Here is a 71,679-nt window from a genome sequence, read left to right on the forward strand (position 1 = left end):
ATGATACCCAGGTGAGTTCCAGAGTCACCAAATCTGGGTGACGCGCAGATAGGATCAGAGTCACCAGTTCCAGGTGAGGCCCATGTGGAGCCAGAGTCACCTGGTACATAAGAGGCCAAAGTCAGGACCAGAGTTACCAGGATCAGGTCAGTCCCAGTGTGGAACAGAGTAAACATGTCCCGATAATGCCCAGGAAGAACCAGAGTTACCAGGTCCAGATGAGGTGCAGGTGGGAGCATATTCACTAGGTCCCGGTTAGGCCAAGTTGAGGACCAATTCACCAGGTCTAGTTGAGGCTTGGAGGGGTACCAGATTCACCTGGTCTAGGTGACATCCAGATGGGGACCAGAGTCACCATGTCAGGCTGAGACCCAGAGGGGATCCAGAGTCATCATGTCCAGGTGAGGCTCACGTGTGGAACAGAGTATCCAGGTCATAATGGTCCACAGGTGAGGACCAGAGTCACCAGATCTGGGTGAGGCCCAGTTAGGATCAGAGTCACTAGTTCCAGGTGAGGGCCAAGAAGGAGTACACAGCAATCAGGTCCAGGTGGGAACAAAGTCACCTGGACTGGATGAGGCCCAATGGGGACCAGAATCACAATGTCCAGGTGATTCCCAGGTGATGACCAGAGTTATCAGTTCCGGGTGAGGACAAGGAAAAGACCAGATTCACCAGGTCCACGTGAGGCCCACGTGGGAACCTGTGTCACCAGGCATGGGTGAGTCTCAGGTGACAACCCCACTCACTAGGTCCAAGTGAGGCCAACCTGCAGGTCATGCCGAGGAACCATATCCTGATGATGCCCACGTGGGGTCTAGAGTTATCAGGTCCAGGTGAGGCACACCTGCAGGCCATGCAGTGGAACCATGTCCCGGTAATGCCGAGGTAGGGATCAGAATCACCATGTCCAAATGAGGCCCAGATGGAGCATATTCACTAGGTCTAGGTGAGGCCCTGTTGAGGACCAGAGTCACCATATCTGGTTGAGCCCGATAAGGGTACCAGAATCACCTGGTTCAGGTGACATCGAGATGGGGACCAGAGTCACCAGGTCAGGGTGAGGCCCAGAGAGGTTCCAGAGTCATCATGTCCAAGTGAGGCTCATGTGTGGAACAGAGTCACCAGGTACCAATGATGCCCAGTTGAGGACCAGATTCACCAGGTCTGGGTGACGCGCAGATAGGATCTGAGACACCAGTTCCAGGTGAGGCCAAGAAGGCGTCCACAGCAATCAGGTCCATGTGGGGAACAAAGTCACCAGGACTGCGTGAGGCCCAGATGGGGACCAGATTCACAAGGCCCAGGTGATTCCCAAGTGGTGACCAGAGTTACCAGTTCCGGGAAGGACCAGGTATGGACCAGATTCATCAGGTCAAATTGAGCCTCACGTGGGGACCTGCGTGACCATGTATGGGTGAGGCACAATTGGCAACCCCACTCACCAGGTCCAGGTGAGGCCAACCTGCAGGCGATGGAGAGGAACCGTGTCCCGATGATGCCCAGGTAGGGACCAGAGTTACCAGGCCCAGGTGAGGCCAACCTGCAGGCCATGCAGTGGAACCATGTCCCGATGATGCCCAGGTAGGGACCAGAGTCACCAGGTCCAAATGAGGCCCACATGGAGCATATTCACTAGGTCCAGGTGAGGCCCAGTTGAGGACCAGAGTCACCAGATCTGGTTGAGGCCTAGAGGAATACGAGAATCCCCTGTTCCAGGTGACATCCAGATGGAGACCAGAGTCACCAGGGAAGGGTGAGGCTCAGAGAGGTTCCAGAGTCATCATATCCAGGTGAGGCTCAAGTGTAGAACAGAGTCACCATGTACTAATGTTGCCCAGGTGAGGACCAGAGTCACCAGGTCTGGGTGACGCGCAGATATGATCAGAGTCACCAGGTCCAGGTGAGGCCAAAAAGAGTCCACAGCAATCAGGTCCAGGTGGGGATCAAAGTCACCAGGACTGGGGGAGACCCAGATGGGGACCAGATTCACCAGATCCAGGTGAGGCCCAGTTGGTGACCAGAGTCCCCGGGTCTGGGAGAGGACCAGATATTAACCAGATTCACCAGGTCCAAGAAGCCCACGTGTGGACCTGAGTCAACACGTATGGGTGAGGCCCATGTGGCAACCCGACTCACAAGGTACAGGTGAGGCCAACCTGCAGGTCAGAGTCACCAGATCCAGGTGAGGCCCTCATGGGGACCGGAGTCACAGGTAAATGTGAGTGTACAAGAACACCACAGTCAACAGGGCCAGGTGTGTTTCAAGTGGGAACGAGAGTCACCAGGTCCAGGTGAGACCCAGGTGGGGACCACACTCACCAGGTCCAGATTGAGGTCTAGGTGGGGGGACAAGATTCATCAGGAACAGTTGAGGCCAAAGTGTGGAGCAAAGTTATCATGTCCAGGAGAGGCCCAGGTGGGCAACAGTGTAACTATGTCCCATTGATGCCAGGTGGGAAAAGAGTCACAAGGTCCAGACGAGGCCTAAGTGAGGAGTAGATTCACCAGGTCCTGTTGAGGCCCAGCTGAGGACCAGTGTCCCCATCTCCAGGAGAGTCCAAAGGGGGACCAGAGTCACCCGGTTCTGGTGATATCCAGGGGTGACCAGAGTCACCACGTCAGGGTGAGGCCCAGAGGGGGACGAGAATCACTAGGTCCAGGTGAGGCCCCGATGTGGAACTGAGAAACCAGGTCCGATGATGCCATATGAGGACCTGAGTCATCAGGTCCAGGTGAGGTCCCTGTGGGAACCAGTCACCTCGTCCAGGTGAGGCCCAGGTGTGACCACAGTCACCAGGTCCAGGTGAGGCCCAGGTATATAAGAGTGTATCCAGGTCCCAGTGATGCCCAGGTAAGGACCAGCATCATCAGGTCCAGGAGAGGCCCAAATATGTATCAGAGTCATTGTGTTACAGGTGAGGCCAGATGGAGACAACACGGACCAGATTCAGGAGAGCCCCATATGGGAACCAGAGCAACCAAATCCAGGTGAGGTCCAGGTGGGACCACAGTCACAAGGTCCAGGTGAGGCGCAGGTGGCAACAGCATTCACCAAGTCCAGGTGAGACCCAGGTGGCGACCAGTCACCAGATCCATGTGAGGACCAGCTAAGGACCAGATAACCCAGGCCCAAGTGAAGCCCAAGGGCTGACCAGATTTACCAGGTAAGGGTGAGGCCCAGAGGGGGAACCAGAGTAACCAGTTTAGTTTGAGGCCCAGAATGGGACCAGAGGTCCCTGGTCAAAGTGAGGCCCAGGTGAGGAATAGAGTATCCAGGTCCGAATGATGCCTGGGTGAGGACCAAGTTCACTAGGGCCATGCAGGCCCAGATGGGGAACAGAATCACTAGGTCCTGGTGAGGCATAGAAAAAGACCACAGTCACCAGTATCAGGTGAGCCCCTTGTGGGAACCAGAGCCACTCTATCCAGCTGAGTCCCAGGTCCATGTGAAGCCCACGTGAGGACCAGATTCATCAGGTCGAATTGAGGCATCGCTGGGGACAAGAGTCACCAGGTCTGGGTGCGGCCTAGGTGGGGCAAGATTCAGCAGTTCTGAGTTAGGTCAAAGTGGGGACGAGAGACACCAGGTCCAGGTGAGCCCAAACTGAGTACCAGATTCACCACATCCAGGTGCGGTCCATGTTGGAAAGAGAGTCACCAGGTCCAGGAGAGGTCCATGTGGGGACCAGAGTCACTAGATCGAGGTGAAGTCCAGGTGGAGACCAGAGTCCCCAGATCGAGGTGAAGCCCAGGTGGGGACCAGAGTCACTAGGTGCAGATGAGGCCCAGGTGAGGACCAGAGTTACCAAGTACACGTGAGGCCCCGGTGGGGATCAGAGGCAACACGTTCATGTGAGGCCGGCTTGGGGACCATGGTCAACAGGTCTATTGAGGCCCATGTGTGGAACACAGTAAGCAGGTCCAGGTGAGTCCCCGGTGTTGACAAGAGTCAACACTTCCAGGTGAGGTCCAGGTGGGGACCAGGATCACCAGGTACAGGGGAGGCCCTTGAAAGAACCAGAGTCAACAGTTCGAGTTCAGGCGCAGGTGGCAACCAGGGTCAGCAGGTCCAAGTCAAGCCAAAGGGGACTTCACATTCACTAGGGCACGGTGAGACCCAGAGGGGGAGCATAGTCACCTGGTCCAGGTGAGGTTCAGTTGTGGAACACAGTCACCAGGTCCCAATTTTGCCCAGTTGAGGACCATGGTCAATAGGGCCAGGTGAGGCCCAGATGGGGACCGGAGTCCCGAAATCCAGGTGAAGCCCAGGTGGGGACCACAGTCACCAGATCCAGGGTAGTCTCAGGTGCAGACCAGAATCACCAGGTCCAGGTGTGGTGCAGGTGGCAACCAAACTCACCAGGTCCCAGTGAGGCACTGGTGGGGACCACAGTCACGAGGTACATGAGAAGCTAGAAACACTGCAGCCACCAGGTCCACATGATGTCCATGTGGGAATGAGAATCACCAGTTACAGGTGAGGACCAGGTGGGGATCCGACTCACCATATCCATGTGAGACCCAGGTGGGAACCAGTGTCACCATGTCCAGGTGTGGCCCAGGTGAAGACCAGAGTTAATAGTTCCGGCTGGGTCACTGTTAGTGAACACTGTAACCATATCCTGATGCTACTCAGGTGGGTACCAGAGACACCAGGTCCTGGTGAGGCCCAGGTGGGACAAGAGACATGAGGTCCAGGTGAGGTCCCGATGGGAACCACAGTCACCAGGTCAGGTGAGGCCATGCTTAGGATCAGAGTCACCAGTTACAGGTGAGTCCCAGGTGGAGCCAGAGTCACCTGGTACAGAAGAGGCCAAAGTCAGGACCAGAGTTACCAGGATCAGGTCAGTCCCAGTGGGGAATAAGTAACCATGTCCCGATGATGCCCAGGTAGAATCAGAGTCACCAGGTCCAGATGAGGCGTAGGTGGGGAGCATATTCACTAGGTCGCGGTGAGGCCCAGTTGAGGACCAGAGTCACCAGATCTAGTTGAGGCCTAGAGGGGTACCAGATTCACCTGGTCTAGGTGACATCCAGATGGGGACCAGAGTCAACAGCTCAGGGTGAGGCCCAGAGAAGATCCAGAGTCATCATGTCCAGGTGAGGTTCAGGTGTGGAACAGAGTCACCAGGTACCAATGATGCCCAGGTGAGGACCAGAGTCAACAGGTCTGGGTGAAGCGCAGATAGGATCAGAGTCACCAGTTCCAGGTGAGGCCAAGAAAGAGTCCACAGCAATCAGGTCCAGGTGTGGAATAAATTCACCAAGAATGGGTGATTCCCAGATGGGGACCAGATACATCAGGTCCAGGTGAGGCCCAGGTGGTGACCAGAGTCCCCGGGTCTGGGAGAGGACAAGGTAAGGACCAGATTCACCAGGTCCAAGAGGCCCACGTGGGGACCTGACTCACCAGGTATGGGTGAGGCCCAGGTGGCAACCCCACTCACCAGGTCCAGGTGAGGCCAACCTGCAGGCCAGAGTCACCAGATCCAGTTGAGGCCCTAGTGGGGACCGGAGTCACCGGGTAAATGTGAGTCTACAAGAACACTACAGTCACCAGGTCCAGGTGTGGTTCATGAGAGAACGAGAGTCACCAGGTCCCGGTGAGACCCAGGTGGGGACCACAGTCACCAGGTCCAGATTGAGGACTAGGTGGGGAGACCAGAGTCATCAGGACTTGTTGAGGCCAAAGTGTGGAGCAAAGTTATCATGTCCAGGTGAGACCCAGTTGGGGAACAGAGTAACCATGTCCCATTGATGCCAGGTGGGAAAAGAGTCACAAGGTCCAGACGAGGCCTAAGTGAGGAGGAGATTCACCAGGTCCTGTTGAGGCCCAGCTGAGGACAATTGTCGTCAGCTCCGGGTGAGTCCCCGAGGGGGAGCAGAGTCACGCGGTCCTGGTTATATCCAGGTGGGGACCAGAGTCACCACGTCAGGGTGAGGCCCAGAGGGGACGAGAATCACTAGGTCCAGGTGAGGCCCCGATGTGGAACTGAGAAACCAGGTCCCATGATGCCCATATGAGGACCTGAGCCACCAGGTCCAGGCGAAGTCCTTGTGGGAACCAGTCACCTCGTCCAGGTGAGGCCCAGGGGGGACCACAGTCACCAGGTTCAGATGAGGCCCAGGAATATAAGAGAGTATCCAGGTCCCAATGATGCCCAGGTAAGGACCAGAGTCAACAGGTCAAGGAGAGGCCCAAATATGGATCAGAGTAATTGTGTTCCCGGTAAGGCCAGATCGAGACCAGAGGAACCAGGTCCAGGTGAGCCCCATATGGGAAACAAGCCACCAGATCCCGGTGAGGTCCAGGTGGGACCACAGTCACAGGTCCAGGTGAGGCGCAGGAGGCAACAGGATTCAACAAGTCCAGGTGAGACCCAGGTGGCGACCAGTCACCAGATACAGGTGCGGACCAGCTAAGGACAAGATTCAGCAGGCCCATGTGAAGCCCAAGGGGTGACCAGAGTCACCAGGTGGGGGTGAGGCCCAGAGGGGGAACCAGAGTAACCAGTTTAGTTTGAGGCCCAGAATGGGACCAGAGATCCCTGGTCAATTTGAGGCCCAGGTGTGGAATAGAGTATCCAGGTCCCAATGATGCCTGGGTGAGGACCAGAGTCACTAGGGCCATGCAGGCCCAGATGGGGAACAGAATCACTAGGTCCTGGTGAGGCATAGAATAAGACGACAGTCACCAGTATCACGTGAGCCCCTTGTGGGAACCAGAGCCACTCTATCCAGCTGAGTCCCAGGTCCATGTGAGGCCCACGTGAGGACCAGATTCATCAGGTCGAATTGAGGCATAGCTGGGGACAAGAGTCACCAGGTCGGGGTGCGGCCTAGGTGTGGCAAGATTCAGCAGTTTTGAGTTAGGTCAATGTGGGGATGAGAGACACCAGGTCCAGGTGAGGCCAAAGTGATGACCAGAGTCACCAGACCCAGGTGAGGTCCATGTTGGAAAGAGAGTCACCAGGGTCAGGAGAGGTCCAGGTGGGGACCAGAGTCACCAGATCCAGGTGAAGTCCAGGTGTGGACTAGAGTCACCAGATCCAGGTGAAGCCCAGGTTGTGACCAGAGTCACTAGGTCCAGATGAGGCCAGGTGAGGACCAGAGTTACCAGACAACTGAGGCCCCGGTGGGGATCAGAGGCAAGAGGTCTACTTGAGGCCCAGGTGTGGAACACAGTAACAAGGTCCAGTTGAGTCCCCGGTGGTGACAAGAGTCACCACGTCCAGGTGAGGCCCAGGTGGGGACCAGGATCACCAGGTCAAGGGGAGGCCCTTGAAAGAACCAGAGTCAACGGATCGAGGTCAGGAGCAGGTTGCAACCAGGGTCAGCAGGTCCAAGTCAAGCCAAAGTGAGGTTCACAGTCACGAGGGCACGGTGAGACCCAGAGGGGGACCAGAGTCACCTGGTCCATGTGAGGTCCAGTTGTGGAACACAGACACCGGGTCCCAATTTTGCCCAGTTGAGGACAATGGTCAACACGGCCAGGTGAGGCCCAGATGGGGACCGGAGTGCCCAAATCCAGGTGAAGCCCAGGTGGGAACCACAGTCACCAGATCCAGGGTAGTCTCGGGTGCATACCAGAATCGCCAGGTCCAGGTGAGGTGCAGGTGGCAACCACACTCACCAGGTCCCGGTGAGGCCCTGGTGGGGACCAGAGTCACGAGGTACATGAGATGCTAGAAACACTGCAGCCACCAGGTCCACATGATATCCATGTGGGAACGAGAATCACTAGTTACAGGTGAGGACCAGGTGGGGATCCGACTCACCATGTCCAGGTGAGACCCAGGTGGGAACCAGTGTCACCATATCCAGGTGTAGCCCTGGTGAAGACCAGAGTTAATAGGTCAGGCTGGGTCACTGTTAGTGAACAGTGTAACCATATCCTGATGCTACCCAGGTGGGTACCGGAGACATCAGGTCCTGGTGAGGCCCAGGTGTAACCAGAGACCTGAGGTCCAGGTGAGGTCCCGATGGGAACCACACTCACCAGGTCAGGTGAGGCCATGCTTAGGATCAGAGTCACCAGTTACAGGTGAGGTCCAGTTGGAGCCAGAGTCACCTGGTACAGAAGAGGCCAAAGTCAGGATCAGAGTTACCAGAATCAGGTCGGTCCCATTGGGGAATACAGTAACCATTTCCCGAGGATGCCCAGGTAAAACCAGAGTCACCATGCCCAGATGCGGCGCAGGTGGGGAGCATGTTCACTAGGTCCCGGTGAGGCCCAGTTGGGGCCCAGAGTCACCAGGTCAAGTTGAGGCCTAGAGAGGTACCAGATTCACCTGGTCTAGGTGAAATCTAGATGGGGACCAGAGTCACCATGTCAGGCTGAGGCCCAGAGGGGATCCAGAGTCAACATGTCCAGGTGAGGCTCACGTGTGGAACAGATTATCCAGTTCACAATGGTCCACAGGTGAGGACCAGAGTCACCAGATCTCGGTGATGCCCAGTTAGGATCAGAGTCACCAGTTCCAGGTGAGGCCAAGAAGGAGTCCACAGCAATCAGGTCCAGGTGGGGAACCATGTCACCAGGAATGGATGACCCCAGATGGGGTCCAGATTCACCAGTTACAGGTGATTCCCAGGTGGTGACCAGAGTTACGAGTTCCAGGTGAGGACCAGGTAAGCACCAGATTCACCAGGTCCAAGTGAGGCCCACTTGGGGACCTGTGTCACCAGGCATGGGTGAGACCCAGGTGGCAACCCCACTCACCAGGTCCAGGTGAGGCGAACCTGCAGGCCATGCAGAGGAACCATGTCACGATGATGCCCAGGTAGGGACTAGAGTTACAGGTCCAGGTGAGGCCAACCTGCAGGCCATGCAGTGGAACCATGTCCCGATGATGCCGAGGTAGTGATCAGAATCACCAGGTCCAATAAGACCCAGATGGAGCATATTTACTAGGTCCAGGTGAGGTCCAGTGGAGGACCTGAGTCACAAGACCTGGTTGAGGCGTAGATGGGTAACAGAATCACCTGGTCCAGGTGACATCCAGATGGGGACCAGAGTCAACAGGTCAGGATGAGGCCCAGAGAGGTTCCAGAGTCATCATGTCCAGGTGAGGCTCAGGTGTGGAACAGAGACACCAGGTACCAAAGATACCCAGGTGAGGACCAGAGTCACCAGGTCTGGGTAATGCGCAGATAGGATCAGAGTCACCAGTTCCAGGTGAGGCCAAGAAAGAGTCCACAGCAATCAGATCCAGGTGGGGAACAAAGTCACCAGGACTGGGTGAGGCCTAGAGGGGACCAGATTGACCAGGTCCAGGTGAGGCCCAGGTGGTGACCAGAGACCACGGGTCTGGGAGACGACCAGGTAAGGACCAGATTCACCAGGTCCAAGAGGCCCACGAGGGGACCTGTGTGCCCAGGTACGGGCGAGGCACAGGTGGCAACCACACTCACCAGGTCCAGGAGAGGCCATCCTTCGAGCCATGCAGAGGAACCCTGTCCCGATGATGCCCATGTAGGAACCAGAGTTACCAGGTCCAGGTGAGGCCAACCTGCAGGCCATGCAGTGGAACCATGCCCTGGTGATGTCCAGGTAGGGACCAGGGTTACCAGGTCCAGGTGAGGCCAACCTGCAGGCGATGCAGTGGAACCATGTCCCGATGATGCCCAGGTAGGGACCAGAATCACCAGGTCCAATGAGGCCCAGATGGAGCATATTCACTAGGTCCAGGTGTGGTCCAGTGGAGGACCAGAGTCACCAGACCTGGTTGAGGCCTAGAGGGGTACCAGAATCACCTGGTCCAGGTGACATCCAGATGGGGACCAGAGTCACCAGGTCAGGATGAGGCCCAGAGAGGTTCCAGAGTCATCATGTCCAGGTGAGGCTCAGGTGTGGAACAGAGTATCCAGGTCTTAATGGTCCACAGGTGAGGACCAGAGTCACCAGACTGGGTGAGGTCCAGTTAGGATCAGAGTCACCAGTTCCAGGTGAGGCCAAAAAGGAGTCCACAGCAATCAGGTCCAGGTGGGGAACAAAGTCACCAGGACTGGGTGAGGCCCAGATGGGGACCAGATTCACCAGGTCCAGGTGATTCCCAGGTGATGACCAGAGTTACCAGTTCCGGGTGAGGAACAGATAAGGACCAGATTCACCAGGTCCAAGTGAAGCCCACGTGGGACCTCTGTCACCAGGTATGGGTGAGGGCCAGGTGGCAAACCCACTCACCAGGTCCAGGTGATGCCAACCTGCAGGCCATGCAGTGGAACCATGTCCCGATGATGCCCAGGTAGTGACCGGAGTCATCAGGTCCAATGAGGCCCAGATAAATCATATTCACTAGGTCCAGGTGAGGCCCAGTTGAGGACCAGAGTCACCAGAACTGGTTGAGACCTAGAGGGGTACCAGAATCCCCTGGTCCAGGTGACATCTCGACGGGGACCAGAGTCACCAGGTCAAGGTGAGGCACAGAGAGGTTCAAGAGTCACCATGTCCAGGTGAGACTCAGGGGTGGAACAGACTCACCAGGTACCAATGATGCGCAGGTGAGGACCAGAGTCAACAGATCTGGGTGACGCGCAGATAGGATCAGAGTCACCAGTTCCAGGTGAGGCCAAGAAAGAGTCCACAGCAATCAGGTCCAGGAGGGGAACAAAGTCACCAGGACTGGGTGAGGCCCAGATTCACCCGGTCCAGGTGAGGTCCAGGTGGTGACCAGAGTCCCCGGTTCTCGGAGAGGACCAGTTAAGGACCAGATTCACCAGGTCCAAGAGGCCGATGTGGGGACCTGAGTCACCAGGTATGGGTGAGGCCCAGGTGGCAACCCCACTCACCAGGTCCAGGTGAGGCAAGCCTGCCGGGCAGAGTTACCGGATCCAAGTGAGGCCCTAGTGGGGACCGGAGTCACCAGGTAAATGTGAGTCTACAAGAACACCACAGTCACCAGATCCAGTTGTGGTTCATGTGGGAACGAGAGTCACCAGGTCCAGGTGAGACCCAGTTGGGGACCACAGCACCAGGTCCACATTGAGGCCTAGGTGGGGGGGAAAGAGTCATCAGGACTAGTTGAGGCCAAAGTGTGGAGCAAAGTTCTCATGTCCAGGTGAGGCCCAGGTGGGGAACAGAGTTACCATGTCCCACTGGTGCCAGGTGGGAAAAGACTCACAAGGTCCAGACGAGGCCTAAGTGAGGAGTAGAATCAATAGGTCCTGTGGAGGCTCAGCAGAGGACCAGTGTCCCAAGCTCCGGGTGAGTCCCAGAGGGGGACCAGAGTCACCCGGTTCTTGTGATATCTAGGTGGGGACCAGAGTCAGCACGTCAGGGTGAGGCCCAGAGGGGGACGAGAATCACTAGGTTCAGTTTGAGGCCCCGATGTGGAACTGAGAAACCAGGTTCCATGATGCCCATATGAGGACCTGAGTCACCAGGTCCAGGTGAGGTCCCTGAGGGAACAAGTCACCTCGTCCAGGTGAGGCCCAGGTGGGACCACAGTCACCAGTTCCAGGTGAGTCCCAGGAATATAAGGGAGTATCCAGGTCCCAATGATGCCCAGGTAAGGACCAGAGTCAACAGGTCCAGGAGAGGCCCAAATATGGATCAGAGTCATTGTGTTCCAGGGGAGGCCAGATGGAGACCACAGGAACCAGGAACAGGAGAGCCCCATATGGGAACCAGAGCCACCAGATCCAGGTGAGGTCCAGGTGGGACCACAGTCACAAGGTCCAGGTGAGGCGCAGGTGGCAACAGGATTCACCAAGTCCAGGTGAGGCCCAGGTGGCGACCAGTCACCACATCCAGGTGTGGACCAGCTAAGGACCAGATTAACCAGGCCGAAGTGAAGCCCAAGGGGTGACCAGAGTCACCGGGTAAGGGTGATTCCCAGAGGGGGCACTAGAGTAACCATTTTAGTTTGAGGCCCAGAATGGGACAAGAGGTCCGTGGTCAAAGGGAGTCCCAGGTGTGGAATAGAGTATCCAGGTCCCAATGATGCCTGGGTGAGGACCAGAGTCACTAGGGCCATGCAGGCCCAGATGGGGAACAGAATCACGACGTCCTGGTGAGGCATAGAATAAGACCACAGTCACCAGTATCAGGTGAGCCCCATGTGGGATCCAGAGCCACTCTATCCAGCTGAGTCCCAGGCCATGTGAGGCCCACGTGAGGACCAGATTCATCAGGTCGAATTGAGGCATAGCTGGGGACAAGAGTCACCAGGTCTGGATGCGGCCTAGGTGGGTCAAGATTCAGCAGTTCTGAGTTAGGTCAAAGTGGGGACGAGAGACACCAGGTCCAAGTGAGGGCAAACTGAGGACCAGAGTCACCAGATCCAGATGAGGTCCAAGTGGGGACCAGAGTCACCAGATCCAGGTGAAGTCCAGGTGGGGACCACAGGCACCAGATCCAGGTGAAGCCCAGGTGGAGACCAGAGTCAGTAGGTCCAGATGAGGCCCAGGTAAGGACCAGAGTTACCAGGTACATGTGAGGCCCCGGTGGGGATCAGAGGCAACAGGTCCATGTGAGGCCGGCTTGGGGACCATGGTCAAGAGGTGTACTTGAGGCCGAATTGGGAACACATAAGGAGGTCCAGGTGAGTCCCCGGTGGTGACAAGAGTCACCACGTCCAGGTGAGGACCAGGTGGGGACCAGGATCACCAGGTCAAGGGGAGGCCCTTGAAAGAACCAGAGTCAACAGTTCGAGGTCAGGCGCAGGTGGCAAACAGGGTCAGCAGGTCCAAGTCAGAACAAAGTGGGGTTCACAGTCACTAGGGCACAGTGAGACCCAGAGGGGGAGCAGAGTCACCTGGTCCTGGTGAGGTCCAGTTGTGGTACACAGTCACCGGGTCCCAATTTTGCCAAGTTGAGGACCATGGACAACAGGGCCAGGTAAAGCCCAGATGGGGACCGAAGTCCCTAAAACCAGGTGAAGCCCAGGTGGGGACCATAGTCACCAGATCCAGGGTAGTCTCAGGTGCAGACCAGAATCACCAGGTCCAGGTGAGGTGCAGGTGGCAACCACACTCACTAGGTCCCGGTGAGGCCCTGGTGGGACCAGAGTCACGAGGTACATGAGAAGCTAGAAACACTGCAGTCACCAGGTCCACATGATGTCCATGTGGGAACGAGAATCACCATATACAGGTGAGGACCAGTGGGGATCCAACTCACCATGTCCAGGTGAGGCCCAGGTGGGAACCAGTCTCACCATGTCCAGGTGTGGCCCAGGTGAAGACCAGAGTTAATAGGTCCGGCTGGGTCACTGTTAGTGAACAGTGTAACCATATCCTGATGCTACCCAGGTGGGTACCAGAGACACCAGGTCCTGGTGAGGCCCAGGTTGGACCAGAGACATGAGGTCCAGGTGAGGTCCGATGGGAACCACAGTCACCAGGTCAGGTGAGGCCATGCTTAGGATCAGAGTCACCAGTTCCAGGTGAGGCCCAGGTGGAGCCAGATTCACCTGGTACAAAGAGGCCAAAGTCAGGACCAGAGTTACCAGGATCAGGTCAGTCCCAGTGGGGAATAGAGTAACCATGTCCCAATGATATACAGGTAGAACAGAGTCACCAGGTCCACATGAGTCGCAGGTGGGGAGCATGTTCACTAGGTCCAGGTGAGGCCCAGTTGAGGACCAGAGTCACCAGGTCGAGTTGAGGCCTAGAGGGGTACCAGATTCAACTGGTCTAGGTGACATACGGATGAGGACCAGAGTCACCATGTCAGGCTGAGGCCCAGAGGGGATCCAGAGTCATCATGTCCAGGTGAGGCTCAGGTTTGGAACCGAGTATCCAGATCTTAATGGTCCACAGGTGAAGACCAGATTCACCAGATCTGGGTGAGGCCCAGTTAGGATCAGACTCACCAGTTCCAGGTGAGGCCAAGAAGTAGTCCACAGCAATCAGGTCCAGGTGGGGAACAAAGTCACCAGGACTTGGTGAGGCCCAGTATGGGATCAGATTCACCATGTCCATGTGATTCCCAGGTGGTGACAAGAGTTACGAGTTCCGGCTGAGGACCAGGTAAGGACCAGATTCACCAGGTCCAACTGAAGCCCACGTGGGGACCTCTGTCACCATGCATGGGAGATGCCAGGGTGACAACCCCACTCACCAGGTCCAGGTGAGGCCACCCTGCAGGCCATGCAGTGAAACAATGTCCCGATGATGCCCAGGTAGGGACCAGATTTACCAGGTCCAGGTGAGGCCAACCTGCAGGTCATGAGGTGGAACCATGTTCCGATGATGCCCAGGTAGGGATCAGAGTCACCAGGTCCAAATGAGGCCCAGTTGGAGCATATTCACTAGGTCCAGGTGAGGCCAAGTTGAGGACCAGAGTCACCAGATCTGGTTGAGTATTAGAGGGGTACCAGAATCACCTGGTCCAGGTGACATCCAGATGGGGACCAGAGTCACCAGGTCAGGGTGAGGCCCAGAGAGGCTCCAGAGTCATCATGTCCAGGTGAGGCTCAGGTGTGGAACAGAGTCACCAGGTACCAATGGTGCCCAGGTGAGGACTAGAGTGACCAGATCTGGGTGTCGCGCAGACAGGATCAGAGTCACCAGTTCCAGGTGATGCCAAGAAAGAGTCCACAGCAATCAGGTAAAGGTGGGGAACAAAGTCACCAGGACTGGGTGAGGCCTAGATGGAGACCAGATTCACCAGGTCCAGGTGAGGCCCAGGTGGTGACCAGAGTCCCCGGGTCTGGAAGAGGACCAGGTAAGGACCAGATTCACCAGATCCAAGTGAGGCCCACGAGGGGACTTGAGTCACCAGCTATGTGTGAGGCCTAGGTGGCAACCCCACTCACCAAGTCTAGGTGAGGCCCAGGTGGCGACCAGTCACCAGATCCAGGTTCGGATCAGCTAAGGACCAGATTCTCCTGACCCAAGTGAAGCCCAAGGGGTGACCAGAGTCACCAGGTAAGGCTGAGGCCCAGAGGGGAACCAGAGTAACCAGTTTAGTTTGAGGTCCAGAATGGGACCAGAAGTCCCTGTTCAAAGTGAGGCACAGGTGTGGAATAGAGTATCCAGGGTGAGGATCTTTGGGTCTATCACCCAATGATGCCTGGATGAGGACGAGAGGCACTAGGGCCATGCAAGCCCAGGTGGGGAACAGAAATACTAGGTCCTGGTGTGGCATAGAATAAGACCACAATCAGCAGTATCAGGTGAGCCCCTTGTGGGAACCAGAGCCACTCTATCCAGCTGAGTCCCAGGTCCATGTGAGGCCCACGTGAGGACCATGTTCAGGTCGAATTGAGGCATAGCTGGGGACAAGAGTCCCCAGGTCTGGGTGCGGCCTAGGTGGGACAAGATTCAGCAGTTCTCAGTTAGGTCAAAGTGGGGACGAGAGACACCAGGCCCAGGTGAGGCCAAACTGAGGACCAGAGTCACCAGATCCAGGTGAGGTCCATGTTGGAAAGAGAGTCACCAGATCCAGGTGAGATCCATGTTGGAAAGAGAGTCACCTGGTCGAGGAGAGGTCCAGCTGGGGACCAGAGTCACCAGATCCAGGTGAGATCCATGTTGGAAAGAGAGTCACCAGGTTCAGGAGAGGTCCAGCTGGGGACCAGAGTCACCAGATCCAGGTGAGATCCATGTTGGAAAGAGAGTCACCAGGTTCAGGAGAGGTCCAGTTGAGGACCAGAGTCATCTGATCCAGGTGAACTCCAGGTGGGGACCAGAGTCACGAGATCCAGTGAAGCCCAGGTGGGGACCACAGTCACTAGGTCCAGATGAGCCCCAGGTGAGGACCAGAGATACCAGCTACACGTCAGGCCCCGGTCGGGATCAGAGGCAACAGGTCCATGTGAGCCCTCTTGGAACGATGGTCAACAGGTCTACACGAGGCCCAGGTGTGGAACACAGTAACCAGGTCCAGGTGAGTCCCCGGTGGTGAAAAGAGTCTCCACGTCCAGGTGAGGCCCAGTTGGGGACCAGGACCACCAGGTCCAGGGGAGGCCATTGGAAGAACCAAGTCAAGAGTTCGACATCAGGAGCAGGTGGCAACCAGGGTCAGCAGGTCCAAGTCAGGTCAAAGTGTGGTTCACAGTCACTAGGGCACGGTGAGACCCAGAGGGCGACCAGAGTCAATTGGTCCAGGTGAGGTCCAGGTGTGGAACACATTCACCGGGACCCAATTTCGCCCAGTTGAGGACCATGGTCAACTGGGCCAGGTGAAGCTCAGATGGGGAAAGGAGTCCCCAAATCGAGGTGAAGACCAGGTGGGGACCACAGTCACCAGATCCAGGGTATTCTCAGGTGCAGACGAGAATCACCATGTCCAAGTGAGGTACAGGTGGCAACCACATTCACCAGGTGTCGGTGAGGCCCTGGTGGGGACCAGTGTCACGAGGTACATGAGTAGCTAGAAACATTGCAGCCACCAGGTCCACATGATGTCCATGTGGGAACGAAAATCACCAGTTACAGGTGAGGACCATGTGGGGATCCGACTCACCATGTCCAGGTGAGACCCAGGTGGGAACCAGTGTCACCATGTCCAGGTGTGGCCCAGGTGAAGACGAGAGTTAATAGGTCCGGCTGGGTCACTGTTAGTGAACAGTGTAACCATATCCTAATGATACCCAGGTGGGTACCAGAGACAGCAGGTCCTGGTGAGGCCCAGGTGGGACCAGAGACATGAGGTCCAGGGGAGGTCCCGCTGGGAACCACAGTTAACAGGTCAGGTGAGGCCATGCTTAGGATCAGAGTCACCAGTTACAGATGAGGCCCAGTGGATCCAGAGTCACCTGGTACAGAAGTGGCCAAAGTCAGGACGAGACTTACCAGGATCAGGTCAGTCCTAGTGGGGAATAGAGTAACCATGTCCCGATGATGCCCAGGTCGAACCAGAGTCACTAGGTCCAGATGAGGCTCAGGTGGGGAGCATATTCACTGGGTCCCGGTGAGTCCCACTTGAGGACCAGTGTCACCAGGTCCAGTTGAGGCCTAGAGGGGTACCAGATTCACCTGGTCTACGTGACTTCCAGATGGGGACAAGAGTCACCATGTCAGGGTGAGGCCCAGAGGGGATCCGGAGTCATCATGTCCAGGTGAGTCTCTGGTGTGGAAGAGAGTATCCAGGTCATAATGGTCCACAGGTGAGGACCAGAGTCACCAGATCTGGGTGAGGCCCAGTTAGGATCAGAGTCACCAGTTCCAGGTGAGGCCAAGAAGGAGTCCACAGCAATCAGGTCCAGGTGGGGAACAAAGACACCAGGACTGGGAGAGGTCCAATGGGGACCAGATTCACCAGGTCCAGGTGATTCGCTGGTGGTGACCAGAGTTACTAGTTCCGGGTGAGGACCAGGTAAGGACCAGATTCACCAGGTCCAATTGAGGCCCTCGTGGGGACCTGTGTCACCAGGTATGGGTGAAGCCCAGGTGGCAACCCCACTCACCAGGTCCAGGTGAGGCCATCCTGCAGGCCATGCAGAGGAAACGTGTCCGATGATGCCCAGGTAGGGTCCAGAGTTACCAGGTCCAGGTGAGGCCAACCTGCAGGCCATGCTGTGGAACCATGTCCCGATGATGCCCAGGGAGTTACCAGAGTCGCCAGGTCCAAATGAGGCCCAAATGGAGCATATTCACTAGGTCCAGGTGAGGCCCAGTTGAGGAACAGAGTCACCAGATCTGGTTGAGGCCTAGAGCGGTACCAGAATCACCTGGTCCAGGTGACATCCAGATGGGGACCAGAGTCACCAGGTCAGGGTGAGGCACAGAGAGGTTACAGAGTCATCATATCCAGGTGAGGCTCAGGTGTGTAACAGAGTCACCAGATACCAATGATGCCAAGGGTAGGATCAGAGTCACCAGGTCTGGGTGACGCGCAAATAGGATCAGAGTCACCAGTTCCAGGTGAGGCCAAAAAAGAGTCCACAGCAATCAGGTCCAGGTGGGGAACAAAGTCACCAGGACTGGGTGAGGCCTAGATGGGGACCAGATACACAAGGTCCAGGTGATATCCAGGTGGTGACCAGATACCAGTTCCGGGTGAGGACCAGGTAAGGACAAGATTCACCAGGTCCAAGTGAGGCCAACGTGGGGACCTGTGTCACCAGGCATTGGTGAGGCCCAGGTGGCAACGCCACTGTCAAGGTCCAGGTGAGGCCAACCTGCAGGCCGTGCAGAGGAACCATGTCCCGATGATGACCATGTAGAACCAGACTTACCAGGTCCAAGTGAGGCCAACCTGCAGGCCATGCAGTGGAACCATGTCCCGATGATGCCCAGGTAGGGACCAGAGTCACCAGGTCCAAAGGAGACCCAGATGATGCATATTCACTAGGTCCAAGTGAGGCCCAGTTGAGGACCAGGGTCACCAGATCTGGTTGAGGCCTAGAAGGGTACCAGAATCACCTGGTCCAGGTGACATCCACATGGGGACTAGAGTCTCCAGGTCAGGGTGAGTCCCAGAGAGGCTCCAGAGTCATCATGTCCAGGTGAGGCTCAGGTGTGGAAGAGAGTCACCAGGTCCCAATGATGCCCAGGTGAGGAACAGAGTCACGAGGTCTGGGTGACGCGCAGATAGTATCAGAGTCATCAGATCTTGTGGAGGCCTAGAGGGGTACCAGATTCACCAGGTCCAGGTGAGGCACAGGTGGTGACCAGAGTCCCCGTTCTGGGAAAGGACCAGGTAAGGACCAGATTCACCAGGTACAAGAGGCCCACGTGGGGACCTGAGTCACCAGGTATGGGTGAGGCCCAGGTGGCAATAACACTCACCAGGTCCAGGTGAGGCCAACCTGCAGGCCATGCAGTGGAACCATATCCCAATGATGCCCAGGTAGGGAGAAGAATTACCAGGTCCAGGTGAGGCCAACCTGCATGCCATGCAGTGGAAACATATCCATATGATGCTCAGGTAGAGACCAGACTTACCAGGTCCAGGTGAGGCCGACCTGCAGGCCACGCAGTAGAACCATATCCCGATGATGCCCAGGTATGGACCAGAGTCACCAGGTCCAAATGAGGCCCAGATGGAGCATATTCAGTAGGTACAGGTGAGTCCCCTTTGAAGACCAGAGTCACCAGATCTGTTTGAGGCCTAGGGGGTACCAGAATCACCTTGTCCATGTGACATCCAGATGGGGACCAGAGTCACTAGGTCAGGGTGAGGCCCAGAGCGGTTCCAGAGTCAACATATCCAGGTGAGGCTCAGGTGTGGTACAGAGTCACCAGGTACCAATGATGCCCAGGTGAGGACAAGAGTCACCCGGTCTGGGTGACGCACAGATAGGATCAGACTCACCAGTCCAGTTGAGGCCAAGAAACGGCACAGCAATCAGGTCCAGGTAGGGAACAAAGTCACCAGGACTGAGTGAGGCCCAGATGGGGACCAGATTCACCAGGTCCAGGTGAGGCCCAGGTGGTGACAGGAGTCCCAGGGTCTAGGAGAGGACAGGGTAAGGACAAGATTCACCAGGTCCAAGAGGCCCACGTAGGGACTTGAGTCACCAGGTATGGGTGAGGGCCAGGTGGCAAACCCACTCACCAGGTCCTGGTGAGACCAACCTGCAGGCCAGAGTCGCCAGATCCACGTGAGTCCCTAGTGGGGACCGGATTCACCAGGTAAAAGTGAGTCTACAAGAACGCCAGAGTCACCAGGTCCAGGCGTGGTTCATGTAGGAACGAGAAAACCAGGTCCAGTTGAGACCCAGGTGGGGACCACAGTCACCAGGTCCAGGTGTGACCCAGGTGGGGACCACAGTCACCAGGTTCAGTTTGAGGCCTAGGTGGGGGGATCAGAGTCATCAGGACCAGTTGAGGCCAAAGTGTGGAGCAAAGTTATCATGTCCAGGTGAGGCCCAGTGGGAAAAGAGTAACCATGTCCAATTGATGCCAGGTGGGAAAAGAGTCAGAAGGTCCAGAAGAGGCCTAAGTGAGGAGTAGATTCACCAGCTCCTGTTGAGGCCCAGTTGAGTGCCAGTGTCCCCAGCTCCGGGTGAGTCCCAGAGGGGGACCAGAGTTACCCGGTTCTGGTGATATGCAGGTGGGGACCAGAGTCACCACGTCAGAGTGAGGCCCAGAGTGGGACGAGAATCACTAGGTCCAGGGAAGGCCCCGATGTGGAACTGAGAAACCAGGTCCCATAGTGCCCATATGAGGATCTGAGTCACCAGGTCCAGGTGAGGTCCCTGTGGGAACCAGTCACCTCATCCAGGTGAGGCCCAGGTAGGACCACAGTCACCAGGTCCAGGAGAGGCCCAGGTATATAAGAGTGTACCCAGGTCCCAATGATGCCCATGTAAGTACCAGAGTCAACAGGTCCAGGAGAGGCCCAAATATGAAACAGAGTCATTGTGTTCCAGGTGAGGCCAGATGGAGACCACAGGAACCAGGTACAGGAGAGCCCCATATGGGAACCAGAGCCACCAGATCCAGGTGAGGTCCAGGTGGGACCACAGTCACAAGGTCCCGGTGACGCGCAGGTGGCAACAGGATTCACCAAGTCCAGGAGAGGCCCAGGAGGCGAACAGTCACCAGATCCAGGTTCGGACCATCTAAGGACCAGATTCACCAGGCCCAAGTGAAGCCCAAGGGGTGACCAGAGTCACCAGGTAAGGGTGAGACCCAGAGTGGTAACCAGAGTAACCAGTTTAGTTTGAGGCCCAGAATGGGACCAGAGGTGCCTGGTCAAAGTGAGGCCCAGGTGTTGAATAGAGTATCCAGGTCCCAATGATGGCTGAGTGAGGACCAGAGTCACTAGGCCCATGCAGGCCCTGATGGGGAACAGAATCACTAGGTCCTGGTTCGGCATAGAATGAGACCACAGTCAGCAGTATCCAGTGAGCCCCTTGTGGGAACCAGAGCCACTCTATCCAGCTGAGTCCCAGGTCCATGGGAAGCCCACGTGAGTAACTTATTCATCAGGTCGAAATGAGACATAGCTGGGGACAAGAGTCACCAGGACTGGATGCGGCCTAGGTGGGGCAAGATTCAGCAGTTCTGAGTTAGGTCAAAGTGGGAACGAGAGACACCAGGTCCAGGTGTGGCCAAACTGAGGACCAGAGTCACCATATCCAGTTGAGGTCCATGTTGGAAAGAGAGTCACCAGGTCCAGGAGAGGTCCAGGTGTGACTAGAGTCACCAGATCCAGGTGAAGCCCAGGTGGGGATCAGAGTCACTAGGTCCAGATGAGGCCCAGGTGAGGACCAGAGTTATCAGGTACACGTGAGGCCCCTGTGGGGATCAGAGGCCACAGGTCCATGTGAGGCCGGCTTGGGGACCATGGTCAACAGATCTACTTGAGGCCCAGGTGTGGAACACAGTAAGCAGGTACAGGTGAGTCCCCAGTGGTGACAAGAGTGACCACGTCCAGGTGAGGCCCAGGTGGGGACCAGGATCATCAGGTCCAAGGGAGGCCCTTGAAAGAACCAGAGTCAACAGTTCGAGGTCAGGCGCAGGTGGCAACCAGGGTGAGGAGGTCCAAGAAAGGCCAAAGTGGGGTTCACAGTCACTAGGGCACGGTGAGACCCAGAGGGGGACCAGAGTCACCTGGTCCAGGTGAGACCCAGTTGAGGACCAGTTTCACCATATCTGGTTCGGCTTAGAAGGGTACCAGAATCACCTGATCGAGGTGATATCCAGATGGGGACCAGAGTCACCAGGTCAGGGTGAGGCCCAGAGTGGTTCCAGAGTCATCGGGTCCAGGTGAGGCTCAGGGTGTGGAACAGAATCTCCAGGTACCAATGATGCCCAGGTGAGGACCAGAGTCACCAGATCTGGGTGATACGCAGATAGGATCAGAGTCACCAGTTCCAGGTGACTGAGAAGAAGAAGAAGGCGTCTACTAAATCATGTCCAGGTGGTGAAAAAAGTCACCAGGACTTGGTGAGGCCCAGATTTGGACCAGATTCACCAGGTCCAGGTTATTCCCAGGTGGTGACCAGAGTCCTCGGGGCTGGGAGAGGACCAGCTAAGGACCAGATTCAACAGGTCCAAATGAGGCCCGCGTGGGGACCTGAGTCACCAGCTATGTGTGAGGCCCAGGTGGCAACCCCAATCCCCAGGTCCAGGTGAGGCCAACCAGCAGGCTAGAGTCACCAGATGCAGGTGAGGTCCAGGAGGGGACCAGAGTCACCAAATCCAGGTGAGGTCCATGTTCAAAGAGAGTCACCATGTCCAGGAAAGCTCCAGGTGAAGACCAGAGTCACTAGGTCCAGATGAGGTCAAGGTTGGGACCAGAGATACCAGGTACAAGGGAGGCCCCGGTGGGGAGCAGTGGCAACAGGTCCATGTGAGGCCGGCCTGGGGACCATGGTCAACAGGTCTACTTGAGGCCCAGGTGTGGAACACAGTAAGCAGGTCCAGGTGAGTCCCCGGTGGTGACAAGTGTCACCACGTCCAGGTGAGGCCCAGGTGGGGACCAGGATCACCAGGTCCAGGGGAGGCCATTGAAAGAACCAGAGTCAACAGTTCGAGGTCAGTCGCAGGTGGCAACCAGGGTCAGCAAGTCCAAGTCAGGCCAAAGTGGGGTTCACAGTCACTAGGGCACGGTGAGACCCAGAGGGGGACCAGAGTCACCTGTTCCAGGTGAGGTCCAGTTGTGGAACACAGTCACCGGGTCCCAATTTTGTCCAGTTGAGGACCATGGTCAACAGGACCAGGTGAGGCCCAGATGCGGATTGGAGTCCCCAAATCCAGGTGAAGACCAGGTGGGGACCACAGTCAACAGATCCAGGATAGTCTCATGTGCAGACCAGATTCACCAGGTCCAGGTGAGTTGCAGGTGGCAACCACACTCACCAGATCCCGGTGAGGCCCTGGTGCGGACCAGAGTCACGAGGTACATGAGAAGCTAGAAACAATGCAGCCACCAGTTCCACGTGATGTCCACGTGGGAACGAGAATCTCCAGTTACACTTAAGGACCTGGTGGGGATCCGACTCACCATGTCCAGATGAGACCCAGAAGGGAACCAGTGTCACCTATCCAGGTGTGGGCCAGATGAAGACCAGAGTTAATAGGTCCAGCTGGGTCACTCTTAGAGAACAGTGTAACCATATCCTGATGCTACCCCGGTGGGTACCAGATACACCAGGTCCTGGTGAGGCCCAGGTGGGACCAGAGACATGAGGTCCAGGTGAGGTCCCATGGGAACCACAGTCACCAGGTCAGGTGAGGCCATGCTTAGGATCAGAGTCACCAGTTACAGGTCAGGCCAAGAAAGAGTCCACAGCAATCAGGTCCAGGTGGGGAACAAAGTCAGCAGGACTGGGTGAGGTGCAGATGGGGACCAGATTCACTGGTCCAGGTGATTCCCAAGTGGTGACCAGAGTTACCAGTTCCGGTGAAGACCAGGTAAGGACAAGATTCACCAGGTCCAAGTGAGGCCCACGTCGGGACCTGTGTCACCAGGTATGGGTGAGGCCCAGGTGGCAAACCCACAAACCAGGGCCAGGTGAGGCATACGTGCAGGCCACGCAGAAGAACCGTGTCCCGATGATGCCCAGGGAGGGTCCAGATTTACCAGGTCTAGGTGAGTCCAACCTGCAGGCCATGCAGTCTAATCATGTCCCGATGTTGCCCAGGTAGTGACCAGAGTCACCAGGTCCAAATGAGGCCCAGATGGAGCATATTCACTAGGTCCAGGTGAGGCCCAGGTGGAGACCAGAGTCCCCGGGTCTGGGAGAGGACCAGGTAAGGACCAGATTCACCAGGTCCAAGATGCCCACGTGGTGACCTGAGTCACCAAGTATGGGTGAGGCCCAGGTGGCCACCCCACTCAGCAGGTCCCGGTGAGGCCAACCTGCCGGTCAGAGTCACCAGATCCACGTGAGGCCCTAGTGCAGACCGGAGTCACCAGGTAAATATGAGTCTACAAGTACACCACAGCCACCAGGTCCAGGTGAGGTTCATGTGGGAACAAGAGTAACCAGGGCCAAGTGAGACCCAGGTGGGGACCACAGTCACCAGGTGCAGATTGAGACCTAGGTTGGGGTACCAGAGTCATCAGGACCAGTTGAGGCCAAAGTTGGAGCAAAGTTATCATGTCCAGGTGAGGCGCAGATGGGGAACAGAGTAACAATGTACCATTGATGCCAGGTGGGAAAAGAGTCACAAGGTCCAGACGAGGCCTATGTGAGGAGTAGATTCACCAGGTCCTGTTGAGGCCCAGCTGAGGACAAGTGTCGCCAGCAACGGGTGAGTTCCAGAGGGGGATCAGAGTCACCCGGTCCTCGTGATATCCAGGGGGGGACCAGAGTCATAACGTCAGCTTGAGGCCCAGAGGGGGACGAGAAGCACTAGGTCCAGGTGAGGCCCCGATGTGGACCTGAGAATACAGGTCCCATGATGCCCATATGAGGACCTGAGTCACCAGGTCCAGGTGAGGTCCCTGTGGGAAACAGTCACCTCGTCCAGGTGAGGCCCAGGTGGGACGACAGTCACCAGGTCCAGGTGAGGCCCAGGTATATAAGATAGTATCCAGGTCCCAATGATGCCCAGGTAAGGACCAGAGTCAACAAGTCCAGGTGAGACCCAATATGGATCAGAGTCATTGTGTTCCAGGTGAGGCCAGATGGAGACCACAGGAACCAGGTCCAGGAGAGCCACATATGGGAACCAGAGCCAACAGATCCAGGTGAGGTCCAGGTGGTACCACAGTCACAAGGTCCAGGTGAGGCGCAGTTGCCAACAGGATTCACCAAGTCCAAGTGAGGCCCAGGTGGCGACCAGTCACCAGATCCAGGTGCGGACCAGCTAAGAACCAGATTCAACAGGCCCAAGTGAAGCCCAAGGGGTGACCAGAGTCACCAGGTAAGGGTGAGGCCCAGAGGTTGAACCAGAGTAACCAGTTTAGTTTGAGGCCCAGATTGGGACCAGAAGTCCCTGGTCAAAGTGAGGCCCAGGTGTGGAATAGAGTATCCAGGTCCCAATGATGCCTGGGTGAGGACCAGAGTCACTAGGGCCATGCAGACCCAGATGGGGAACAGAATCACTAGGTCCTGGTGAGACATAGAATAAGACCACAGTCAGCAGTATCAGGTGTGCCCCTTGTGGGAACCAGAGCCACTCAACCCAGCTGAGTCCCAGGTCCATGTGAGGCCCACGTGAGGATAAGATTCATCAGGTCGAATTGAGGCATAGCTGGGGACAAGAGCCACGAGGTCTGGGTGCAGCCTAGGTGGGACAAGATTCAGCAGTTCTGAGTGAGGTCAAAGTGGGGACGAGAGACACCAGGTCCAGGTGAGGCCAAACGGAGGACCAGAGTCACCAGATCCAGGTGAGGTCCATGTTGGAAAGAGAGTCACCAGGTCCAAGAGAGGTCCAGTTGGGGACCAGAGTCACCAGATCCAGGTGAAGCCCAGGAGGGGACCAGACTCACTAGTTCCAGATGAGGCCCAGGTGAGGACCAGAGTTACCAGGTACAAGTGAGGCCCCGGTGGGGATCAGAGGCAACAAGTCCATGTGAGGCCAGCTTGGGGACTATGGTCAACAGGTCTACTTGTGGCCCAGGTGTCGAACACCGTAAACAGGTCCAGGTGAGTACGCGGTTTTGACATGTCACCACGTCCAGGTGAGGCCCAGGTGGGGACCAGGATCACAAGGAACAGGGTAGGCCCTTGAAAGTATCAGAGTCAACAGTTCGAGGTCAGGTGCAGGTGGCAACCAGGGTCAGCAGGTCCAAGTCAGGGCAAAGTTGGGTTCACAGTCATTGGGGCGCGGTGAGACCCAGAGGGAGACCATAATCACCTGGTCCAGGTGAGGAACAGTTGTGGAACACAGTCATCGGGTCCAATTTTGCCCAGTTGAGGACCATGGTCAACATTGCCAGGTGAGGCCCAATGGAGACCGGAGTCCCCAAAGCAGGTGAAGCCCAGGTGGGGACCACAGTCACCAGATCCAGGGTAGTCTCAGGTGCAGACCAGAATGACCAGGTCCACTTGAGGTGCAGGTGGTAACCACACTCACCAGGAACCGGTGAGGCCCTGGTGGGGACCAGAGTCACGAGGTACATGAGAAGCTAGAAACACTGCAGCCACCAGGTCCACATTATGTCCATGTGGGAAACAGAATCTCCAGTTACAGGTGAGGACCAGGTGGGGATCCGACTCACCATGTCCAGGTGAGACCCAGGTGGGAACCAGTGTCACCATGTCCAGGTGTGGCCCAGGTGAAGACCAGATTTAATAGGTCTGGCTTGGTCATTGTTAGTGAACAGTGTAACCATATCCTGATGCTACCCTGGTGGGTACCAGAGACACCAGCGCCTGGTGAGGCTCAGGTGGGACCAGAGACATGAGGTCCAGGTGAGGTCCCAATGGGAACCACAGTCACCAGGTCAGGTGAGTCCATGCTTAGGATCAGAGTCACCAGATACAGGTGAGGCCCAGGTGGAGCCAGAATCACCTGGTACATAGAGGCCAAAGTCATGGCGGAGTTACAGGGATCAGGTCAGTCCCAGTGGGAACAGAGTAACCATGTCCCGATGATGCCCAAATAGAACCAGCGTCACAGGTCCAGATGAGGCGCAGGTGTGGAGCATATTCACTAGGTCCCGGTGAGGCCCAATTGAGGACCAGAGTCACCAGGTCTTGTTGAGGCCTAGAGGGGTACTATATTCACCTGGTCTAGGTGACATCCAGATGGGGACCAGAGTCACCATGTCAGGGTGAGGCCCAGAGGGGATCCAGAGTCATCATGTCCAGGTGAGGCTCAGGTGTGGAACAGAGTATCCAGGTCATAATGGTCCACAGGTGAGGACCAGAGTCACCAGATCTGGGTGAAGCCCAGTTAGGATCAGAGTCAACAGTTTCAGTTGTGTCCAAGAAGGAGTCCACAGCAATCAGGTCCAGGTGGGGAAGAAAGTCAACAGGACTGGGTGAGGCCCAGATGGGGACCAGATTCACCAGGTCCAGGTGATTCCCAGGTGATGACCAGGGTAACCAGGTCTGGGGGAGGACCAGGTAAGGAACAGATTCACCAGGTTCAAGTGAGGTCCACGTGGGGACCTGTGTCACCAGGTATGGGTGAGCCCCATGTGGTAACCACACTCACCAGGTCCGACTGAGGCCAACATGCAGGCCATGCAGAGGAACCGTGTCCCGATGATGTCCATGTAGGGACCAGAGTTACCAGGTCCAGGTGAGGCCAACCTGCAGGACATGCAGTGGAACCATGTCCCGATGGTGCCCACGTAGGTACCAGAGGGACGAACTCCAAATGAGGCCCAGATGGAGCATATTCACTAGGTCCAGGTGAGGCCCAGTTGAGGACCAGAGTCACCAGATCTGGTTGAGGCCCAGAGGGGTACCAGAATCCCCTGGTCCAGGTGACATACAGATGGGGACCAGAGTCACCATGTCAGGGTGAGGCACAGAGAGGTTCCAGAGTCATCATGTCCAGATGAGGCTCAGGTGTGGAACAGAGTATCCAGGTCATAATGGTCCATAGGTGAGGACCATGGTCACCAGATCTGGGTGAGGCCCAGTTAGCATTAGAGTCACCAGTTCAGTTGAGGCCAAGAGGAATCCACAGCAATCAGGTCCAGGTGGGGAAGAAAGTCAACAGGACTGGGTGAGGCCCAGAGGGGAACCAGATTCACCAGGTCCAGTTGATTCCCAGGTGGTGACCAGGGTTACCAGGTGCGGGTGAGGACAAGGTAAGGACCAGATTCACCAGGTCCAAGTGAGGCTCACGTGGGGACCTGTGTCACCAGGTATAGGTGAGCCCCAGGTGGCAACCCCACTCACTAGGTCCACGTGAGGCCAACCTGGAGGCCATGCAGACGAAACTTGACCCGGTGATGCCCAGGTATGGACCAGAGTTACCAGGTCAGCTGAGGCCAACCTGCAGGCCATGCAGTGGATCCATGTCCCGATGATGCCCAGGTAGGGACCAGAGTCACCAGGTCCAACTGTGGCCCAGATGGAGCATATTCACTAGGTCCAGGTGAGGCCCAGTTGAGGACCAGTACCCCCAGACCTGCTTGAGGCCTAGAGGGGTCCCAGAGTCACCTGGTCCAGGTGACATCCAATGGAGACCAGAGTCACCAGGTCAGGGTTAGGCCCAGAGTGGTTCCAGAGTCATCATGTCCAGGTGAGGCTCAGGTGTGGAACAGAGTCACCAGGTACCAATGATGCCCAGGTAAGGACCAGAGTCACCTGGTCTGGGTGACGCGCAGATAGGATCAGAGTCTCCAGGTCCAGGTGAGGCCAAGAAAGATTCCACAGCAATCAGGTCCAGGTGGGGAACAAAGTCACCAGGACTGGGTGAGGACCAGATGGGGACCAGATTCATTCACCAGGTCTAGGTGAGGCCCAGATGGTGACCAGAGTCCCAAGGTCTGTGAGAGGACCAGGTACGGACCAGATTCACCAGGGCCAAGAGGCCCACGTGGGGACCTGAGTCACCAGGTATGGGTGATGCCCAGGTGGCAAACCCACTCACCAGGTCCAGGTGAGGCCAACCTGCAGGCCAGAGTCACCAGATCCATGTGAGGCCCTAGTGGGGACCGGAGTCACCAGGTAAATGTGAGTCTACAAGAACACCACAGTCACCAGGTCCAGGAGTGGTTCATGTGGGAATGAGAGTCACCAGGTCCAGGTGAGACCCAGGTGGGGACCACAGTCACCAGGTCCAGATTGAGGACAAGGTGGGGCGACCAGTGTCATCAGAACAGGTTGAGGACAAGTGTAGAGCAAAGTTATCATGTCCAGGTGAGGCCCAGGTGTGGAACAGAGTAACAATGTCCCATTGATGCCATGTGCGAAAAGAGTCACAAGGTCCAGACGAGGCCTAAGTGAGGAGTAGATTCACCAGGTCCTGTTGAGGCCCAGTAGAAGACTAGTGTCCCCAGCTCAGGGGGAGTCCCAGAGGGGACCAGAGGCACCTGGTACTGGTGATATCCAGGTGGGGACGAGAGTCACCAGTCAGAGGGAGGCCCAGAGGGGAACGAGAATCACTAGGTCCAGGTGAGGCCCCGATGTGTAACTAAGAAACCAGGTCCCATGATGCCCATATGAGGACCTGAGTCACCAGGTACAGTTGAGGTCCCTGTGGGAACCAGTCACCTCCTCCAGGAGAGGCCCAGGTGGGACCACAGTAACCAGTTCCAGGTGAGGCCCAGGTATATAAGAGAGTATCCAGGTCCCAATGATGCCTAGGTAAGGACCTGAGTCACCAGGTCCAGGAGAGGCCCAAATATGGATCAGAGTCATTGTGTTCCAGGTGAGGCCAGATGGAGACCACCGGAACCAGGTCCAGGAGAGCCCCATAAGGGAACCAGAGACACCAGATCCAGGTGAGGTCCAGGTGGGACCACAGTCACAAGGTCCAGGTGAGGCGGAAGTGGCAACAGGATTCACCAAGTCCAAGTGTGGCCCAGGTTGCGACCAGTCACCAGATCCAGGTGAGGACCAGCTAAGTACCAGATTCACCAGGCCCATGTGAAGCCCAAGGGGTGACCAGCGTCACCAGGTAAGGGTGAGGCCCAGAGGGGGAACCAGAGTAACCAGTTTAGTTTGAGGCACAGAATGGGACCAGAGGTCCCTGGTCAAAGTGAGGCCCAGGTGTGGAATAGAGTATCCAGGTCCCAATGATGTCTGGGTGAGGACCAGAGTCACTAGGGCCATGCATACCCAGATGGGGAACAGAATCACTTGGTTCTGGTGAGGCATAGAATAAGACCACAGTCAGCAGTATCAGTGGATCCCCTTGTGGGAACCAGAGCCACTCTATCCAGCTGAGTCCCAATTCCATGTGAGGCCCACGTGAGGATCAGATTCATCAGGTCGAATTGAGGCATAGCTGGGGACAAGAGCCACCAGGTCTGGGTGCGGCCTAGGTGGGGCAAGATTCAGCAGTACTGAGTTAGGTCCAAGTTGGGACGAGAGATACCAGGTCCATGTGAGGCCAAACGGAGGACCAGAGTCACCAGATCCAGGTGAGGTCCATGTTGGAAAGAGAGTCACCAGGTCCACGAGAGGTCCAGGTGTGTACAAGAGTCACCAGATCCTGGTGAAGTCCCGGTGGGGACCAGAGTCACCAGATCCAAGTGAAGCCCAGGTGGGGACCAGAGTCACTAGGTCCAGATGAGGCCCAGGTGAGGACCAGAGTTTCCAGGTACACGTGAGGCCCCGGTGGGGATCAGAGGCAACAGGTCCAAGTGAGGCCGGCTTGGGGACCATGGTCAACAGGTCTACTTGAGGCCCATGTGTGGAACACAGTACCAGGTCCAGGTGAGTCCCCGGTGGTGACAAGAGTCACCACGTCCAGGTGAGACCCAGATGGGGACCAGGATCAGCAGGTACAGGGGAGGCCCTTGAAAGAACCACAGTCAACAGTTTGAGGTCAGGCACAGTTGGCAACCAAGGTCAGCAGGTCCAAGTCAGGCCAAAGTGGGGTTCAAAGTCATTAGGGCACGGTGAGACCTGGAGGGGGACCAGAGTCACATGGTCCAGGTGAGGTCCACGGTTAGACCCGGAGGCGGACCAGAGTCACATGGTCCAGGTGAGGTCTAAAATCACCGGGTTCCAATTTTGCACAGTTGAGGACCATGGTCAACAGGGCCAGGTGAGGCCCAGATTGGGACCGGAGTCCCCAAATCCAGGTGAAGCCCAGGTGGGGACCACAGTCACCAGATCCAAGGTAGTCTCAGGTGCAGACCAGAATCACCAGGTGCAGGTGAGGTGCAGGTGGCAACCACACTCACCAGGTCCCGGTGAGGCCCTGGTGGGGACCAGAGTCACGAGGTACATGAGAAGCTAGAAACACTGCAGCCACCAGGTCCACATGATGTCCATGTGGGAAGGAGAATCAACAGTTACAGGTGAGGACCAGGTGGGGATCCGACTCACCATGTCCAGGTGAGACCCAGGTGGGAACCAGTGTCACCATGTCTAGGTGTGGCCCAGGTGAAGACCAGAGTTAATAGGTCCGGCTGGGTCACTGATAGTGAACAGTGTAACCATATCCTGATGCTACCCAGGTGGTAACCAGAGACAAAAGTTCCAGGTGAGGCCCAGGTGGAACAGAGACATGAGGTCCAGGTGAGTTCCCTATGGGAACCGTATTCACCATGTCAGGTGAGCCCATACTTAGGATCAGAGTCACCAGTTACAGGTGAGGCCCAGGTGGAGCCAGAGTCACCAGGTCCACATGAGGCGAAGTTGGGGAGCATATTCACTACGTCCCGTTGAGGCCCAGTAGAGGACCAGAGTCACCAGGTCAAGTTGAGGCATAGAGGGGTACCAGATTCACCTGGTCTAGGTGCCTTCCAGATGGGGACCAGAGTCACCATGTCAGGGAGAGGAGGCCCAGAGGGGATTCAGAGTCATCATGTCCAGGTGAGTCTCAGGTGTGGAACAGAGTATCCAGGTCATAATGGTCCACAGGTGAGGACCAGAGTCAACAGCTCTGGGTGAGGCCCAGTTAGGATCAGAGTCAACAGTTCCAGGTGAGGCTAAGAAGGAGTCCACAGCAATCAGGGCCAGGTGGGGAAAAAAGTCACCATGACTGGGTGAGGCCCAGAGTGGGACACAGATTCAGCAGGTCCAAGTGATTCCCAGGTGGTGACCAGACTTACCAGATTCACCAGGTCCAGGTGATTCCCAGGTGGTGACCAGAATTACCAGATACACCAGGTCCAAGTAAGGCCCACGTAGGGGCCTGTGTCACCAGGTATGGGTGAGGCCCAAGTGGCAACCCCACTCACCAGGTCCAGGTGATGCCTACCTGCAGGCCATGCAAAGTAACCGGGTCCCGATAATGCCAAAGTAGGGACCAGATTTACCAGGTCCAGGTGAGGCCAACCTGCAGGCCATGCAGTGGAACCAGGTCCCCATGATGCCCAGGGAGGGACCAGAGTAACCAGGTCCAAATGAGGCCAAGATGGATCATATTCACTAAGTCCAGCCGAGTCCCAGTTGAGGACCAGAGACACCAGATCTGGTTGAGGCCTAGAGGGGTACCAGAATCACCTGGTCCAGGTGACATCCAGATGGGGACCAGACTCACCAGGTCAGGGTGAGGCCCAGAGAGGTTTCAGAGTCATCATGTACAGGTGAGGCTCAGGTGTGGAACAGAGTCACCAGGTACCAATGATTCCCAGGTAAGGACCATAGTCACCAGGCCTGCGTCACGCACAGAGAGGATAAGAGTCACCAGTTCCAGGTGAGGCCAAGAAAGAGTCCAAAGCAATCAGGTCCAGATGGGGAACAAAGTCACCAGGACTGGGTGAGGTCCAGATGGGGACCAGATTCACCAGGTCCAGGTGATTCCCAGGTGGTGACAAGGGTTACCTGTTCCGGGTGAGGACCCGGTAAGGACCAGATTCACCAGGTCCAAGTGAGGCCCACGTGAGACCTGTGTCACCAGGTATGGGTGAGGCCCAGGTGGCAAGCCCACTCTCCAGGTCCAGGTGAGGCCTATCTGCAGGCCATGCAGAGGAACCGTGTCCCAATGATGCCCAGGTAGGGACCAGAGTTACCAGGTCAAGAAGAGGCCAACCTGCAGACCATTATGTGGAACCATGTCCCGATGTTGCCCACGTAGGGACCAGAGTCACCAGGTCCAAATGAGGCCCTGATGGAGCATAACACTAGGTCCAGGTGAGGCCCAGTTAGGACAAGAGTCCCCAGATCTGGTTGAGGCATAAAGGGGTTCCAGAATCCCCTGGTCCAGGTGATATCCAGATGGGGACCAAATCAACAGGTCAGGGTGAGGCCCAGAGAGGTCCCAGAGACATCATGTCCAGGTGAGGCTCAGGTGTGGAACACAGTAACCAGGTACCAATGATGCCCAGGTGAGGACCAGAGTCACCAGGTCTCGGTGATGCACAGATAGGATCAGAGTCACCAGTTCCAAGTGAGGCCAAGAAAGAGTCCAAAGCAATCAGTTCCAGGTGGGGAACATAGTCACCAGGACTGGGTTAGGCCCAGATGGGGACCAGATTCACCAGGTCCACGTGAGGCCCAGGTTGTGATCAGATTCCCCGGGTCTGGGAGAAGACCAGGTAAGGGCCAGATTCACCAGGTCCAAGAGGCCCACGTGGGGACCTGAGTCACCAGGTATGTGTGAGGCCCAGGTGGCATCCCACTAACCAAGTCCAGGTGAGGCCAACCTGCAGGCCAGAGTCAGCAGATCCAGGTTAGGCCCTAGTGGGGACCGGAGTCACCAGGTAAATGTGAGTCTACAAGTACACCACAGTCACCAGGTCCAGGTGTGGTTCATGTGGGAACGAGAGTCACCAGGTCCAGGTGAGACCCAGGTGGTGACAAGAGTCACCACGTCAAAGTGAAGCCCAGGTGGTGACCAGGATCACCAGGTACAGGGAGGTCCTTGAATAAAGCAGAGTCAACAGTTCGAGGTCAGGCGCAGGTGGCGACCAGGGTCAGCAGTTTGAAGTCAGGCCAAAGTGAGCTTCACAGTCACTAGGGCACGGTGAGACCCAGAGGGGGACCAGAGTCACTTGGTCCAGGTGAGGTCCAGTTGTGGAACACAGTCACCGCGTCACAATTTTTCCCAGTTGAGGACCATGGTCAACAGGGCCAGGTGAGGCCCATATGGGGACCGGAGCCCCAAATCCAGGCGAATCCCAGGTGGGGACCACAGTCACAAGATCCAGGGTAGTCTCAGGGGCAGACCAGAATCACCAGGTCCTGGTGAGGTGCAGGAGGCAACCACACTCACCAGGTCCCGGTGAGGCCCAGGTGCGGACCAGATTCTCGAGGTACATGAGAAGCTAGAAACACTGCAGCCACCAGTTCCACGTGATGTCCATGTGGGAATGAGAATCACCAGTTACAGATGAGGACCAGGTGGGCATCTGACTCACCATGTCCAGGTGAGACCATGGTGGGAACCAGTGTCACCATATCCAGGTGTGGACCCGGTGAAGACCAGAGTTAACAGGACTGGCTGGGTCACTGTTAGTGAGCAGTGTAACCATATTCTGATGCTACTCAGGTGGGTACCAGATACAAGATCCTGGTGAGGCCCAGGTGGGACCAGAGACATGAGGTCCAGGTGAGGTACCGATGGAAACCACAGTCACCAGGTCAGGTGAGGCGATGCTTCGGATCAGAGTCACCACTTACAGGTGCGGTCCAGGTGGAGCCAGAGTCAAATGGTACAGAAGAGGCCAAAGTCAAGACCAGAGTTACCACGATCAGGTCAGTCCCACTGGGGAATAGAGTAACCACGTCCCGATGATGCCCAGGTATAACCAGAGTTACCAGGTCGAGGTGCGGCCAACCTGAAGGCCATGCATTGGAACCATGTCCCGATGATGCCCAGTTAGGGACCAGAGTCACCAGGTCCAAATGAGGCCCAGATGGAGCATATTCACTAGGTCCAGGTGAGGCCTAGTTGAGGACCAGAGTCACCAGACCTTGTTGAGGCCTAGAGGGGTACCAGAATCACCTGGTCCAGGTGCCATCCAGATGGGTCCTCAGTCACCAGGTCAGGGTGAGGCCCAGAGAGGTTCCAGAGTCATCATGTCCAGGTGAGGCTCAGGTGTGGAACAGAGTATAGAGGTCATAATGGTCCACAGGTGAGGACCAGAGTCACAAGATCTGGGTGAGGCCCAGTTAGGTTCAGAGTCACCAGTTCCAGTTGAGGCCAAGAGGAGTCCACAGCAATCAGGTCCAGGTGGGGAAGAAAGTCAACAGGACTGGGTGAGGCCCAAAGGGGGACCATATTCACCAGGTCCAGGTGATTCCCAGGTGGTGACCAGGGTTACCAGGTCCGAGTGAGTACCGGGAAAGGACCAGATTCACCAGGTCCAAGTGAGGCCCACGTGGGTACCTGTGACACCAGGTATGGGTGAGCCCCAGGTGGCAAGTCCAGTCACTAGTTCCAGGTGAGGCCAACCTGGAGGCCATGCAGAGGAACCGTTTACCGGTGATGCCCGCATAGGGACCAGAGTTACCAGGTCCAGCTGAGGCCAACCTGCAGGCTATGCAGTGGATCCATAGCCCGATGATGCCCAGGTATAGACCAGAGTCACCAGGTCCAACTGAGTCCCAGATGGAGCATATTCACTAGGTCCAGGTGAGGCCCAGTTGAGGACCAGAGTCCCCAGACATGGTTGAGGCCTAGAGGGTTCCCAGAGTCACCTGGTCCCGGTGACATCCAGATGGAGACCAGAGTCACCAGGTCAGGGTTAGGCCCAGAGTGGTTCCAGAGTCATCATGTCCAGGTGAGGCTCAGGTGTGGAACAGAGTCACCAGGTACCAATGATGCCCAGGTGAAGACCAGAGTGACGAGGTCTGGGCGACGCGCAGATAGGATCAGAGTCACCAGGTCCAGGTGAGGCCAAGAAAGTGTCCACAGCAATCAGGTCCGGGTGGGGAACAAAGTCACCACGTCTCGGTGAGGCCCAGATGGGGAACAGATTCATTCACCAGGTCCAGGTGAGGCCCAGGTGGTGAGCAGAGTCCCCGGGTCTGGGAGAGGACCAGGTACGGTCCAGATTCTCCAGGTCCAAGAGGCCCACGTGGTGACCTGAGACACCACGTATGGGTGATACCCAGGTGGCAACCCCACTCACCAGGTCCAGGTGAGGCCAACCTGCAGGCCAGAGTCACAGGATCCAGGTGATGCCCTAGTGGGGACAGGAGTCACCAGGTAAATGTGAGTCTACAAGAACACCACAGTCACCAGGTCCTGGTGTGGTTCATGTGGGAACTTAGTCACCAGGTCCAGGTGAGACCCAGGTGGGGACCACAGTCACCAGGCTCAGATTGAGGACAAGGTGGGGCAACCAGTCATCAGAACCAGTTGAGGCCAAAGTGTGGAGCAAAGTGATCATGTCCAGGTGAGGCCCAGGTGTGGAACAGAGTAACAGTGTCCCATTGATGCCAGGTGCGAAAAGAGTCACAAGGTCCAGACGAGGCCTAAGTGAGGAGTAGATTCACCAGGTCCTGTTGAGGCCCAGTTGAAGACCAGTGTAACCAGCTCCGGGGGAGTCCCAGAGGGGGCGAGTCACCCAGTACTGGTGATATCCAGGTGGGGACCAGAGTCACCACGTCAGAGTGAGGCCCACAGGGGGACGAAAATCACTAGGTCCAGGTGAGGCCCTGATGTATAACTAAGAAACCAGGTCCCATGATGCCCGTATGAGGACCTGAATCACCAGGTCCAGTTGAGGTCCCTGTGGGAAAATGTCACCTCGTCCAGGTGATGCCCAGGGGGACCACAGTCACCAGTTCCATGTTAGGCCCAGGTATATAAGAGAGTATCCAGGTCCCAGTGATGCCTAGGTAAGGACCTGAGTCAACAGGTCCAGGAGAAGCCCAAATATGGATCAGAGTCATTGTGTTCCTGGTGAGGCCAGATGGAGACCACAGGAACCAGGTCCAGGAGAGCCCCATATGGGAACCAGAGCCACCAGATCCAGGTGAGGTCCAGGTGGAACCAGAGTCACAAGGTCCAGGTGAGGCGCAGGTGGCAACAGGATTCACCAAGTCCAGGTGAGGCCCAGGTGGCGACCAGTCACCAGATCCAGGTGAGGATCAGCTAAGGACCAGATTCACCAGGCCCAGGTGAAGCCCAAGGGGTGACCAGCGTCACCAGGTAAGGGTGAGGCCCAGAGGGGGAACCAGAGTAACCAGTTTAGTTTGAGGCACAGAATGGGACCAGAGGTCCCTCGTCAAAGTGACGCCCACGTGTGGAATATAGTTTACAGGTCCCAGTGATGCCTGGGTGAGGACCAGAGTCACTAGGGCCATGCAGGCCCAGATGGGGAACAGAATCACTAGGTCCTGGTGAGGCATAGATAAGACCACAGTCACCAGTATCAGATGAGCCCCTTGTGGGAACCAGAGCCACTCTATTCAGCTGAGTACAAGGTCCATGTGAGGCCCACGTGAGGACCAGATTCATCAGGTCGAATTGAGGCATAGCTGGGGACAAGTGTCACCAGGTCTGGGTGCGGCCTAGGTGGGGCAAGATTCAGCAGTTCTGAGTTAGGTCAAAGTGGGGACGAGAGACACCAGGTCCAGGTGAGGCCAAACTGAGGACCAGAGTCACCAGATCCACATGAGGTCCATGTTGGAAAGGAGTCACCAGGTCCAGGAGACCTCCTGGGGTGGACCAGAGTCACCAGTTCCAGGTGAAGTCCAGGTGGGGACCAGAGTCACTAGGTCCTGATGAGGCCCAGGTGAGGACCAGAGTTACCAGGTACACGTGAGGCTCCGGTGGGGATCAGAGGCAACATGTCCATGTGAGTCTGGCTTGGGGACCATGGTCAACAGGTCTACTTGAGGCCCAGGTGTGGAACACAGTAAGCAGGTCCCGGTGAGTCCCCGGTGGGGACAAGAGTCACCACGTCCAGGTGAGGCCCAGGTGGGGACCAGGATCACCAGGTCCAGGGGAGGCCCTTGAAAGAACCAGAGTCAACAGTTCGAGGTCAGGCGCAGGTGACAACCAGGGTCAGCAGGTCCAAGTCAGGCCAAAGTGGGGTTCACAGTCACTAGGGCATGGTGACCCCCAGAGGGGGACCAGAGTCACTTGGTCCAGGTGAGGCCACATGTGGAACACAGTCACCGGGTCCCAATTTTGCCCAGTTGAGGACAACCCCACTCACCAGGTCCAGGTGAGGCCAACCTGCAGGCCATGCCTGATACTATATCCCGATGATGCCCAGGTAGGGACCAGAGTCACCAGGTCCAAATGAGGCCCAGATGGGGTATATTCACTAGGTCCAGGTGAGGCCCAGTTGAGGACAGAGTCACCAGATCACCTTGAGCCCTAGAGGGGTACCAGAATCACCTGGTCCAGGTGACATCCAGATGGGGACCAGAGTCACCAGGTCAGAGTGAGTCCCAGAGAGGTTACAGAGTCATCATATCCAGGTGAGGCTCAGGTGTGGAACAGAGTACCAAGGTATCAATGATGCCCAGGTGAGGACCAGAGTCACCAGATCTGGGAGATGCACAATAGGATCAGAGTCACCAGTTCCAGGTGAGGCCAAGAAAGCGTCCACAGCAATCAGGTCCATGTGGGAACAAAGTCATCAGGACTGGGTGAGACCCAAATGGGGACTAGATTCACCAGTTCCTGGTGAGGCCCAGGTGGTGACCAGAGTCCCCGGGTCTGGGAGAGGACCAGGTAAGGCCCAGATTCACCAGGTCCAAGAGACCAACATGAGGACCTGAATCACCAGGTGTGGGTGAGGCCCAGGTGGCAACCCCACTCACCAGGTCCAGGTGAGGCCAACCTGCAGGCCAGAGTCACCAGATGCAGGTGAGGCCGTTGTGGGTACCGGACTCACCAGGTAAATGTGAGTCTACAAGAACACCACAGTCACCAGGTCCAGCTGTGGTTCATGTGGGAACGAGAGTCACCAGGTCCAGGTGAGACCCAGGTGGGGACCACAGTCACCAGGTCCTGATTGAGGCCTAGTTGGGGGGACCAGAGTCATCAGGACCAGTTGAGGCCAAAGTGCGGAGCAAAGTTATCATGTCCAGGTGAGGCCCAGCTGGGGAACAGAGTAACCATGTCCCATTGATGCCCGGTGGGAAAAGAGTCAGAAGGTCCAGACGAGGCATAAGTGAGGAGTAGATTCATCAGGTCCTGTTGAGGCCCAGTTGAGGACCAGTGTCCACAGCTCCAGGTGAGTCCCAGAGGGGGACCAGAGTCACCCGGTTCTGGTGATATCCAGGTGGGGACCAGAGTTACCACGTCAGGGAGAGGCCCAGAGAGGGACGAGAATCACTAGGTCCAGGTGAGGCCCCGATGTGGAACTGAGAAACCAGGTCCCATGATGCACATATAAGGACCTGAGTCACCAGGTCCAGGTGAGGTCCCTGTGGGAACCAGTCACCTCGTCCAGATGAGGCCCAGGTGTGACCACAGTGACCAGGTCAAGGTGAGGCCCAGGTATATAAGAGAGTATCCAGGTCTCAATGATGCCCAGGTAAGCACCAGAGTCAACAGGTGCAGGAGAGGCCCAAATATGGATCAGAGTCATTGAGTTCCAGGTGAGGCCAGATGGAGACCACAGGAACCAGGTCCAGGATAGCCCCATATGGGAACCAGAGCCACCAGATCCAGGATAGGTTCAGGTGGGACCAAAGTCACAAGGTCCAGGTGAGGCAGAGGTGGCAACAAGACTCACCAAGTCCAGGTGAGGCCCAGGTGGCGACCAGTCACCAGATCCAGGTGCGGACAATTAAGGACTAGATTCACCAGGCCCAAGTGAAGCCCAAGGGGTGACCGGAGTCACCAGGTAAGGGTGAGGCCCAGAGGGGGATTCAGATTAACCAGTTTAGTTTGGAGCCCAGATTGGGACCAGAGGTCCCTGGTCAGAGTGAGGCCCAGGTGTGGAATAGAGTATCCAGGTCCCAATGATTCCTGGGTGTGGACCAGAGTCACTAGGGCCATGCAGGCCCAGATGGGGAACAGAATCACTAGGTCCTGGTGAGGCATAGAATAAGACCACAGTCACCAGTATCAGGTGAGCCCCTTGTGGGAACCAGAGCCACTCTATCCAGCTGAGTCCCAGGTCCATGTGAGGCCCACGTGAGGACCAGATTCATCAGGTGGAATTGAGGTATAGCTGGGGACAAGAGTCACCAAGTCTGGGTGCGGCCTAGGTGGGGCAAGATTCAGCAGTTCTGAGTTAGGTCAAAGTGGGGACGAGAGACATCAGGTCCAGGGGAGGCCAAACTGAGGACCAGAGTCACCAGATCCAGGTGAGGTCCATGTTGGAAAGAGAGTCACCAGGTCCAGGAGAGGTCCTGGTAGGGACCAGTGTCACCAGATCCAGGTGAAGTCCAGTTGGGGACCAGAGTCACCAGATCCACGTGAAGCCCAGATGGGGACCAGACTCACTAGGTCCAGATGAGTCCCAGATGAGGACCAGAGTAACCAGGTACACGTGAGCTCCGGTTTTGATCAGAGGCAACAGGTTCATGTGAGGCCGGCTTGGGGACAATGGTCAACAGATCTACTTGAGGCCCAGGTATGGAACACAGTAAGCATGTCGAGGTGAGTCCCCGGTGGTGACAAGAGTCACCACGTCCAGGTGAGGCCCAGTTGGGGACCAGGATCACCAGGTACAGGGGAGGGCCTTGAAAGAACCAGAGTCAACAGTTCGAGGTCAGGCGCAGGTGGCAAACAGGATCAGCAGGTCCAAGTCAGGCCAAAGTGGGGTTCACAGTCACTAGAGATCGGTGAGACCCAGAGGGGGACCAGAGTAACCTGGTCGAGGTGAGATCCAGTTGTGGATCACAGTCACCGGGTCCCAATTTTGCCCAGTTGAGGACCATGTTCAACAGGGCCAGGTGAGGCCCAGATGGGGACCGGAGTCAAAATATCCAGGTGAAGCCCAGGTGGGGACCACAGTCAACAGATCCCGGGTAGTCTCAGGTGCAGACCAGAATCACCATGTCCAGGTGTGGCCCAGGTGAAGAGCAGAGTTAATAGGTCCGGCTGGGTCACTGTTAGTGAAGAATGTAACCATATCCTGATGCTATCCAGGTGGGTACCAGAGACACAAGGTCCTGGTGAGGCCCCGGTGGGACCGGAGACATGAGGTCCAGGTGAGGTCCCGATGGGTTCCCCATCACCAGGTCAGGTGAGGCCATGCTTAGGATCAGAGTCACCATGTACAGGTGAAGCCAGGTGGAGACAGAATCACCTGGTACAGAAGAGGCCAAAGTCAGGACCAGAGTTACCAGGATCAGGTGAGTCCCAGTGGGGAATACAGTAACCATGTCCCGATGATGCCCAGGCAGAACCAGAGTCACCAGGTCCAGATGAGGCGCAGGTGGGGAGCATGTTCACTAGTTCCCGGTGAGGCCCAGTTGAGGACCAGAGCCACCAGGTCAAGTTGAGGCCTAGAGTGGTACCAGATTCACCTGGTCTAGGTGACATCCAGATGGGGACCAGAGTCACCATGTCAGGGTGAGGCCCAGAGGGGTTCCAGAGTCATCATGTCCAGCTTAGGCTGAGGTTTGGAACAAAGTATCCAGGTCATAATGATCTGCAGGTGAGGACCAGAGTCACCAGATCTGGGGGAGGCCCACTTAGGATCAGAGTCACCAGTTCCAGGTGAGGCCAAGAAGGAGTCCACAGAAATCAGGTCTAGGTGGGGAACAAAGTCACCAGGACAGGGTGAGGCCCAGATTGGGACCAGATTCACCAGGCCCATGTGATTCCCAGGTGGTGACCAGACATACCAGTTCCGGGTGAAGACCAGGTAAGGACCAGATTCACCAGGTCCAAGTGAAGCCCACGTGGGGACCTGTGTCACCACGTATGGGTGAGGCCCAGGTGGCAACACCACTCACCAGGTCCAGGTGAGGCCATACTGCAGGCCATGTTGTGGAACCATTTCCCGATGATGCCCAGAGAGGGACCAGAGTCACCAGGTCCAAATGAGGCCCAGATGGAGCATATTCACTAGGTCCAGGTGAGGCCCAGTTGAGGACCAGAATCACCAGATCTGGTTGATCCCTAGAGGGATACCAGAATCACCTGGTCAAGGTGACATCCAGATGGGGACCAGAGTCACCAGGTCAGGGTGAGGCCCAGAGAGGTTCAAGAATCATCATGTTCAGGAGAGGCTCAGGTGTGGAAGAGAGTCACCAGGTACCAAGGATGCCCAGGTGAGGACCAGAGTCACCAGTTCTGGGTGACGCCCAGATAGGATCAGAGTCACCAGTTCCAGGTGAGGCCAAGAAAAAGTCCACAGCAATCAGGTCCAGGTGGGGAACAAAGTCACCAGGACTGGGTGTGGCCCAGGTGGGGACCAGATTCACCAGGTCCAGTTGAGGCCCAGGTGGTGACCAGAGTCCCCGGGTCTGGGAGAGGACCAGGTAAGGACCAGATTCACCAGGTCCAAGAGAACCACTTGGGGACCTGAGTCACCAGGTATGGGTGAGGCCCAGGTGGCAACCCCACTCCCCAGGTCCAGGTGAGGCCAACCTGCAGGCCAGAGTCACCAAATCCAGGAGAGGCCCTAGTGAGGACCAGAGTCACCAGGTAAAAGTGAGTCTACAAGAACACCACAGTCACCAGGTCCAGGTGTGATTCATGTGGGAACGAGAGTCACCAGTTCCAGGTGAGACCCAGGTGGGGACCACAGTCACCAGATCCAGATTGAGGCCTAGGTGGTGGGTCCAGAGTCATCAGGACCAGTTGAGGCCAAAGTGCGGAGCAAAGTTATCATGTCCAGGTGAGGCCCAGGTGGGGAACAGAGTAACCATGTCCCATTGATGCCAGGTGGGAAAAGAGTCACAAGGTCCAGATGAGGCCTAAGTGAGGAGTAGATTCACCAGGTCCTGCTGAGGCCTAGTTGAGGACCAGTGTCCCCAGCTCCGGGTGAGTCCCAGACGGGGACCAGAGACACCAGGTTCTGGTGATATCCAGGTGGGGACCAGAGTCACCACGTCAGGTTGAGGCCCAGAAGGGGACGAGAATCACTAGGTCCAGGTGAGTCCCCGATGTGGAACTGTGGAACCAGGTCCCATGATGCCCATATGAGGACCTGAGTCACCAGGTACAGGTGAGGTCCCTGTGGGAACCAGTCACCTCGTCCAGGTGAGGACCAGGTGGGACCACGGTCACCAGGTCCAGGTGAGGCCCAGGTATATAAGAGATTATCCAGGTCGCAATGATGCCCAGGTAAGCACCAGAGTCAACAGGTGCAGGAGAGGCCCAAATATGGATCAGAGTCATTGAGTTCCAGGTGAGGCCAGTAGGAGACCACAGGAACCAGTTCCAGGAGAGCCCCATATGGGAACCAGAGACACCAGATATAGGTGAGGTCCAGGTGGGTCCACAGTCACAAGGACCAGGTGAGGCGTAGGTGGCAACAGGATTCACCAAGTCCCGGGGAGGCCCAGGTGGCGATCAGTCACGAGATCCAGGTGCGGACCAGCTAAGGACCAGATTCACCAGGCCCAAGTGAAGCCCAAGCAGTGACCAGAGTCACCAGGTAAGGGTGAGACCCAGAGTGGTAACCAGAGTAACTAGTTTAGTTTGAAGCCCAGAATGGGACCAGAGGTGCCTGGTCAAAGTGAGGCCCCAGTGTGGAATAGAGTATCCAGGTCCCAATGATGCCTGGGTGAGGACCAGAGTCACTAGGGCCATCCAGGCCCAGATGGGGAACAGAATTCTAGGTGCTGGTGAGGCATAGAATAAGACCACAGTCAGCATTATCCGGTGAGCCCCTTTTGGGAACCAGAGCCACTCTATCCAGCTGAGTCCCAGATACATGTGAGGCCCACTTGAAAACAAGATTCATCAGGTCGAATTGAGGCATAGCTGGGGACAAGAGTCACCAGGTCTGGATGCGGTCTAGGTGGGACAAGATTCAGCAGTTCTGAGTTAGGTCAAAGTGGGGACGAGAGGGATCCCTCGGTGGCGCAGAGGTTTGGCGCCTGCCTTTGGCCCAGGGCGCGATCCTGGAGACCCGGGATCGAATCCCACATCGGGTTCCCGGTGCATGGAGCCTGCTTCTCCCTCGGCCTGTGTCTCTGCCTCTCTCTCTCTCTCTCTCTCTCTCTCTGTGACTATCATAAATAAATAAAAATTGAAAAAAAAAAATAAGTGGGGACGAGAGACACCAGTTCCAGGTGAGGCCAAACTGAGAACCAGAGTCACCAGATCCAGGTGAGGTCCATGTTGGAAAGGAGTCACCAGGTGCAGGAGAGGTCCTGGTGCTGACCAGAGTCACCAGATCCAGGTGAAGTCCAGGTGGGGACCAGAGTCACCAGATCCACGTGAAGCCCAGGTGGGAACCAGAGTCACTAGGTCCCGATGAGGCCCTGGTGAGGACCAGAGTTACCAGGTACACGTGGAGGCCCGGGGGGGATCAGAGGCAACAGGTCCATGTGAGGCCGGCTTGGGGACCATGGTCAACAGGTCTACTTGAGGCCCTGGTGTGTAACACAGTAAGCAGGTCCATGTGAGTCCCCGTGGTGAAAAGAGTCACCACGTCCAGGTGAGTCCCAGGTGGGAACCAGGATCACCAGGTACAGTTGAGGCCCTTGAAAGAACTAGAGTCTACTGGCACAAAAACAGACACATAGATCAGTGAAACAGAATAGAGAATCCAGAAGTGGACCCTGAACTTTATGGGCAACTAATATTCGATAAAGGAGGAAAGACAATCCATTAGAAGAAAGACAGTCTCTTCAATAAATGGTGCTGGGAAAATTGGACATCCACATGCAGAAGAATGAAACTAGACCACTCTCTTTCACCATACACAAAGATAAACTCAAAATGGATGAAAGATCTAAATGTGAGACAAGATTCCATCAAAATCCTAGAGAAGAACACAGGCAACACCCTTTTTGAACTCGGCCATAGTAACTTCTTGCAAGATACATCCACGAAGTAAAAAGAAACAAAAGCAAAAATGAACTATTGGGACTTCATCAAGATAAGAAGCTTTTGCACAGCAAAGGATACAGTCAACAAAACTCAAAGACAACCTACAGAATGGGAGAAGATATTTGCAAATGACATATCAGATAAAGGACTAGTTTCCAAGATCTATAAAGAACTTATCAAACTCAACACCAAAGAAACAAACAATCCAATCATGAAATGGGAAAAGGACATGAACAGAAATCTCACAGAGGAAGACATAGACATGGCCAACATGCACATGAGAAAATGCTCCGCATCACTTGCCATCAGGGAAATACAAATCAAAACCACAATGAGATACCACCTCACACCAGTGAGAATGGGGAAAATTAACAAGACAGGAAACAACCAATGTTGGAGAGGATGCGGAGAAAAGGGAATCCTCATACACTGTTGGTGGGAATGTGAACTGGTGCAGCCACTCTGGAAAACTGTGTGGAGGTTCCTCAAACAGTTAAAAAAATACCTGCCCTACGACCCAGCAATTGCACTGTTGGGGATTTTCCCCAAAGAGACAAATGCAATGAAATGCCCGGACACCTGCACCCCGATGTTTATAGCAGCAATGGCCAAGATAGCCAAACTGTGGAAGGAGCCTCGGTGTCCAACGAAAGATGAATGGATAAAGAAGATGTGGTTTATGTATACAATGGAATATTATTCAGCTATTAGAAATGACAAATACCCACCATTTGCTTCAACGTGGATGGAACTGGAGGGTATTATGCTGAGTGAAGTAAGCCAGTCGGAGAAAGACAAACATTATATGTTCTCATTCATTTGGGGAATATAAATAATAGTGAAAGAGAATATAAGGGAAGGGGGAAGAAATGTGTGGGAAATATCAGAAAGGGAGACAGAACGTAAAGACTGCTAACTCTGGGAAACGAACTAGGGGTGGTAGAAGGGGAGGAGGGCGGGGGGTGGGAGTGAATGGGTGACGGGCACTGGGGGTTATTCTGTATGTTAGTAAATAGAACTCCAATAATAAAAAATAAATTTAAAAAAAAAGAAAAAAGAAAGAACCAGAGTCAACAGGTCGAAGTCAAGCGCAGGTGGCAACCAGGGTCAGCAGGTCCAAGTCAGGCCAAAGTGGGGTTCACAGTCATTAGGGCACGGTGAGACCCAGAGGGGGAGCAGAGTCACATGGTCCAGGTGAGGTCCATTTGTGGAACACAGTCAACGGGCCCCAATTGTGCCCAGTTGAGGACCATGGTCAACAGGGCCAGGTGAGGCCCAGATGGGGACCGGAGTCCCCAAATCCAGGTGAAGACCAGGTGGGGACCACAGTCACCAGATCCAGGGTAGTCTCAGGTGCAGACCAGAATCAACAAGTCCAGGTGAGGTGCAGGTGGCAACCACACTCACCAGGTCCTGGTGAGGCCCTGGTGGGGACCAGAGTCACGAGGTACATGAGAAGCTAGAAACACTGCAGCCACTAGGTCCACAGGATGTCCAAGTGGGAACGAGAATCACCAGTTACAGGTGAGGACCAGGTGGGGATCCGACTCACCATGTCCAGGTGAGACCAAGGTGGGAACGAGTGTCACCATGACCAGGTGTGGCCCAGGTGAAGACCAGAGTTAATAGGTCCGGCTGGGTCACTGTTAGTGAACAGTGTAACCATATCCTGATGCTACCCTGGTGGGTACCAGAGACACCAGGTACTGGTGAGGCCCTGGTGGGACCAGAGATATGAGGTCCAGGTGAGGTCCCGATGGGAACCACAGTCACCAGGTCAGGTGAGGCCATGCTTAGGATCAGAGTCACCAGTTACTGGTGAGGCCCAGGTGGAGCCAGAGTCACCTGGTACAGAAGAGGCCAAAGTCAGGACCAGAGTTACCAGGATCAGGTCAGTCCCAGTGGGGAATAGAGTAACCATGTCCCGATGATGCCCAGGTAGAACCAGAGTCACCAGGTCCAGATGAAGAGCAGGTGGGGAGCATATTCTCTAGGTCTCGGTGAGGCGCACTTGAGGACCAGAATCCCCAGGTCTAGTTGAGGCCTAGAGGGGTACCAGATTCACCTGGTCTAGGTGACATCCAGATGGGGAGCAGAGTCACCATGTCAGGGTGAGGCCCAGAGGGGATCCAGAGTCATCATGTCCAGGTGAGGCTCAGGTGTGGAACAGAGATCCAGGTCATAAAGGTCCACAGGTGAGGACCAGAGTCACCAGATCTGGGTGAGGCCGAGTTAGGATCAGAGTCACCAGTTCCAGGTGAGGGCAAGAAGGAGTTCACAGCAATCAGGTCCAGGTGGGGAACAAAGTCACCAGGACTGGGTGAGGCCCAGATGGGGACCAGATTCACCAAGTCCAGGTGATTCCCAGGTGGTAACCAGAGTTACCAGTTCCGGGTGAGGACCAGGTAAGGACCAGATTCACCAGGTCCAAGTGAGGCCCACGTGGGTACCTGTGTCACCAAGCATAGGTGAGGCCCAGGTGGCAACCCCACTCCCCAGGTCCAGGTGAGGCCAACCTGCAGGCCATGCAGGGGAACCATGTCCCGATGATGCCCAGGTAGGGACTAGAGTTACCAGGTCCAGGTGAGGCCAACCTGCAGGCCATGCAGTGGAACCATGTCCCGATGATGCCCAGGTAGGTGCCAGAGTCACCAGGTCCAAATGAGGCCCAGATGGAGCATATTCACTAGGTCCAGTGAGGCCCAGTTGAGGACCACTGTCACCAGATCTGGTTGAGGCTTAGAGGGGTACCAGGGTCACCTAGTCCAGGGACATCGAGATAGGGACCAGAGGCATCAGGTCAGGTAGAGGCCCAGAGTGGTTCCAGAGTCATCATGTCCAGGTGAGGCTCAGGCGTGGAACAGAGTCACTAGGTACCAGTGATGCCCAGGTGAGGCCCAGAGTCACCAGATCTGGGTGACGCGCAGATAGGATCAGAGTCACCAGTTCCAGGTGAGGCCAAGAAAAAGTCCACAGCAATCAGGTCCAGGTGGGGAACAAAGTCACCAGGACTGGGTGAGGCCCAGATGGGGACCAGATTCACCAGGTCCAGGTGAGGCCCAGGTGGTGACCAGAGTCCCCGGGTCTGCGACAGGACCAGGTAAGGACCAGATTCACCAAGTCCAAGAGGCCCACGAGGGGAATTGAGTCACCAGGTTTGGGTGAGGCCCAGGTGGCAACTCCACAAACCAGGTCAAGGTGAGGCCAACCAGCAGGCCAGAGTCACCAGATCCAGGTGAGGCCCTAGTGGGGACCAGTGTCACCAGGTAAATGTGAGTCTACAAGAACATCACAGTCACCAGGTCCAGGTGTGGTTCATGTGGGAACGAGAATCACCAGGTACAGGTGAGACCCATGTGGGCACCACAGTAACCAGGTCCAAACTGACGCCTAGGTGGGGGGAACAGAGTCATCAGGAGCAGTTGAGGCCAAAGTGTGGAGCAAAGTTATCATGTGGAGGTGAGGCCCAGGTGGGGAAGAGAGTAACCATATCCCATTGATGCCAGGTGGGAAAAGAGTCACCAGGTCCAGCTGAGTCCCCGGTGGTGACAAGACTCACCACGTCCTGGTGAGGCCCAGGTGTGGACCAGGATCACCAGGTACAGTGGAGGCCCTTGAAAGAACCAGAGTCAACAGTTCGAGGTCAGGCGCAGGTGGCAACCACGGTCAGCAGGTCCAAGTCAGGGCAAAGTTGGGTTCACGGTCACTAGGGCGCGGTGAGACCCAGAGGGAGACCAGAATCACCTGGTCCAGGTGAGGTCCAGTTGTTGAACACAGTCACCGGGTCCCAATTTTGCCCAGTTGAGGACCATGGTCAACAGGGCCAGGTGAGGCTCAGATGGAGACCGGAGTCCCCAAAGCAGGTGAAGCCCAGGTGGGGACCATAGTCACCAGATCCAGGGTAGTCTCAGGTGCAGACCAGAATGACCAGGTCCACTTGAGGTGCAGGTGGAAACCACACTCACCAGGTCCCTGTGAGGCCCTGGTGGGGACCAGAGTCACGAGGTACATGAGAAGCTAGAAACACTGCAGCCAACAGGTCCACATGATGTCCATGTGGGAACTAGAATCACCAGTTACAGGTGAGGCCCAGGTGGGGATCCGACTCACCATGTCCAGGTGAGACCCAGGTGGGACCCAGTGTCACCATGACCAGGTGAAGACCAGAGTTAATAGTTCCTGCTGGGGCACTGTTAGTGAACAGTGTCACCATATCCTGATGCTACCCTGGTGGGTACCAGAGACACCAGGTCCTGGTGATGGTCAGGAGGGACCAGAGACATGAGGTCCAGGTGAGGTTCCATGGGAACCACAGTCACCAGGTCTGGTGAGGCCATGCTTAGGATCAGAGTCACCAGTTAGACGTGAGTCCCGGGTGGACCCAGAGTCACCTGGGACAGAAGAGGCCAAAGTCAGGACCATAGTTACCAGGATCAGGTCAGTCTCAGTGGGGAATAGAGTAACCATGTCCCGATGATGCCCAGGTAGAACCAGAGTCACCAGGACCAGATGAAGCGCAGGAGGGGAGCATATTCACTAGGTCCCGGTGAGGCCCAGTTGAGGACCAGAATGCCCAGGTCTAGTTGAGGCCTAGAGGGGTACCAGATTCACCTGGTCTAGGTGACATCCAGATGGGGACCAGAGTCGCCATAATAGGCTGAGGCCCAGAGGGGATCCAGAGTCATCATGTCCATGTGAGTCTCAGGTGTGGAACAGAGTATGCAGGTCATAATGGTCCACAGGTGAAGACCAGAGTCACCAGATCTGGGTGAGGTCCACATAGCATCAGACTCACCAGTACCAGGTGAGGCCAAGAAGGAGTCCACAGCAATCAGGTCCCGGTGGGGAACAAAGTCACCAGGACTGGGTGAGGCCCAGATGGGGACCAGATTCACCAGGTCCAGGTTATTCTCAGGTGGTGACCAGAGTTACCAGTTCCGGGTGAGCACCAGGTAACGACCAGATTCACCAGGTCCAAGTGAGGCCCACGTGGGGACCTGTGTCACCGGTATGGGTGAGGCCCAGATGGCAACCCCACTCACCAGGTCCAGGGGAGGCCAACTTTCGGGCCATGCAGAGGAACCTTGTCCCGATAATGCCCAGGTAGGGACCAGAGTTACGAGTTGCAGGTGAGGCCCTAATGGGGACCGGAGTCACCAGGTAAATGTGAGTCTACAAGTAAACCACAGTCACCAGGTCCAGGTGTGGTTCATGTGGGATCAAGAGTCACCAGGTCCAGGTGAGGCCCAGGTTGGCACCACAGTCACCAGGTCCAGATTGAGGCCTAGGTGGGGACCAGAGTCATCAGGACCAGTTGAGGCCAAAGGGTGGAGCAAAGTTATCATGTCCAGGTGAGGCCCAGGTGGGGAACAGAGTAACCATGTCCCATTGATGCCAGGTGGGAAAAGAGTCACAAGGTCCAGACGAGGCCTAAGTGAGGAGTAGATTCACCAGGTGCTGTTGAGGCCCAGTTGAGTACCAGTGTCCACAGTTCCGGTGAGTCTCAGAGGGGGACCAGAGTCACCCGGTTCTCGTGATATCCAGGTGGGGACCAGAGTCACCACGTCAGGATGAGGCCCAGAGGGGGACGAGAATCACTAGCTCCAGGTGAGGCCCGATGTGGAACTGAGAACCCAGGTCCCATGATGCCCATATGAGGACCTGAGTCACCAGGTCCAGGTGAGATCCCTGGGGGAACCAGTCACCTCGTCCCGTTGAGGTCCAGGTGGGACCACAGTCACCAGGTCCAGGTGAGGCCGAGGTATATAAGAGAGTATCGAGGTCCCAATGATGCCCAGGTAAGGACCAGAGTCAACAGGTCCAGGAGAGGCCAAAATACAGATCAGAGTCGTTGTGTTCCAGGTGAGGCCAGATGGAGACCACAGGAAACAGGTCCAGGAGAGCCCCATATGGGAACCAGAGCCACCAGATCCAGGAGAGTTCCAGGTGGGACCACAGTCACAAGGTCCAGGTGAGGCGTAGATGTCAACAGGATTCACCAAGTCCAGGTGAGGCCCAGGTGGAGACCAGTCACCAGATCCAAGTAAGAACCAGCTAAGGACCAGATTCACCAGGCTGAATTGAAGCCAAAGGGGTGACCAGAGTCACCAGGTTAGGGTGAGGCCCAGAGGGGGTACCAGAGTAACCAGTTTAGTTTGAGGCCCAGAATGGGACCATAGGTCCCTGATCAGAGTGAAGCCCAATTGTGGAATAGAGTTCCGGTCCCAATGATGCCTGGGTGAGGACCAGAGTCACTAGGGCCATGCAGGCCCAGATGAGGAACAGAATTACTAGGTCCTGGTGAGGCATAGAATAAAACCACAGTCACCAGGGATCCCTGGGTGGCGCAGCGGTTTGGCGCCTGCCTTCGGCCCAGGGCACGATCCTGGAGACCCGGGATCGAATCCCACGTCAGGCTCCCGGTGCATGGAGCCTGCTTCTCCCTCTGCCTGTGTCTCTGCCTCTCTCTCTCTCTCTCTCTCTCTGTGACTATCATAAATATATAAAAATAAAAAAAAATTATTAAAAAAACCACAGTCACCAGAATGAGGTGAGCCCCATGTGGGAACAAGAGCCACTCTATCCAGCTGAGTTGCAGCTCCATGTGAGGCCCACGTGAGGACCAGATTCATCAGGTCCAATTGACTCATAGCTGGGGACAAGAGGCACCAGGTCTGGGTGCGGCCTAGGTGGGGCAAGATTCTGCAGTGCTGAGGTAGGTCAAACTGGGGACGAGAGACGCCACGTCCAGGTGAGGCCAAACTGAGGACCAGAGTCACCAGATGCAGGTCAGGTCCAGGAGGGGAACAGAGTCACCAGATCCAGGTGAAGTCCAGGTGGGGACCAGAGTCACCAGATCCAGGTGAAGCCCAGGTGGGGACCAGAGTCACTAGGTCCAGATGATGCGAAGGTGAAGACCAGAGTTGCCAGGTACACGTGAATCCCCGGTTGGGATCAGAGGGATAGGTCCATGTGAGGCCGGCGTGGGGACCATGGACAACAGGTCTACTTGAGGCCCAGGTGTGGAACACAGTAAGCGGATCCAGGTGAGTTCCCGGTGATGACAAGAGTCACCAGGTCCAGGTGAGGCCCATGTGAGCACCAATATTACCATGTCCAGTGGACGCCCTTGAAAGAACCAGAGTCAACAGTTCGAGGTCAGGCGCAGGTGGCAACCAGGGTCAACAGGTCCAAGTCAGGCCAAAGTGGGGTTCACAGAACTAGGGCACCGTGAGACCAGAGGGGGACCAGAGTCACCTGGTCCAGGTGAGGTCCAGTTGTGGAACACAGTCACCGGGTCCCAATTTTGCCCAGTTGAGGACCATGGTCAACAGGGCCAGGTGAGGCCCAGATGAGGACCGCAGTCCCCAAATCCAGGTGAAGCCCAGGTGGGGACTACAGTCACCAGATCCAGAGTAGTCACAGGTGCAGGCCAGAATCACCAGGTTCAGGTGAGGTGCAGGTGGCAACCACACTCACCAGGTCCCGGTGAGGCCCTGGTGGGGACCAGAGTCACGAGGTACATGAGAAGCTAGAAACACTGCAGCCACCAAGGCCACATTATGTCCACGTGGGAACGAGAATCAACCAGGTGGGGATCCGACTCACCATGTCCAGGTGAGACCCACGTGGGAACCAGTGTCACCATGACCAGGTGAAGACCAGAGTTAATAGGTCCGGCTGGGTCACAGTTAGTGAACAGTGTAACCATATCCTGATGCTACCCAGGTGGGTACCAGAGACACCAGGTCCTGGTGAGGCCCAGGTGGGACCAGAGACATGAGTTCCAGGTGAGTTCCCAATGGGAACCACAGTCACCAGGTCAAGTGAGGCCATGCTTAGCATCAGAGTCACCAGTTACAGGTGAGGCCCAGGTGGAGCCAGAGTCACCTGGTTCTGAAGAAGCCAAAGTCAGGACCAGAGGTACAAGATCAGGTCAGTCCCAGTGGGGAATAGAGTAACCATATCCCGATTATCCCCAGGTAGAACCCGAGTCACCACGTCCAGATGAGGCGCAGGTGTGGAGCATATTCACTAGGTACCGGTGAGGCCCAGTTGAGGGCCAGAGTCACCAGGTCTTGTTGAGGCCTAGAGGGGTACAATTTTCAACTGGTCTAGGTGACATCCCGATGGGGACCAGAGTCACCATGTCAGGGTGAGGCTCAGAGGGGATCCAGAGTCATCATGTCCAGGTGAGGCTCAGGTGTGGAACAGAGTATCCAGGTCGTATTGGTCCAAAGGTGAGGACCAGAATCACCAGATCTGGGTGACGTCCAGTTAGGATCAGAGTCACCAGTTCCAGGTGAGGCCAAGAAGGAGTACACAGCAATCAGGTCCAGGTGGGGAACAAAGTAACCAAGACTGGGTGAGGCCCAGATGGGTACCAATTCACCAGGTCCAGGTGAGGCCCAGGTGGTTACCAGAGTTACCAGTTCCGGGGGAGGACCAGGTAAGGACCAGATTCATCAGGTCCAAGTGAGGCCCACGTGGGGACTTGTGTCTCCAGGTATGGGTGAGGCCCAGGTGGAAATCCCACTCACCAGGTCCAGGTGAGGCCAACGTGCAGGCCATGCAGAGGAACCATGTCCCGATGATGCCCACGTAGGGACCAGACTTACCAGGTCCAGGTGAGGCCAACCTGCAGGCCATGCAGTGGAACCATGTCCCAATGATGCCTAGGTAGGGAACAGAGTAACCAGGTCCGAATGAGGCCCAGATGGAGCATATTCACTAGGCCCAGGTGAGGCCCAGTTGAGGACCAGAGTCACCAGTTCTGGTTGAGGCCTAGAGGGGTACCAGAATCACCTGGTCCAGGTTACATCCTAATGGGGACCAGAGTCACCAGGTCAGGGTGAGAGCCAGAGATTTTCCAGAGTCATCATGTCCAGCTGAGGCTCAGGTGTGGAACAGAGTCACCAGGTACCAACGATGCCCAGGTGAGGACCAGAGTCACCAGGTCTGCGTGATGCGCAGATAGAATCAGAGTCACTAGTTCCAATTGAGGCCAAGAAAGAGTCCACATCAATCAGGTCCAGGTGGGGAACAAATCACCAGGACTGGGTGAGACCCAGATGGGTACAAGATTCACCAGGTCCAGGTGAGTCCCAGGTGGTGACCAGAGTCCCCGGGTCCGGGAAGGACCAGGTAAGGACCATATTCACAAGGTGCAAGAGGCCCACGTGGGGACCTGAGTCACCAGGTATGGGTGAGGTCCGGTGGCAATCCCACTCACCAGGTCCAGGTGAGGCCAACCTGCAGGCCAGAGTCTCCAGATCCAGGTGAGGCCCTCGTGGGGACCGGAGTCACCAGGTAAATGTGAGTCTACAAGAACACCACAGTCACCAGGTCCTTGTGTGGTTCATGTGGGAACGAGAGTCACCAGTTCCAGGTGAGACCCAGGTGGGGACCACAGTCACCAGGTCCAGATTGAGGCCTAGGTGGGGGGACCAGAGTCATCAGGACCAGTTGAGAACAAAGTGCGGAGCAAAGTTATCATGTCTAGGTGAGGCCCAGGTGGGGAACAGAGTGACCATGTCCCATTGATGCCAGGTGGGAAAAGAGTCACAAGGTCCAGACGTGGCCTAACTGAGGAGTAGATTCACCAGGTCCTGTTGAGGCCCAGATTAGGACCACTGTCCCCAGCTCCGGGTGAGTCCCAGAGGGGGACCAGAGTCACTGGTTCTGGTGATATCCAGGTGGGGACCAGAGTCAGCACGTCAGGGTGAGGCCCAGAGTGGGACGAGAATCACTAGGTCCAGGTGAGGCCCCGATGTGGAAGTGAGAAACCAGGTCCCATGATGCCCATATGAGGACCTGAGTCACCAGGTCCAGGTGAAGTCATTGTGGGAACCAGTCACCTCGTCCAGGTGAGGCCCAGGTGGGACCACAGTCACAAGGTCCAGGTGAGGCCCAGGTATATAAGAGAGTATCCAGGTCCCAATGATGCCCAGGTAAGGACCAGAGTCAACAGGTGCAGGAGAGGCCCAAATATGGATCAGAGTCATTGTGTTCCAGGTGAGGCCAGATGGAGACCACAGGATCGAGTTACAGGAGAGCCCCATATGGGAACCAGAGCCACCATATCCAGGTGAGAACCAGGTGGGACCACAGTCACAAGGTCCAGGTGAAGCGCAGGTGGAAACAGGATTCACCGACTCCAGGTGAGGCCCAGGTGGGGAGCTGTCACCAGATCCAAGTGAGGACAATCTAAGGACCAGATTCACCAAGCCCAATGAAGCCCAAGGGGTGACCAGAGTCACCAGGTAAGGGTGAGGCCCAGAGGGGGAACAGAGTAAAAAGTTTAGTTTGAGGCCAAGAATGGGACCAGAGGTCCCTGGTCAGAATAAGTTCCAGATGTGGGATATAGTGTCCAGGTCCCAATGATGCCTGGGTGAGGACCAGAGTCACTCGGACCATGCAGGCCCAGATGGGGAACAGAATCACTAGGTCCTGGTGAGGCATAGAATAAGACGACAGTCACCAGTATCAGGTGAGCCCCTTGTGTGAACCAGGGCCACTCTATGCAGCTGAGTCCCAGGTCCATGCGAGGCCCACGTGAGGACCAGATTCATCAGGTCGAATTGAGGCATAGCTGTGGACAAGAGTCACCAGGTCTGGGTGCGGTCTAGGTGGGGCATTATTCAGCAGTTCTGAGTTAGGTCAAAGTGGGGACGAGAGACACCAGGTCCAAGTGAGGGCAAACTGACTACCAGAGTCACCAGATCCAGGTGAGGTCCATGTTCAAAGAGAGTCACCAGGTCCAGGAGAGGTACAGGTGGGGGCCAGAGTCACCAGATCCAGGTGAAGTCCAGGTGGGGACCAGAGTCACCAGATCCAGATGAAGCACAGGTGGGACCAAAGTCAATAGGTCCAGATGAGGCCCAGAGTTACCAGGTATACGTGAGGCCCCGGTGGGGATCAGAAGCAACAGGTCCATGTGAGGCCGGCTTGGGGACGATGGTCAACAGGTCTACTTGAGGCCCAGGTGTGGAACACAGTAACCAGGTCCAGGAAGTCCCCGGGGGTGACAAGAGTCACCACGTCCAGGTGAGGCCCACGAGTGGACCAGGATCACCAGGTACATGGGAGGCCATTGAAAGAACCAGAGTCAACACTTCGCGGTCAGGCGTAGCTGGCAACCAGGGTCAGCAGGTCCAAGTCAGGCCAAAGTGGGGTTCACAGTCACTAGGGCACGGTGACACCCAGAGGGGGACCAGAGTCACCTGGTCCAGGTGAGGTTCAATTGTGGAACACAGTCACCGGGTCCCAATTTTGCCCAGTTGAGGACCATGGTCAACAGGGCCAGGTGAGGCCCAGATGGGGACCGGAGTCCCCAAGTCAAGGTGAAGCCCAGGTGGGGAACACAGTCACCAGATCCGGGGTAGTCTCAGGTGCAGACCAGAATCACCAGGTCCAGGTGAGGTGCAGGTGGAAACCACACTCACCAGATCCCTGTGAGGCCCTGGTGGGGACCAAAGACACGAGGTACATGAGAAGCTAGAAACACTGCAGCCACCAGGTCCACAAAATGTCCATGTGGGAACAAGAATCACCAGTTACAGGTGAGGACCAGGTTGCGATCCGACTCCCCATGTCCAGGTGAGACCAAGGTGGAAACAAGTGTCACCATGTCCAGGTGTGGCCCAGGTGAAGACCAGAGTTAATAGTTCCCGCTGGGTCACTGTTAGTTAACAGAGTACCATATCCTGATGCTAACCAGGTGGGTACCAGAGACACCAGGTCCTGGTGAGGGTCAAGTGGGGCCAGAGTCACCAGATCTGGTTGAGGCCTAGAGGGGTACCAGAATCACCTGTTAAGGTGACAACCAGATGGGGACCAGAGTCACCAGGTCAGGGTGAGGCCCAGAGAGGATCCACAGTCATCATGTGCAGGTGAGGCTCAGGTGTGGAACAGAGTCACCAGGTACCTATGATGCCCAGGTGAAGACCAGAGTCACCAGATATGGGTGATGCACAGATAGGATCAGAGTCACCAGATCTTGGTGAGGCGAAGAAAGTGTCCACAGCAAGCAGGTCCAGGTGGGTAACAAAGTCCCCAGGACTGGGTGAGGCCCAGATGGGGACCAGATTCACCAGGTCCAGGTGAGGCCCAGGTGGTGACCAGAGTTCCCGGGTCTGGGAGAGGACGAGTTAAGGACCAGATTCACCAGGTCCAAGACGCCCACGGGGGGAACTGAGACACCAGGTATGGGTGAGGCCCAGGTGGCCACCCCACTCACAAGTTCCAGGTGAGGCCAACCTGCATGCCAGAGTCACCAGATCCAGGTGAGGCCCTGGTGGGGACCGGAGTCACCAGGTAAATGTGAGTCAACAAGAACACCACAGTCACCAGGTCCTGGTGTGGTTCATGTGGGAACGAGAGTCACCAGATCCAGGTGAGACCCACGTGGCGACCACAGTCACCAGGTCCAGATTGAGGCCTAGGTGGGGGGACCAGAGTCATGAGGAACATTTGAGGCCAAAGTGTGGAGCAAAGTTATCATGTCCAGGTGAGGCCCAGGTGGGGAACAGAGTAACCATGTCCCATCGATGCCAGGTGGGAAAGGAGTCACAAGGTCCAGACGAGGCCTAAGTGAGGAGTAGATTCACTAGGTCCTGTTGAGGCCCGGTTGAGTACCAGTGTCCCCATCTCCGGGTGAGTCCCAGAGGGGGACCAGAGTCACCCGGTTCTGGGCATATCCAGCTGGGGACCAGAGTCACAATGTCAGGGTGAGGCCCAGAAGGGGATGAGAATCACTAGGTCCAGGTGAGGCCCCGATGTGGAACTGAAACAAGGTCCCATGATGCCCATATGAGGAACTGAATCACCAGGTCCTGGTGAGGTCCCTGTTTGAACCAGTCAACTCGTCCAGGTGAGGCCCAGGTGGGACCACAGTCACCATGTCTAAGTGAGGCCCACGTATATAAGAGAGTATCCAGTTGGCAATGATCCCCAGGTTAGGACCAGAGTCAACAGGTCCAGGAGAGGCCCAAATATGGATCAGAGTCATTTGGTTCCAGGTAAGTCCAGAAGGATACCACGGGAACCAGGTCCAGGAGAGCCCCATATGGGAACCAGAGCCACCAGATCCAGGTGAGTTCCAGGTGGGACCACAGTCACAAGGTCCAGGTGACGCGCAGGTGGCAAAAGGATTCACAATGTGCAGCTGAGTCCCAGGTGGCGACCAGTCAACAGATCCAGGTGCGAACCAGCTAAGGACCAGATTCACCAGGCCCAAGTGAAGCCCAAGGGGTGACCAGAGTCACCAGATAATGGTGAGGCCAGAGCTGGAACCAGAGTAACCAGTTTAGTTTGAGGCCCAGAATGGGACCAGAGTTCCCTGGTCAAAGTGAGGCCCAGGTGTGGAATAGAATATCCAGGTCCCAATGATGCCTGGGTGAGGACCAGAGTCACTAGGGCCATGCAGGCCCAGATGGGGAACAGAATCACTACGTCCTGGTGAGGCATAGAATAAGACCACAGTCAGCAGTATCAGGTGTGACCCTTGTGGGAACCAGATCCACTCTATCCAGCTGAGTCCCAGGTACATGTGAGGCACACGTGAGGGCCAGATTCATCAGGTCGAATTGAGGCATAGCTGGGGACAAGAGTCACCAGGTCTGGATGTGGCCTAGGTGGGGCAAGATTCAGCAGTTCAGAGTTAGGTCAAAGTGGGGACGAGAGCCACCAAGTCGAGGTGAGGCCAAACTGAGGACCAGAGTCACCAGATCCACATGAGGTCTATGTTGGAAAGGAGTCACCAGGTATAGGAGAGGTCCTGTGGTGGACCAGAGTCACCAGATCCAGGTGAAGTCCAGGTGGGGACCAGAGTCACTAGGTCCAGATGAGGCCCAGGTGAGGACCAGAGTTACCAGGTACACGTGAGGCCCCGGTGGGGATCAGAGGCAACATGTCCATGTGAGTCTGGCTTGGGGACCATGGTCAACAAGTCTACTTGATGCCCAGGTGTGGAACACAGTAAGCAGGTCCAGGTGAGTCCCCGGTGGTGACAAGAGTCACCACGTCCAGTTGAGGCCCAGATGGGGACCAGGATCACCAGGTCCAGGGGAGGCCCTTGAAAGAACCAGAGTCAACAGTTCGAGGTCAGGCGCAGGTGGCAACCAGGGTCCGCAGGTCCAAGTCAGGCCAAAGTGGGGTTCACAGTCACTAGGGCACGGTGACACCCAGAGGGGGACCAGATTCACTTGGTCCAGGTGAGGCCACTTGTGGAACACAGTCACCGGGTCCCAATTTTACCCAGTTGAGGACCATGGTCAACAGGGCCAGGTAAAGCCCAGATGGGGACCGGAGTCCCCAAATCCAGGTGAAGCCCAGGTGGGGACCACAGTCACCAGAGGCAAGGTAATCTCAGGTGCAGACCAGAATCACCAGGTCCAGGTGAGGTGCAGGTGGCAACCACACTCAGCAGGTCCCGGTGAGGCCATGGTGGGGATCAGAGTCACGAGGTACATGAGAAGCTAGAAACACTGCAGCCACCAAGTCCACATGATGTCCATGTGGGAACGAGAATCACCAGTTGCAGGTGATGACCAGGTGGGGATCCGACTCACCATATCCAGGTGAGGCCCTGGTGGGAACCAGTGTCACCATGTCCAGGTGTGGCCCAGGTGAAGACCAGAGTTAATAGGTCCGGCAGGGTCACTGTTAGTGAAAAGTGTAACCATATCCTGATGCTACCCAGGTGGGTATCAGAGACACCAGGTCCTGGTGAGGGTCAGGAGGGACCAGAGACATGAGGTCCAGGTGAGGTCCCGATGGGAACCACAGTCACCAGGTCAGATGAGGCCATGCATAGGATCAGAGTCACCAGTTACAGCTGAGGCCCAAGTGGAGCCAGAGTCACCTGGTACAGAAGAGGCCAAAGTCAGGACCAGAGTTACCGGAATCAGGTCAGTCCCAGTGGCCAATAGAGTAACCATGTCCCAATGATGCCCAGGTAGAACCAGAGTGACCAGGTCAGATGAGGCGCAGGTGGGGAGCATATTCACTAGGTCCCTGTGGCCCAGTTGAGGACCAGTAGCACCAGGTCTAGTTGAGGCCTACAGGGGTACCAGATTCACCTGATCTGGGTGACATCCAGATGGGGACCAGAGTCACCATGTCATGGTGAGGCCCAGAGGGGATCCAGAGTCATCATGTACAGGTGAGACTCAGGTGTGGAACAGAGTATCCAGGTCATAATGTCCACAGGTGAGGACCAGAGTCACCAGTTCTGGGTGAGGCCCAGTGAGGATCAGAGTCACCAGTTCCAGGTGAGGACAAGAAGGAGACCACAGCAATCAGGTCCATGTGGGAACAAAGTCACCAGGACTGGGTGAGGCCCAATGGGGACCAGATTCACCAGGTCCAGGTGATTCCCCGTTGGTGACCAGAGATACTAGTTCCGGGTGAGGACCAGGTAAGGACCAGATTCACTAGGTCCAAGTGAGGACCACGTGGGGCCTGTGTCACCAGGTATGGGTGAGGCACAGGTGGCAACCCCACTCACCAGGTCCAGGTGAGGCCAACCTGCAGGCCATGCAGAGGAACCGTGTCCAATGATGCCCAGGTAGGGTCCAGAGTTACCAGATCCAGGTGAGGCCCAGATGGAGCATATTCACTAGGTCCAGTTGAGGCCCACTTAAGGACCATAGTTACCAGATCTTGTTGAGGCAAATTAGGATACCAGAATCACCTGGTCCAGGTGACATCCAGATGGGGACCAGAGTCACCAGGTCAGGGTGAGGCCCAGAGAGGTTCCAGAGTAATCATGTTCAGGTGAGGCTCAGGTGTGGAACAGAGTCACCAGGTACCAAGGATGCCCAGGTGAGGACCAGAGTCACCAGGTCTCGTTGACGCCCAGATAGGATCAGAGTCACCAGTTCCAGGTGAGGCCAAGAAAGAGTCCACAGCAATCAGGTCCAGTTGGGGAACAAAGTCACCAGGACTGGGTGAGGCCCAGGTGTGGAACAGATTCACCAGGTCCAGGTGAGGCCCAGGTGGTGACCAGAGTCCCGGGTCTGGGCAGGACCAGGTAAGGAGAAGATTCACCAGGTCCAAGAGGCAACTGTGGGGACTTGAGTCACCAGGTATGGGTGATGCCCAGGAGGCAACCCCACTCACCAGGTCCAGGTGAGGCCAACCTGCAGGCCAGAGTCACCAGATACTGGTGAGATCTTAGTGGGGACCGGAGTCACAAGGTAAAAGAGAGTCTACAAGAACACCACAGTCACCAGGTCCAGGTGTGATTCATGTGGGAACGAGAGTCACCAGGTCCAGGTGAGACCCAGGTGGGTACCACAGTCACCAGGTCCAGATTGAGGCCTAGGTGGGGGGACGAGAGTCATCAGGACCATTTGAGGCCAAAGTGTGGAGCAAAGTTATCATGTCCAGGTGAGGCGCAGGTGGGGAACAGAGTAACCATGTCCCATTGATGCCAGGTGGGAAAAGAGTCACAAGGTCCAGACGAGGTCTAAGTGAGGAGTCGATTCACCAGGGCCTGTTGAGGCCCAGTTGAGGAGCAGTGTCCCCAGATCCGGGTGAGTCCAATAGGGGGACCAGAGTCACCCGATTCTGGTGATATCCAGCTGGAGACCAGAGTCACCACGTCAGGGTGAGGCCTAGAGGGGGACGAGAATCACTAGGCCCAGGTGAGGCCCCGATGTGGAACTGAGAAACCAGGTCCCATGATGCCCATATGAGGACCTGAGTCACCAGGTCCAGGTGAGGTCCCTGTGGGAACCAGGCACCTCGTCCAAGTGAGGCCCAGGTGGGTCCACAGTCACCAGGTCCAGGTGAGGCCCAGGTATATAAGTGAGTATCCAGGTCCCAATGAGGCCAGGTAAGGACCACAGACAACAGATCCAGGATAGGCCCAAATATGGTTCAGAGTCATTGTGTTCCATGTGAGGCCAGATGGAGCCCACAGGAACCAGGTCCAGGAGAGCCCAATATGGGACCAGAGCCACCAGATCCAGGTGAGGTCCAGGTGGGAACACAGCCACAAGGTCCATGTGAGGCGCAATTGGCAACAGGATTCACCAAGTCCAGGGGAGGCCCAGGTGGCGACCAGTCACCACATCCAGGTGCGGACCAGCTAAGGTCCAGATTCACCAGGCCCAAGAGAAGTCAAAGGGGTGACCAGAGTCACCAGGTAAGGGTGAGGCCCAGAGGGGGGACCAGAGTAACCAGTTTAGTTTGAGGCCCAGAATGGGACCAGAGGGCCCTGGTCAGAGTGAGGCCCAGGTGTGGAATAGAGGATATCCAGGTCCCAATGATGCCTGGGTGAGGAACAGAGTTACTAGGGCCATGCAGGCCTAGATGGGGAACAGAATCTCCAGGTCCTGGTGAGGCATAGAAAAAGACCACAGTCAGCAGTATCAGGTGAGCCCATTGTGGGAACCAGAGCCACTCTATCCAGCTGAGTCCCAGGACCATGTGAGGCCCACGCGAGGACCAGATTCATCAGATGGAATTGAGGCATAGCTGGGGACAAGAGTCACCAGGTCTGGGTGCGGCCTAGGTGGGGCAAGATTCAGCAGTTCTGAGTTAGGGCAAAGTGGGGACAAGAGTCAACAGGTCCAGGTGAGGCCAAACTGAGGACGAGAGTCACCATGTCCAGGTGAGGTCCAGGTGGGGACCAGTGTCATTAGATCCAGGTGAAGTCCAGGTGGGGACCAGAGTCACGAGATCCAGGTGAAGTCCAGGTGGGGACCAGAGTCACTAGGTCCAGATGAGTCCCAGGTGAGGACCAGAGTAACCAGGTACACGTGAGCTCCGTTTTTTTTTTTATTTATTTATTTATTTATTTATTTATTTATGATAGGCACACAGTGAGAGAGAGAGAGAGAGGCAGAGACACAGGCAGAGGGAGAAGCAGGCTCCATGCTCCGGGAGCCCGACGTGGGATTCGATCCCGGATATCCAGGACCGCGCCCTGGGCCAAAGACAGGCGCCAAACCGCTGCGCCACCCAGGGATCCCTGAGCTCCGGTTTTGATCAGAGGCAACAGGTCCATGTGAGGCCGGCCTGGGGCCAATGGTCAACAGGTCTACTTGAGGCCCAGGTATGGAACACAGTAAGCAGGTCCAGGTGAGTCCCCGGTGTTGACAAGAGTCACCAAGTCCAGGTGAGGCCCAGGTGGGGACCAGGATCACCACGTCAGGGTGAGGCCCAGAGCGGGACGAGAATCACTAGGTCCAGGTGAGGCCCCGATGTGGAACTGAGAAACCAGGTCCCATGATGCCCATATGAGGACCTGAGTCACCAGGTCCAGGTGAGGTCCCTGTGGGAACCAGTCACCTCGTCCACGTGAGGCCCAGGTGGGACCAAAGTCAACAGGTCCAGGTGAGGCCCAGCTATATAAGAGAGTATCCAGCTCCCAATGATGGCCAGGAAAGGACCAGAGTCAACAAGTCCAGTAGAGGCCGAAATATGGATCACAGTCATTTTGTTACAGGTGAGGCCAGATGGAGACCACAGGAACCAGGTCCAGGAGAGCCCCATATGGGAACCAGAGCCACCAATCCAGGTGAGGTCCAGGTAGGACAACAGTCACAAGGTCCATGTGAGGCGCAGGTGGCAAGAGGATTCACCAGGTCCAGGTGAGGCCCAGGTGGCGACCAGTCACCAGATCCAGGGGAGGACCAGCTAAGCACCAGATTCACCAGGCCCTAGTGAAGCCCAAGGGGTGACCAGAGTCACCAGGTAAGGGTGAGGCCCAGAGGGGGAACCAGAGTAACCAGTTTACTTTGAGGCCCAGAATGGGACCAGAGGTCCATGGTCAAAGTGAGTCCCAGGTGTGGAATAGAGTATCCAGGTCCCAGTGATGTCTGGGTGAGGACCAGAGTCACTAGGGCCATGTAGGCCCAGATGGGGAACAGAATCAGTAGGTCTTGGTGAGGCATAGTATAAGACCACAGTCCGCAGTATCAGGTGAGCCCCTTGTGGGAACCAGAGCCACTCTATCCAGCTGAGTCCCAGGTCCATGTGAGGCCCACGTGAGGACCATATTCATCAGATCGAATTGAGGCATAGCTTGGGACAAGAGTCACCAGGTCTGGGTGCGGCCTAGGTGGGGCAAGATTCAGCAGTTCTGAGTTAGGTCAAAGTGGGGACGAGAGACACCAGGTCCAGGTGAGGCCAAACTGAGGACCAGAGTCACCAGGTCCAGGAGAGTTCCAGGTGGGGAACATAGTCACCAGGACTGGGTGAGTCCCAGATGGGGACCAGATTCTCCAGGTCCAGGTGAGGCCCAGGTGTTGACCAGAGTTACCAGTTCCAGGTGAGGATCAGGTAAGGACCAGATTCACCAGGTCCATGTAAGGCCCACAGGGGGACCTGTTTCACCATGTATGGGTGAGGCCCAGGTGGCAAACCCTCTCACCATTTCAAGGTGAGGCCAACCTGCAGGCCATGCCGAGGAACCGTGACCCGATGATGCCCAGGTAGGGACCAGAGTTACCAGGTAAATGTGAGGCCAACCTGCAGGCCATGCAGTGGAACCATGTCCCGATGATGCCCAGGTAGAGACCAGAGTCACCAGTTCCATATGTGACCCAGATGGAGCTTATTCACTAGGTCCAGGTGAGGCCCAGTTGAGTACGAGAGGCACCAGAACTGGTTGAGGCCTAGAGGGGTACCAGAGTCACCTGGTCCAGGTGACAACCAGATGGGGACCAGAGACACCAGGTCAGGGTGAGGCCCAGCCAGGTTCCAGAGTCATCATGTCCAGGTGAGACTCACGTGTCGAACAGAGTGACCAGGTACCAATGATGCCCAGGTTAGGTGCAGAGTCACCAGGTCTGGGTGACGCACAGATAGGATCAGAGTCACCAGATCCAGGTGAGGCCCTACTGGGGACCGGAGACACCAGGTAAATGTGAGTCTACAAGAACACCACAGTCAACAGGTCCAGCTGTGGTTCATGTGGGAACGAGAGTCACCAGGTCCAGGTGAGGCCAAACTGAGGACCAGAGTCACCAGATCCAGGTGAGGTCCATGTTGGAAAGAGAGTCACCAGGTCCCGGAGAGGTCCAGGTGGGGACCAGAGTCACTAGATCCAGGTGAAGTACAGGTGGGGACCAGAGTCACCAGATCCAAGTGAAGCCCAGGTGGGGACCAGAGTCACTAGGTCCAGATGAGGCCTAGGTGAGGACCAGAGTTACCAGGTACACGTGAGGCCCCGGTGGGGATCAGAGGCAACAGGTCCATGTGAGGCCGGCTTGGGGACCATGGTCAACAGGTCTACTTGAGGCCCAGGTGTGGAACACAGTAAGCAGGTCCAGGTGAGTCCCAGGTGGTGACAAGAGTCACCACGTCCAGGTGAGGCCCAGGTGGGGACCAGGATCACCAGGTCCGGGGGAGGGCCTTGAAAGAACCAGAGTCAACATTTCGAAGTCAGGCGCAGCTGGCCACCAGGGTCAGCAGGTCCAAGTCAGGCCAAAGTGGGGTTCACAGTCACTAGGGCACGGTGAGACCCAGAGGGGGACCAGAGTCACCTGGTCCGGTTGAGGTCCAGTTTTGGAATACAGCCACCGGGTCCAATTTTGCCCAGTTGAGAACCAATGTCAACACGCCAGGTGAGGCCCAGATGGGGACCGGAGTCCCCAAATCCAGGTGAAGCCCAGGTGGGGACCACAGTCACCAGATCCAGCGTAGTCTCAGGTGCAGACGGGAATCACCAGGTCCAGGTGAGGTGCAGGTGGCAACCACACTCACCATGTGCCGGTGAGGCCCTGGTGGGGAGCAGAGTCACGAGGTACATGAGAAGCTAGAAACACTGCAGCCACCAGGTCCACATGATGTCCATGTGGGAACGAGAATCACCAGATACAGGTGAGGACCAGTTGGGGATCCGACTTACCATGTCCAGGTGAGACCCAGGTGGGAACCAGTGTCACCATGTCCAGGTGTGGCCCAGGTGAAGACCACAGTTAATAGGTCCGGCTGGGTCACTGTTAGTGAACAGTGTAACCATATCCTGATGCTACCCTGGTGGGTACCAGAGACACCAGGGCTTGGTGAGGCCAAGGTGGGTCCAGGGACATGAGGTCCAGGTGAGGTCCCATTGGGAACCACAGTCACAATGTCAAGTGAGGCCATGCTTAGGATCAGAGTCACCAGTTCCAGGTGAGGCCCAGGTGGAGCCAGAGTCACCTGGTACAGAAGAGGCCAAAGACAGGACCAGAGTTACCAGGATCAGGTCTGTCCCAGTGGGGAATAGAGTAACCATGTCTCAAAGATGCCCAGGTACAAGCAGAGTCACCAGGTCCAGATGAGGCGCAGTTGGGGAGCATATTCACTAGGTACAGATGAGGCCCAGTTGAGGACCAGAGTACCCGATCTGGGTGAGGCCTAGAGGGGTACTAGAATCACCTGGTCCAGGTGACATCCAGATGGGGACCAGAGTCACCATGTCAGGGTGAGGCCCAGAGGGTATCCAGAGTCATCATGTTCAGGTGAGACTCAGGTGTGGAACAGAGTCACCAGGTACCAATGATGCCCAGGTGAGGACCAGGGTCACCAGGTCTGGGTGACGCGCAGATAGGATCAGAGTCACCAGTTCCAGGTGAGGCCAAGAAAGAGTCCACAGCAATCATGTCCAGGTGGGGCACAAATTTACCAGGACTGGGTGAGGCCCAGTTGGAGACCAGATTCAGCAGGTATAGGTGAGGCCCAGGTGGTGACCAGAGTCCCCGGGTCTGGGAGAGGACCAGGTAAGGACCAGATTCACCAGGTCCAAGAGGCCCACGTGGGGACCTGATTCACCAGGTATGATTGAGGCCCAGGTGGCAACCCCACTCAACAGGTCCAGGTGAGGCCAGCCTGCAGGCCATGCAGAGGAACCATGTCCCGATGGTGCCCAGGTAGGGACCAGAGTTACCAGGTCCAGGTGAGGCCCATGTGGGGAGCATGTTCACTAGGTCCCGGAGAGGCCCAGTTGAGGACAAGGGTCACCAGGTCTAGTTGAGGCCTAGAGGGGTACCATATTCACTTGGTCTAGGTGACATCCAGATGGGGACCAGAGTCACCATGTCAGGGTGAGGCCCAGAGGGGATCCAGAGTCATCATGTCCAGGTGAGGCTCAGGTGTGGAACAGAGTATCCAGATCATAATGGTCCTCAGGTGAGAACCAGAGTCACCAGATCTGGGTGAGGCCCAGATGGGGACCAGATTCACCAGGTCCATGTGAGGCCCAGGTGGGGACCTGATTCCCCATTCTGGGAGAGGACCAGGTAAGGACCAGATTCACCAAGTCCAAGAGGCCCACGTGGGGACCTGAGTCACCAGGTATGGGTGAGGCCCAGGATGGAAACCCACTCACCAGGTCCAGGTGAGGCCAACCTGCAGGCCAGAGTCACCAGATCCAGGTGAGGCACTAGTGGGGACCGCAGTCACCAGGTAAATGTGAGTCTACAAGAACACCACAGTCCCCAGGTCCAGATGGGGTTCATGTGGCAAGGAGAGTCAACAGGTCCAGGTGAAACCCAGGTGGGGACCACAGTCACCAGGTCCAGTTTGAGGCCTAGGTGGGGGGACGAGGGTCATCAGGGCCAGTTGATATGAAAGTGTGGAACAAAGTTTTCATGTCCGTGTGAGGTCCAGGTGGGGACCAGAGTAACCTTGTCCCATTGATGCCAGGTGGGAAATGAGTCACAAGGTACATACGAGGCCTAAGTGAGGAGTAGATTCACCAGGTCATGTTGAGGCACAGTTGAGGACCAGTGTCGCCAGCTCCGCCTGAGGCCCAGAGGGGGACCAGTGTCACCGGTTCTGGTATATCCAGGTGGTGACCAGAGTCACCACGTCAGGGTGAGTCCCAGAAGGGGACGAGAATCACTAGGTGCAGGTGAGGCCCCGATGTGGAACTGAGAAACCAGGTCCCATGATGCCCATATGAGGACCTGAGTCACCAGATCCAGGTGAGGTCCCTGTGGGAACCAGTCACCTCGTCCAGGTGAGGCCCAGGTGGGACCACAGTCACCAGGTTCAGGTTAGGCCCAGGTATATAAGAGAGTATCCAGGTCCCAATGATGCCCATGTAAAGACCAGTGTTAACAGGTCCAGGAGAGGCCCAAATATGGATCAGAGTCATTGTGTTCCAGGTGAGGCCTGATGGAGACCACAGGAACCAGTTATAGGAGAGCCACATATGGGAACCAGAGCCACCAGATCCAGGTGTGGTCCAGGTGGGACCACAGTCACAAGGTCCAGGTGACGCGCAGGTGGCAACAGGATTCACCAAGTACAGGTGAGGCCCAAGTGGCGAACTGTCACCAGATCCAAGTGAAGACAAGCTAAGGACCAGATTCACCAGGCCCAAGTGAAGCCCAAGGGGTGACCAGAGTCACCAGGTAAGGGTGAGGCCCAGAGGGGGAACCAGAGTAACCAGTTTAGTTTGAGGACCAGAATGGGACAAGAGGTCCCTGGTCAGATTGAGGCCCAGGTGTGGAATAGAGTATCCCGGTCCCAATGATGCCTGGGTGAGGACCAGAGTCACTAGGGCCATGCAGGCCCAGATGGGGAACAGAATCAATAGGCCCTGGTGAGGCATAGTATAAGACCACAATCACCAGTATCAGGTGAGACCCTTGTGGGAACCTGAGCCACTAAATACATCTGAGTCCCAGGTCCATGTGAGCTCCACGTGAGGAGCAGATTCATCAAGTCGAATTGAGGCATAGCTGGGGACAAGAGTCACCAGGTCTGGATGCGGCCTAGGTGGGGCAATATCAGCAGTTCTGAGTTAGGTCAAAGTGGGGACGAGAGATACCAGGTCCAGGTGAGGCCAAACTGATTACCAGAGTCACCAGATCCAGGTAAGGTCCATGTTGGAAAGAGAGTCAGCAGGATCAGGAGAGGTCCAGGTGGGGACCAGAGTCACCAGATCCAGGTGAAGTCCAGGTGGGGACCATAGTCATCAGATCCAGATGAAGCCCAGGTAGGGACCAGAGTCACTAGGTCCAGATGAGGCCCAGGTGAGGACCAGAGTTACCAGGTACACGTGAGGCCCCGGTGAGGATCAGAGGCAACTGGTCCATGTGAGGCCGGCTTGGGGACCATGGTCAATAGATCTACTTGAGGCCCAGGTGTGGAACACACTAAGCAGGTCCAGGTGAGTCCCCGGTGGTGACAAGGGTCACCATGTCCATGTGAGGCCCAGGTGGGGACCAGGATCACCAGGTACAGGGGAGGCCCTTGAAAGAACCAGAGTCAACAGTTCGAAGTCAGGCGCAGGTGGAAACCAGTGTCAGCAGGTCCAAGTCAGGCCAAAGTGGTGTTCACAGTCACTAGGGCACGGTGAGACCCAGAGGGGGACTAGAGACACCTGGTCCAGGTGACGTCCAGTTGTGGAACACAGTCACCGGGTCCCAATTTTGCTAAGTTGAGGACCATGGTCAACGGGGCCAGGTGAAGCCCAGATGGGGATCGGAGTCCCCAAATCCAGGTGAAGCCCAGGTGGGGACCACAGTCACCAGGTCCAGGGTAGTCTCAGGTGCAGACCACATTCACCATGTCCAGATTTGGCCCAGGTGAAGACCAGAGTTAATATGTCCAGCTGGTTCACTGTTAGTGAGCGATGTAACCATATCCTGATGCTATCCAGGTGGGTACCAGAGATACAAAGTCCTGGTGAGGCCCAGTATGGACCAGAGACATGAGGTCCAGGGGAGGTCCCGATGGGAACCACAGTCACCAGGTCAGGTGAGGCCATGCATACGATCAGAGTCACCAGTTACAGGTGAGGCCCAGGTGGAGCCCGAGTCACCTGGTAGAGAAGAGGCCAAAGTCAGGACCAGAGTTACCAGGATCAGGTCAGTCCCAGTGGGGAATAGAGTAACCATGTCACGATGATACCCAGGTAGAACCAGAGTCACCAGGTCCAGATGAGGCTCATTTTTGGAGCATGCTCACTAGGTCCCGGTGAGGCCCAGTTGAGGACCAGGGTCACCAGGTCAAGTTTAGGCCTAGAGTGGTACCAGATTCACCTGGTCTATGTGACAACCAGATGGGGACCAGAATCACCATGTCAGGCTGAGGCCCAGAGGGGTTCCAAGGTAATCATGTCCAAGTGAGTCTCAGGTGTGGAACAGAGTATCCAGGTCATAATGGTCCACAGGTGAGGACCAGAGTCACCAGATATGGGTGAGGCCCAGTTAGGTTCAGAGTCAACAGTTCCTGGTGAGGCCAAGAAGGAGTCCACAGCAATCAGGTCCAGGTGGCAACAAAGTCACCAGGACTGGGTGAGGCCCAGATGGGGACGAGTTTCACCGGCCCATGTGATTCCTTGGTGGTGACCAGAGATACCAGTTCCGGGTGAGGACCAGGTAAGGACCAGATTCACCAGGTCCAAGTGAGGCCCACGTGGGTTTCTCGGTCACCAGGTATGGGGGAGGCCCAAGTGGCAACCCGACTCACCAGGTCCAGGTGAGGCCAACCTGCAGGCCGTGCTGTGGAACCATGTCCCGATGATGCCCAGGGAGGGGCCAGAGTCACCAGGTCCAAATGAGGCCCAGATGGTGCATATTCACTAGGTCCAGGTGAGGCCCAGTTGACAATCACAGTCACCAGATCTGGTTGAGTCCTAGAGGGGTGCCAGAATCACCTGGTCCACGTGACATCCAGATGGGGACCAGAGTCACCATGTCTGGGTGAGGCCCAGAGAGGTTCCAGTGTCATCATGTCCTGGTGAGGATCAGGTGTGGAACAGAGGCACCAGGTACCAATGATGCCCAGGTGAGGACCAGAGTCACCCGGTCTGGGTGACGCGCAGATACGATCAGAGTCACCAGTTCCAGGTGAGGCCAAGAAAGAGTCTACAGCAATCAGGTCCAGGTGGGGAACAAAGTCACCAAGACTGGGTGAGGCCCAGATGGGGACCAGAATCACCAGGTCCAGGTGAGGCCCAGGTGGTGACCAGAGTCCCTGTGTCTGGGACAGGCCAGGTAAGGACCAGATTCACCAGGTCCAAGAGGCCCACGTGGGGACCTGAGTCACCAGTTATGTGTGACGCCCATGTGTCAACCCCACTCACCAAGTCCAGGTGAGGCCAACCTGCAGGCCAGAGTCACCAGATACAGGTGAAGCCCTAAAGGGGACCGGAGTCACCAGGGAAATGTGAGTCTACAAGAACACCACAGTCACCAAGTCCAGGTGTGGTTCATGTAGGAACGAGAGTCACCAGGTCCAGGGGAGACCCAGGTGGGGACCACAGTCACCAGGTCCTGATTGAGGCCTAGTTGGGGGGAAGAAAGTCATCAGGACCAGTTGAGGCCAAATAATGGAGCAAAGTTATCATGTCCAGGTGAGGCCCATGTGGGGAACAGAGTAACCATGTCCCATTGATGCCAGGTGGGAAAAGAGTCACAAGGTCCAGACGAGGCCTAAGTGAAGAGTAGATTCATCAGGTCCTGTTGAGGCCCAGTTGAGGACCAGTGTCCCCGGCTCCGGATGAGTCCCAGAGTGGGACCAGAGTCACCCGGTTCTGGTGATATCCAGGTGGGGACCAGAGTCACCACGTCAGGGTGAGGCCCAGAGTGGGAGGTGAATCACTAGGTCCAGGTGAGGCCGCGATGTGGAACTGAGAAACCAGGTCCCATGATGCCCATATGAGGACCTGAGTCACCAGGACCAGGTGAGGTCCCTGTTGGAACCAGTCACCTCTTCCAGGTGAGGCCAAGGTGGGACCTCAGTCACCAGGTCCAGGTGAGCCCCAGGTGTATAATATAGTACCCAGGTCCCAATGATGCCCAGGTAAGGACCAGAGTTAACAGGTCCAGGAGAGGCCCAGATATGGATCAGAGTCATTGTGTTCCAGGTGAGGCCAGATGGAGACCACAGGAACACGGAACAGGAGAGCCCCATATGGGAACCAGAGCCACCAGATCCAGGTGAGGTCCAGGTGGGACCACAGTCACAAGGTCCAGGTGACGCGCAGGTGGCAACAGGATTCACCAAGTCCAGGTGAGGCCCAGGGGGCGACCAGTCGCCAGATCTAGGTGAGCACCAGCCAAGGACCAGATTCACCAGGCCCAAGTGAAGCCCAAGGGGTGACCAGAGTCACCAGGTAAGGGTGAGGCCCAGAGGGGGAACCAGAGTAACCAGTTTAGTTTGAGGCACAGAATGGGACCAGAGGTCCCTGGACAAAGTGAGACCCAGGTGTGGAATAGAGTATCCAGCTCCCAATGATGCCTTGGTGAGGACCAGAGTCACTAGGGCCATGCAGACCCAGATGGGGAACAGAATCACTAGGTCCTGGTGAGGCATAGAATAAGACCACAGTCAGCAGTACCATTTGAGCCCCTTGCGGGAACAAGAGCCACTCTATCCAGCTGAGTCCCAGGTCCATGTGAGGCCCAGGTGAGGACCAGATTATCAGGTCGTATTGAGGCATAGCTGGGGAGAAGAGTCACCAGGTCTAGGTGC

This window comes from Canis aureus, chromosome 26 (assembly GCF_053574225.1).
Source record: "Canis aureus isolate CA01 chromosome 26, VMU_Caureus_v.1.0, whole genome shotgun sequence".
Classification (NCBI taxonomy): Eukaryota; Metazoa; Chordata; class Mammalia; order Carnivora; family Canidae; genus Canis; species Canis aureus.